At 31.6% G+C, this 62,328-nt stretch overlaps 3 protein-coding genes across 3 annotated transcripts; 1 reads left to right on the forward strand and 2 right to left on the reverse strand.

Moving 5' to 3' along the window:
- Nucleotides 1-15,827: 15,827 nt before the first annotated feature.
- Nucleotides 15,828-16,709, forward strand: LOC116936334. The gene is made up of 3 exons (XM_032943479.2): nucleotides 15,828-16,042; nucleotides 16,130-16,212; nucleotides 16,273-16,709. Exons 1-3 carry the CDS (start codon nucleotides 15,921-15,923, stop codon nucleotides 16,698-16,700), a joined length of 633 nt encoding a protein of 210 aa, XP_032799370.1. The 5' UTR covers nucleotides 15,828-15,920; the 3' UTR covers nucleotides 16,701-16,709.
- A 12,599-nt stretch (nucleotides 16,710-29,308) lies between these two features.
- Nucleotides 29,309-36,637, reverse strand: LOC123468413. Its single transcript, XM_045167875.1, has 5 exons — nucleotides 33,525-36,637; nucleotides 32,269-33,452; nucleotides 31,634-31,803; nucleotides 30,594-31,534; nucleotides 29,309-29,936 (listed from the first exon to the last, which is right to left on the reverse strand). The coding sequence occupies exons 1-5, from the start codon at nucleotides 36,419-36,421 to the stop codon at nucleotides 29,309-29,311; spliced, it is 5,820 nt and encodes a 1,939-aa protein (XP_045023810.1). The 5' UTR covers nucleotides 36,422-36,637.
- Nucleotides 36,638-55,171: 18,534 nt separating this feature from the next.
- On the reverse strand, nucleotides 55,172-56,287 carry LOC123468414 (zinc finger MYM-type protein 5-like). The gene is made up of 2 exons (XM_045167876.1): nucleotides 55,918-56,287; nucleotides 55,172-55,749 (listed from the first exon to the last, which is right to left on the reverse strand). Exons 1-2 carry the CDS (start codon nucleotides 56,045-56,047, stop codon nucleotides 55,172-55,174), a joined length of 708 nt encoding a protein of 235 aa, XP_045023811.1. The 5' UTR covers nucleotides 56,048-56,287.
- Nucleotides 56,288-62,328: the final 6,041 nt, after the last annotated feature.

Here is a 62,328-nt window from a genome sequence, read left to right on the forward strand (position 1 = left end):
ACTGATGGTGGATGTGCACGGGGGTAAGGTAACGTTGAAGCTCTGCTGCCACGACCTTAACCTGCTGAACATACCTAGTATGTGCCTCGTGCTGCCGATCGAATTCGTCTAGGCCAGCTTCTTCAAGCAGTCTGTTGTTGAGATCACTAGCGGTTCTCAACAATTCCTGCGCGTACTCTGCAAGGGCTTGAACACTGTCTCCTGGGTCACCTCTTCTAATGGCTGTGGTGATTTGGCTGCACGTGTTCGTAATCTGACGCCTTGTAGTAGTTCGCAGGCGTGTCCACTGCGCCATGGCTGCACTGGTGGAATCTATCGCGACTGCTTGGGCTGCTTCCTCTAACACTGGGGCTGCTACCGGGATAGAGGGACTTACTGATTGCGATCTCGCTGTCGCTGCTATTCTTGCTGCTGTGTTGTTGGTTAGATCATCCATGGCTGCTGCTGTGTAGACCTTGTAGAAAACGGAACGATGTACCTTGGTGTACTTGGTTCGGTAGACTGGGTCACGTGGCACGATGCTGATGATCCGGTGACTAGCCTTATGTTAGTCGAGAACTCTCGGGTCTTCTAAGTTTCCGATAGAGTTGCAGGTACACAAGAACTTACAGGTGCACCAAAACTTCTCTATGGCTTACTGACTTCGTTCCTAGCTTGAAGAACCAATGGATTGAAGACAGTCGGTTGAATAGCTCCGGTTCGAAGGACCAAAATGTTCGGGAGCTCAATTCAATAGAGGAAAACTTCGTAGACTCGAAGGGGGTATCCCTTAAGGGTGTATTAAACCGATCTCGGGGATACAGAGTAGGGTTGTAAGGCCTACTTGAGAATCACACCTTATGTGTGGGGAGTGTAGCTAAAGAGATCACACCTTATGTGTGGAGAGACGCCAACAAAATCAGAGACCCGCATGCAATGCAAGCGGGAATAAATAGGGACAAAACAAAGGCTTTTGGGTAAGGGTAAACGCGGGACAAACAAACAAATGAAGCGTACTACGCACAACCCAAAGTTGGCCTCTAGCGGCCATTATACAAAATAAAACAATTTAATTCTTCGCCGGAACACTTATATTCAATGTGAATACACTGTTATACCATGAGTTTTTACTTCTATATGTAAACTGCATCAAATATACTTGTATTCAATGTGAATACACTGTTATACCATGAGTTTTTACTTCTATATGTATACTGCATCAAATATACTTGTATTCAATGTGAATACGCTGTTATACCACGAGTTTTTACTTCTATATGTAAACAGCATCAAATATACTTGTATTCAATGTGAATACACTGTTATATCATGAGTTTTTATTTCTATATGTAAACTTCATCAAATACACTTGTATTCAATGTCAATACATTGTTATACCATGAGTTTTTACTTCTATATGTAAACTGCATGGAATATACTTGTATTCAATGTGAATACACTGTTATACCATGAGTTTTATCTTCTATATGTAAACTGCATAGAATATACTTGTATTCAATGTGAATACACTGTTATACCATGAGTTTTTACTTCTATATGTAAACTGCATCGAATATACTTGTATTCAATGTGAATACACTGTTATACCACGAGTTTTTACTTCTATATGTAAACTGCATCAAATATACTTGTATTCAATGTGAATACACTGTTATACCATGAGTTTCTACTTCTACATGTAAACTGCATGGAATATACTTGTATTCAATGTGAATACACGGTTATACCATGAGTTTTTACTTCTATATGTAAACAGCATCAAATATACTTGTATTCAATGTGAATACACTGTTATACCATGAGTTTTTTCTTCTATGTGTAAACAGCATCAAATATACTTGTATTCAAAGTGAATACACTGTTATACCATGAGTTTTTACTTCTATGTGTAAACAGCATCAAATATACTTGTATTCAAAGTGAATACACTGTTATACCATGAGTTTTTACTTCTATATGTAAACTGCATGGAATATACTTGTATTCAATGTGAATACACTGTAATTACATGACTTTTTACTTCTATAGGTAAACTGCATGGAATATACTTGTATTCAATGTGAATACACTGTTATACCATGAATTTTTACTTCTATATGTAAACAGCATCAAATATACTTGTATTCAATGTGAATACACTGTTATACCATGAGTTTTTACTTCTATATGTAAACAGCATTAAATATACTTGTATTCAATGTGAATACACTGTTATACTATGAGTTTTTACTTCTATATGTAAACTGCATGGAATATACTTGTATTCAATGTGAAAACACTGTTATACCATGAGTTTTTACTTCTATATGTAAAAAGCATCAAATATACTTGTATTCAATGTGAATACACTGTTATACCATGGAGTTTTTACTTCTATATGTAATACTGCATCAAATATACTTGTATTCAATGTGAATACACTGTTATACCATGAGTTTTTACTTCTATATGTAAACTGCATGGAATATACTTGTATTCAATGTGAATACCTGTTATCATTCTTCTATATGTAAACTGCATGGAATATACTTGTATTCAATGTGAATACACTGTTATACCATGAGTTTTTACTTCTATATGTAAAAACTGCATCAAATATACTTGTATTCAATGTGAATACACTGTTATACCATGAGTTTTTATTTATATGTAAACAGCTTCAAATATATTGTATTCAATGTGAATACGTTATTATGAGTTTTTATTCTATATGTTAACTGCATCAAATATACTTGTATTCAATGTGAATACACTGTTATACCATGAGTTTTACTTCTATATGAAACGCTGAATATACTTGTATTAATGTGATACCTGTTATACCTGAGTTTTTACTTTTATTTGTAAACAGCATCAAATATACTTGTATTCAATGTGAATACACTGTTATACCATGGTGTTTTTACTTTCTATATGTAAACAGCATCAAATATACTTGTATTCAATGTGAATACACTGTTATACCATGAGTTTTTACTTCTATATGTAAACTGCATCAAATATACTTGTATTCAATGTGAATACACTGTTATACCATGAGTTTTTACTTCTATATGTAAACTGCATCAAATATACTTGTATTCAATGTGAATACACTGTTATACCATGAGTTTTTACTTCTATATGTAAACTGCATCAAATATACTTGTATTCAATGTGAATACACTGTTATACCATGAGTTTTTACTTCTATATGTAAACTGCATCGAATATACTTGTATTCAATGTGAATACACTGTTATACCATGAGTTTTTACTTCTATATGTAAACTGCATGGAATATACTTGTATTCAATGTGAATACACTGTTATACCATGAGTTTTTACTTCTATATGTAAACTGCATCAAATATACTTGTATTCAATGTGAATACACTGTTATACCATGAGTTTTTACTTCTATATGTAAACAGCATCAAATATACTTTATTCAATGTGAATACACTGTTATACCATGAGTTTTTACTTCTATATGTAAACTGCATCAAATATACTTGTATTCAATGTGAATACACTGTTATACCATGAGTTTTTACTTCTATATGTAAACTGCATCAAATATACTTGTATTCAATGTAAATACACTGTTATACCATGAGTTTTTACTTCTATATGTAAACTGCATCAAATATACTTGTATTCAATGTGAATACACTGTTATACCATGAGTTTTTACTTCTATATGTACACAGCATCAAATATACTTGTATTCAATGTGAATACACTGTTGTACCATGAGTTTTTACTTCTATATGTAAACTTCATCAAATATACTTGTATTCAATGTCAATACATTGTTATACCATGAGTTTTTACTTCTATATGTAAACTGCATCAAATATACTTGTATTCAATGTGAATACACTGTTATACCATGAGTTTTTACTTCTATATGTAAACTGCATGGAATAAACTTGTATTCAATGTGAATACACGGTTATACCATGAGTTTTTACTTCTATATGTAAACAGCATCAAATATACTTGTATTCAATGTGAATACACTGTTATACCATGAGTTTTTACTTCTATGTGTAAACAGCATCAAATATACTTGTATTTAAAGTGAATACACTGTTATACCATGAGTTTTTACTTCTATGTGTAAACAGCATCAAATATACTTGTATTCAAAGTGAATACACTGTTATACCATGAGTTTTTACTTCTATATGTAAACTGCATTGAATATACTTGTATTCAATGTGAATACACTGTAATACCATGAGTTTTTACTTCTATAGGTAAACTGCATGGAATATACTTGTATTCAATGTGAATACACTGTTATACCATGAGTTTTTACTTCTATATGTAAACAGCATCAAATATACTTGTATTCAATGTGAATACACTGTTATACCATGAGTTTTTACTTCTATCTGTAAACAGCATTAAATATACTTGTATTCAATGTGAATACACTGTTATACTATGAGTTTTTACTTCTATATGTAAACTGCATGGAATATACTTGTATTCAATGTGAAAACACTGTTATACCATGAGTTTTTACTTCTATATGTAAACAGCATCAAATATACTTGTATTCAATGTGAATACACTGTTATACCATGAGTTTTTACTTCTATATGTATACTGCATCAAATATACTTGTATTCAATGTGAATACGCTGTTATACCACGAGTTTTTACTTCTATATTTAAACAGCATAGAATATACTTGTATTCAATGTGAATACACTGTTATACCATGAGTTTTTACTTCTAAATGTAAACTGAATGGAATATACTTGTATTCAATGTGAATACACTGTTATACCACGAGTTTTTACTTCTATATGTAAACTTCATGGAATATACTTGTATTCAATGTGAATACACTGTTATACCATGAGTTTTTACTTCTATATGTAAACAGCATCAAATATACTTGTATTCAATGTGAATACACTGTTATACCATGAGTTTTTACTTTTATATGTAAACAGCATCAAATATTATTGTATTCAATGTGAATACACTATTGTACCATGAGTTTTTACTTCTATATGTTTACTGCATCAAATATACTTGTATTCAATGTGAATACACTGTTATACCATGAGTTTTTACTTCTATATGTAAACTGCATCAAATATACTTTTATTCAATGTGAAAACACTGTTATACCATGAGTTTTTACTTCTATATGTATACTGCATCAGATATACTTGTATTCAATGTGAATACGCTGTTATACCACGAGTTTTTACTTCTATATATAAACAGCATCAAATATACTTGTATTCAATGTGAATACACTGTTATACCATGAGTTTTTACTTCTATATGTAAACTGCATGGAATATACTTGTATTCAATGTGAATACACTGTTATACCATAAGTTTTTACTTCTATATGTAAACAGCATCAAATATACTTTTATTCAATGTAAATACACTGTTATACCATGAGTTTTTACTACTATATGTGTACTGCATCAAATATACTTATATTCAATGTGAATACACTGTTATACCATGAGTTTTTACTTCTATATGTAAACTGCATCAAATATACTTGTATTCAATGTAAATACACTGTTATACCATGAGTTTTTACTTCTATATGTATACTGCATCAAATATACTTGTATTCAATGTGAATACGCTGTTATACCACGAGTTTTTACTTCTATATGTACACAGCATCAAATATACTTGTATTCAATGTGAATACACTGTTATATCATGAGTTTTTATTTCTATATGTAAACTTCATCAAATACACTTGTATTCAATGTCAATACATTGTTATACCATGAGTTTTTACTTCTATATGTAAACTGTATCAAATATACTTGTATTCAATGTGAATACACTGTTATACCATGAGTTTCTACTTCTACATGTAAACTGCATGGAATAAACTTGTATTCAATGTGAATACACGGTTATATCATGAGTTTTTACTTCTATATGTAAACAGCATCAAATATACTTGTATTCAATGTGAATACACTGTTATACCATGAGTTTTTACTTCTATGTGTAAACAGCATCAAATATACTTGTATTTAAAGTGAATACACTGTTATACCATGAGTTTTTACTTCTATATGTAAACAGCATCAAATATACTTGTATTCAAAGTGAATACACTGTTATACCATGAGTTTTTACTTCTATATGTAAACTGCATTGAATATACTTGTATTCAATGTGAATACACTGTAATACCATGAGTTTTTACTTCTATAGGTAAACTGCATGGAATATACTTGTATTCAATGTGAATACACTGTTATACCATGAGTTTTTACTTCTATATGTAAACAGCATCAAATATACTTGTATTCAATGTGAATACACTGTTATACCATGAGTTTTTACTTCTATATGTAAACAGCATTAAATATACTTGTATTCAATGTGAATACACTGTTATACTATGAGTTTTTACTTCTATATGTAAACTGCATGGAATATACTTGTATTCAATGTGAAAACACTGTTATACCATGAGTTTTTACTTCTATATGTAAACAGCATCAAATATACTTGTATTCAATGTGAATACACTGTTATACCATGAGTTTTTACTTCTATATGTATACTGCATCAAATATACTTGTATTCAATGTGAATACGCTGTTATACCACGAGTTTTTACTTCTATATTTAAACAGCATAGAATATACTTGTATTCAATGTGAATACACTGTTATACCATGAGTTTTTACTTCTAAATGTAAACTGAATGGAATATACTTGTATTCAATGTGAATACACTGTTATACCACGAGTTTTTACTTCTATATGTAAACTTCATGGAATATACTTGTATTCAATGTGAATACACTGTTATACCATGAGTTTTTACTTCTATATGTAAACTGCATGGAATATACTTGTATTCAATGTAAACACACTGTTATACCATGAGTTTTTACTTCTATGTGTAAACAGCATCAAATATACTTGTATTCAAAGTGAATACACTGTTATACCATGAGTTTTTACTTCTATATGTAAACTGCATGGAATATACTTGTATTCAATGTGAATACACTGTTATACCATGAGTTTCTACTTCTATATGTAAACTGCATCAAATATACTTGTATTCAATGTGAATACACTGTTATACCATAAGTTTTTACTTCTATATGTAAACAGCATCAAATATACTTGTATTTATACCATGAGTTTTAATTCTATATGTAAACTGCATGTAATATACTTGTATTCAATGTGAATACACTGTTATACCATGAGTTTTTACTTCTATATGTAAACTGCATGGAATATATTTGTATTCAATGTGAATACACTGTAATACCATGAGTTTTTACTTCTATAGGTAAACTGCATGGAATATACTTGTATTCAATGTGAATACACTGTTATACCATGAGTTTTTACTTCTATATGTAAACAGCATCAAAAATACTTGTATTCAATGTGAATACACTGTTATACCATGAGTTTTTACTTCTATATGTAAACAGCATTAAATATACTTGTATTCAATGTGAATACACTGTTATACTATGAGTTTTTACTTCTATATGTAAACTGCATGGAATATACTTGTATTCAATGTGAAAACACTGTTATACCATGAGTTTTTACTTCTATATGTAAACAGCATCAAATATACTTGTATTCAATGTGAATACACTGTTATACCATGAGTTTTTACTTCTATATGTATACTGCATCAAATATACTTGTATTCAATGTGAATACGCTGTTATACCACGAGTTTTTACTTCTATATTTAAACAGCATAGAATATACTTGTATTCAATGTGAATACACTGTTATACCATGAGTTTTTACTTCTAAATGTAAACTGAATGGAATATACTTGTATTCAATGTGAATACACTGTTATACCATGAGTTTTTACTTCTATATGTAAACTGCATGGAATATACTTGTATTCAATGTGAATACACTGTTATACCACGAGTTTTTACTTCTATATGTAAACTTCATGGAATATACTTGTATTCAATGTGAATACACTGTTATACCATGAGTTTTTACTTCTATATGTAAACTGCATGGAATATACTTGTATTCAATGTGAATACACTGTTATACCATGAGTTTTTACTTCTATATGTAAACTGCATGGAATATTCTTGTATTCAATGTGAATACACTGTTATTCCATGAGTTTTTACTTCTATATGTAAACTGCATGGAATATACTTGTATTCAATGTGAATACACTGTTATACCATGAGTTTTTACTTCTATATGTAAACTGCATTGAATATACTTGTATTCAATGTGAATACACTGTAATACCATGAGTTTTTACTTCTATAGGTAAACTGCATGGAATATACTTGTATTCAATGTGAATACACTGTTATACCATGAGTTTTTACTTCTATATGTAAACAGCATCAAATATACTTGTATTCAATGTGAATACACTGTTATACCATGAGTTTTTACTTCTATATGTAAACAGCATTAAATATACTTGTATTCAATGTGAATACACTGTTATACTATGAGTTTTTACTTCTATATGTAAACTGCATGGAATATACTTGTATTCAATGTGAAAACACTGTTATACCATGAGTTTTTACTTCTATATGTAAACAGCATCAAATATACTTGTATTCAATGTGAATACACTGTTATACCATGAGTTTTTACTTCTATATGTATACTGCATCAAATATACTTGTATTCAATGTGAATACACTGTTATACCATGAGTTTTTACTTCTGTATGTAAACTGCATGGAATATACTTGTATTCAATGTGAATACACTGTTATACCATGAGTTTTTACTTCTATATGTATACTGCATCAAATATACTTGTATTCAATGTGAATACACTGTTATACCATGAGTTTTTACTTCTATATGTAAACTGCATCAAATATACTTGTATTCAATGTGAATACACTGTTATACCATAAGTTTTTACTTCTATATGTAAACAGCATCAAATATACTTGTATTTATACCATGAGTTTTTACTTCTATATGTAAACTGCATGTAATATACTTGTATTCAATGTGAATACACTGTTATACCATGAGTTTTTACTTCTATATGTAAACTGCATGGAATATATTTGTATTCAATGTGAATACACTGTAATACAATGAGTTTTTACTTCTATAGGTAAACTGCATGGAATATACTTGTATTCAATGTGAATACACTGTTATACCATGAGTTTTTACTTCTATATGTAAAAAGCATCAAAAATACTTGTATTCAATGTGAATACACTGTTATACCATGAGTTTTTACTTCTATATGTAAACAGCATTAAATATACTTGTATTCAATGTGAATACACTGTTATACTATGAGTTTTTACTTCTATATGTAAACTGCATGGAATATACTTGTATTCAATGTGAAAACACTGTTATACCATGAGTTTTTACTTCTATATGTAAACAGCATCAAATATACTTGTATTCAATGTGAATACACTGTTATACCATGAGTTTTTACTTCTATATGTATACTGCATCAAATATACTTGTATTCAATGTGAATACGCTGTTATACCACGAGTTTTTACTTCTATATTTAAACAGCATAGAATATACTTGTATTCAATGTGAATACACTGTTATACCATGAGTTTTTACTTCTAAATGTAAACTGAATGGAATATACTTGTATTCAATGTGAATACACTGTTATACCATGAGTTTTTACTTCTATATGTAAACTGCATGGAATATACTTGTATTCAATGTGAATACACTGTTATACCACGAGTTTTTACTTCTATATGTAAACTTCATGGAATATACTTGTATTCAATGTGAATACACTGTTATACCATGAGTTTTTACTTCTATATGTAAACTGCATGGAATATACTTGTATTCAATGTGAATACACTGTTATACCATGAGTTTTTACTTCTATATGTAAACTGCATGGAATATTCTTGTATTCAATGTGAATACACTGTTATTCCATGAGTTTTTACTTCTATATGTAAACTGCATGGAATATACTTGTATTCAATGTGAATACACTGTTATACCATGAGTTTTTACTTCTATGTGTAAACAGCATCAAATATACTTGTATTCAAAGTGAATACACTGTTATACCATGAGTTTTTACTTCTATATGTAAACTGCATTGAATATACTTGTATTCAATGTGAATACACTGTAATACCATGAGTTTTTACTTCTATAGGTAAACTGCATGGAATATACTTGTATTCAATGTGAATACACTGTTATACCATGAGTTTTTACTTCTATATGTAAACAGCATCAAATATACTTGTATTCAATGTGAATACACTGTTATACCATGAGTTTTTACTTCTATATGTAAACAGCATTAAATATACTTGTATTCAATGTGAATACACTGTTATACTATGAGTTTTTACTTCTATATGTAAACTGCATGGAATATACTTGTATTCAATGTGAAAACACTGTTATACCATGAGTTTTTACTTCTATATGTAAACAGCATCAAATATACTTGTATTCAATGTGAATACACTGTTATACCATGAGTTTTTACTTCTATATGTATACTGCATCAAATATACTTGTATTCAATGTGAATACGCTGTTATACCACGAGTTTTTACTTCTATATTTAAACAGCATAGAATATACTTGTATTCAATGTTAATACACTGTTATACCATGAGTTTTTACTTCTAAATGTAAACTGAATGGAATATACTTGTATTCAATGTGAATACACTGTTATACCACGAGTTTTTACTTCTATATGTAAACTTCATGGAATATACTTGTATTCAATGTGAATACACTGTTATACCATGAGTTTTTACTTCTATATGTAAACTGCATGGAATATACTTGTATTCAATGTAAACACACTGTTATACCATGAGTTTTTACTTCTATGTGTAAACAGCATCAAATATACTTGTATTCAAAGTGAATACACTGTTATACCATGAGTTTTTACTTCTATATGTAAACTGCATGGAATATACTTGTATTCAATGTGAATACACTGTTATACCATGAGTTTTTACTTCTGTATGTAAACTGCATGGAATATACTTGTATTCAATGTGAATACACTGTTATACCATGAGTTTTTACTTCTATATGTATACTGCATCAAATATACTTGTATTCAATGTGAATACACTGTTATACCATGAGTTTTTACTTCTATATGTAAACTGCATCAAATATACTTGTATTCAATGTGAATACACTGTTATACCATAAGTTTTTACTTCTATATGTAAACAGCATCAAATATACTTGTATTTATACCATGAGTTTTTACTTCTATATGTAAACTGCATGTAATATACTTGTATTCAATGTGAATACACTGTTATACCATGAGTTTTTACTTCTATATGTAAACTGCATGGAATATATTTGTATTCAATGTGAATACACTGTAATACCATGAGTTTTTACTTCTATAGGTAAACTGCATGGAATATACTTGTATTCAATGTGAATACACTGTTATACCATGAGTTTTTACTTCTATATGTAAACAGCATTAAATATACTTGTATTCAATGTGAATACACTGTTATACTATGAGTTTTTACTTCTATATGTAAACTGCATGGAATATACTTGTATTCAATGTGAATACACTGTTATACCACGAGTTTTTACTTCTATATGTAAACTGCATGGAATATTCTTGTATTCAATGTGAATACACTGTTATTCCATGAGTTTTTACTTCTATATGTAAACTGCATGGAATATACTTGTATTCAATGTGAATACACTGTTATACCATGAGTTTTTACTTCTATGTGTAAACAGCATCAAATATACTTGTATTCAAAGTGAATACACTGTTATACCATGAGTTTTTACTTCTATATGTAAACTGCATGGAATATACTTGTATTCAATGTGAATACTCTGTTATACCATGAGTTTTTACTTCTGTATGTAAACTGCATGGAATATACTTGTATTCAATGTGAATACACTGTTATACCATGAGTTTTTACTTCTATATGTATACTGCATCAAATATACTTGTATTCAATGTGAATACACTGTTATACCATTAGTTTTTACTTCTAAATGTAAACTGAATGGAATATACTTGTATTCAATGTGAATACACTGTTATACCATGAGTTTTTACTTCTATATGTAAACTGCATTGAGTATACTTGTATTCAATGTGAATACACTGTTATACCATGAGTTTTTACTTCTATATGTATACTGCATCAAATATACTTGTATTCAATGTGAATACACTGTTATACCATGAGTTTTTACTTCTATATGTAAACTGCATCAAATATACTTGTATTCAATGTGAATACACTGTTATACCATAAGTTTTTACTTCTATATGTAAACAGCATCAAATATACTTGTATTTATACCATGAGTTTTTACTTCTATATGTAAACTGCATGTAATATACTTGTATTCAATGTGAATACATTGTTATACCATGAGTTTTTACTTCTATATGTAAACTGCATGGAATATACTTGTATTCAATGTGAATACACTGTTATACCCTAAGTTTTTACTTCTATATGTAAACAGCATCAAACATACTTGTATTCAATGTGAATACACTGTTATACCATGAGTTTTTACTTCTATGTGTAAACAGCATCAAATAAACTTGTATTCAAAGTGAATACACTGTTATACCATGAGTTTTTACTTCTATATGTAAACTGCATGGAATATACTTGTATTCAACGTGAATACACTGTTATACCATGAGTTTTTACTTCTGTATGTAAACTGCATGGAATATACTTGTATTCAATGTGAATACACTGTTATACCATGAGTTTTTACTTCTATATGTATACTGCATAAAATATACTTGTATTCAATGTGAATACACTGTTATACCATGAGTTTTTACTTCTATATGAAAACTGCATGGAGTATACTTGTATTCAATGTGAATACACTGTTATACCATGAGTTTTTACTTCTATATGTAAACTGCATGGAGTATACTTGTATTCAATGTGAATACACTGTTATACCATGAGTTTTTACTTCTATATGTAAACTGCATGGAATATACTTGTATTCAATGTGAATACACTGTTATACCATGAGTTTTTACTTCTATATGTAAACTGCATGGAATATACTTGTATTCAATGTGAATACACTGTTATACCATGAGTTTTTACTTCTATATTTAAACAGCATCAAATATACTTGTATTCAATGTGAATACACTGTTATACCATGAGTTTTTACTTCTATGTGTAAACAGCATCAAATATACTTGTATTCAAAGTGAATACACTGTTATACCATGAGTTTTTACTTCTATATGTAAACTGCATGGAATATACTTGTATTCAATGTGAATACACTGTTATACCATGAGTTTTTACTTCTATATGTAAGCTGCATGGAATATACTTGTATTCAATGTGAATACACTGTTATACCACGAGTTTTTACTTCTATATGTAAACAGCATCAAATATACTTGTATTCAATATGAATACACTGTTATACCATGAGTTTTTACTTCTATGTGTAAACAGTATCAAATATACTTGTATTCAATGTGAATACACTGTTATACTATGAGTTTTTACTTCTATATGTAAACTGCATGGAATATACTTGTATTCAATGTGAATACACTGTTATACCATGAGTTTTTACTTCTATATGTAAACTGCATGGAATATACTTGTATTCAATGTGAATACACTGTTATACCATGAGGTTTTACTTCTAAATGTAAACTGAATGGAATATACTTGGATTCAATGTGAATACACTGTTATACCATTAGTTTTTACTTCTAAATGTAAACTGAATTGAATATACTTGTATTCAATGTGAATACACTGTTATACCATGAGTTTTTACTTCTATATGTAAACTGCATGGAATATACTTGTATTCAATGTGAATACACTGTTATACCATGAGTATTTACTTCTATATGTATACTGCATGGAATATATTTGTATTCAATGTAAATACACTGTTATACCATGAGTTTTTACTTCTATATGTAAACTGCATGGAATATACTTGTATTCAATGTGAAAACACTATTATACCATGAGTTTTTACTTCTATATGTAAACTGCATGGAATATACTTGTATTCAATGTGAATACACTGTTATATTATGAGTTTTTACTTCTATGTGTAAACAGCATCAAATATACTTGTATTCAAAGTGAATACACTGTTATACCATGAGTTTTTACTTCTATATGTAAACTGCATGGAATATACTTGTATTCAATGTGAATACACTGTTATACCATGAGTTTTTTTTCTATATGTAAACAGCATCAAATATACTTGTATTCAATGTGAATACACTGTTATACCATGAGTTTTTACTTCAATATGTAAACAGCATAAAATATACTTGTATTCAAAGTGAATACACTTTTATACTATGAGTTTTTACTTCTATATGTAAACTGCATGGAATATACTTGTATTCAATGTGAATACACTGTTATATCATGAGTTTTTACTTCTTTATGTAAACTGCATCAAATATACTTGTATTCAATGTGAATACACTGTTCTACCATGAGTTTTTACATCTATATGTATACTGCATCAAATATACTTGTATTCAATATGAATACGCTGTTATACCACGAAAATTTACTTCTATATGTAAACAGCATCAAATATATTTGTATTCAATGTGAATACACGGTTATACCATGAGTTTTTACTTCTATATGTAAACAGCATCAAATATACTTGTATTCAATGTGAATACACTGTTATACTATGAGTTTTCACTTCTATATGTAAACTGCATGGAATATACTTGTATTCAATGTGAATACACTGTTATACCATGAGTTTTTACTTCTATATGTAAACAGCATCAAATAAACTTGTATTCAATGTGAATACACTGTTATACCATGAGTTTTTACTTCTATATGTAAACTGCATGGAATATACTTGTATTCAATGTGAATACACTGTTATACCATGAGTTTTTACTTCTATATGTAAACAGCATCAAATAAACTTGTATTCAATGTGAATACACTGTTATACCATGAGTTTTTACTTCTATATGTATACTACATCAAATATACTTGTATTCAATGTAAATACACTGTTATACCATGAGTTTTTACTTCTATATGTAAACTGCATCAAATATACTTGTATTCAATGTGAATACACTGTTATATCATAAGTTTTTACTTCTATATGTAAACTGCATGGAATATACTTGTATTCAATGTGAATACACTGTTATACCATGAGTTTTTACTTCTATATGTACACTACCCACACAAAATTTGGAAACACGACGAGTGTTTCCGCGCTTTTAACACGGCGGCTTACGGGCCGAAGTGTCTGTCTTTTTACGCGATAACTCACGTTTGAGTTATCGCAAAGCGAATCCAAAAAAATCCTCTTGTTGAGGAAAGAATTTCCTTTCACCATGATTTTTTTTTAATTTTTTTTGAATAGAAGTTTAGCCCCAAAGTCATAGGTATAAAGTTTGGAAACATCGGCGCGCTCGCCATATGTTTCTATGCTAAAGTGTATGTTACTGAAAAAATTATTAAAAATTCCAATATATGAATTTTTACTTGAAACTTTTACAAACGGTAGACGACATAGTCGTCTACATTTTGACAAAGTTTCAATTTTTTTTGATGAAAGGCTGATGTTTGCCGATTTTTTAAATAAACAATGCCGATTAATCTTTCGTGGCGAGGGGACGAAATCCTAGCCCGGGGGAAGAATGGAAGGGAAAAGCAAAAGGGGAAGAAAGGGGGAACAGAAGTTCCGACAACGGAAGCTAGTGGCGCTGGCGAGAAATATTTCCCGAACGTTATTGCAGACGATTCTCAAGCTTCATTCTCTAAATTTGATTCTTGCTTGTGACGATCTCTCTTCTTTTTTAAAAAATTCCTTTTCAAATTGAAAATCACTACTGATTGTAGAATCAAAGCCAAATGTTTCCTGTAGTTCTAAAATCGAGTGACAAAAGTGATCGCGTGCTCTTCGCCAAAGAAAACCTAAACGTTAGGAGCGAGGTTTGGCTCGAAGCCATTGCTTGTGACGAATTGAATTTATGGTATGTTATATCTTCTCTATGGTGTAATTTTTATTAGTTTCTTGGTTGAAACTCTAATTCACTCATTATTTGTTTCCTGATACACAGTTACAATGAAAATGGTACACCTAAGTGGAGTGTTCACTTTGGGGGACGGACACCAGTCAACTCAATTACTTTAAAGACATGGAGTAAATGTACTTTTTTAAATTATTAGAGAAATTTCATTAACCAAATTTTTATCGTTATAGGCTGCCTAAGCAAAAGTGGATGCATAATTGAAGAAATTAAAGAAAAATTTGACTCAGCAGCTTACGAGCAGTTACTTGACAAACATGTCAGTAAGATAGCTTGTGATATTCAGCCCCGATTTTTCCTGCAGGATAATTTTCCAGTTCATTTAGCTCCTCGTATAGATCATTGGTTTACAAATAACAAATCATTCATTCTTCTTCGCTTACCAAAGAATTCCCCTGATCTCATGCCACTTTGCCTGTTGCATGAAGTGTTAGTGTCTGAACTAAACAAGCAAGAAGTTGTCTTTTCAGTTAACTTTTCGATTGATTTGAACCGATGTTTACAATCAATATGTCAATCCCAAATTGAAAGTTTACTTCTTGAAATGCCAACCACCCTCAAGTATATTATTGAACACAATGGAGAGTTGAGAAAATTGTAAAGTTTTGAAATAAAAAGGCAACTTTAATTTCAGTGACACAATATTATTCCTGTTATTGATTGATTTGTTTAATTTACAATAACTTAAAAACGTGTGTGGCCGCCTTTAGCTGCGATAACGGCAAGGCATCGATCTCTCATAGAGAAAACATAATTTTTAATGGTTTTACGTGATATGCTATGCCAGCAATTTTGTAGTTGTTCAAAAAAGTTTTTTGAAGTTAGTCTACATATCCTTCGTACAGATGTGTCAAGATGATCCTAAAAATAGAACTGGGTAAATGAAATTGTCTTTCACTTTTGTTTCAATAGTATACCCAAATTTGCTCTATTGGGTTTAAATCGGGACTTTGTGGTGGCCAGATCATATTTTTAATGGTGCCTACGGGATACAGAGAACAGTAAACGATATTTAGTTATTAAAATACCACTAAAAATACAATAAAAAACTACCGTCGTTTTCTTTGTTGGTCAGATAACGCATGACTCTCTTTTCTTTATGTTTGGGATCGTTATCTTGTTGAAGAATGAAACCTTTTCCCAGCAAACGTACGCCATCCGGAAGAACATTGTATTGTAGAATGGTTTTATATGCTGATGAATCCATTTTCCCAACAATTAGCTTCAGTCGAGTCACCCCGCGTACGCAAATACCACCCCAAACCATCACACTACCACCACCGTGCTTCACGGTTGGTTTTAAACAGTAATTTTTGAAACGTTCATTTGCAAACCTCCGAACATAAATTCTTCTGTTATTCCCGAAGAATTCAAATTTACTTTCATCGGTAAATAGCACTCTACTCCATTGCTTTTCCGACCAATCGACGTGCGCTTTAGCGAAAGCCAATCTTTTTTTTATGTTCGCCGACCTTAGCAGAGGTTTTTTTGCAGCAACTCTCCCATTTAATGCATTTTTTGCAAGTGAATTGCGAAGTACAGTTTCGCAGACTTGTTCTTTTATTTTTCTGCCACAATTATACTCCTCGTGAAGAACAGGAAGTGTTTTAAAACGGTTTCGTTTCGCCATAAGCAACACGTATCGCTGGTCTTTTGCGGTCATTCCTCTAGGCCGGCCTGATCTTGGGCGATCTTCCAATGAACTGGTTTCACGATAGCGGTCTAAAGTCTTTTTTACGCAACTAACACTACAACCAACACTGTCACTTATTGCACGCATTGACATGGCCGTATTTGCTCTCAATACAATTATTTTAGTCCTATCTTCAATACTTAATTCTTTTCTGTTTCCCATTTATGAACTGGAAAAAAACGTTTGCTACCCAAATGCACAATTGAAAGATGTCTGAAGTCTCCGAGACTGAAAACTGAAGTGGCATTTCTCATAATAACTATTACAAAATAGATCTTAACAAATTTTCGAAATCAGTTTTGGGCTGAAAAATATTTAAATTTGATTTGGTCACCCTTCCCCCCAAAAAACAAAGCTACAGAAATGAATCGCCAGCGCCACTAGCTTCCGTCGTCGGAACTTCTGTTCCCCCTTTCTTCCCCTTTTGCTTTTCCCTTCCATTCTTCCCCCGGGCTAGGATTTCGTCCCCTCGCCACGAAAGATTTATCGGCATTGTTTATTTTAAAAATCGGCAAACATCAGCCTTTCATCAAAAAAAATTGAAACTTTGTCAAAATGTAGACGACTATGTCGTCTACCGTTTGTAAAAGTTTCAAGTAAAAATTCATATATTGGAATTTTTAATAATTTTTTCAGTAACATACACTTTAGCATGGAAACATATGGCGAGCGCGCCGATGTTTCCAAACTTTATACCTATGACTTTGGGGCTAAACTTCTATTCAAAAAAAATTAAAAAAAAATCATGGTGAAAGGAAATTCTTTCCTCAACAAGAGGATTTTTTTGGATTCGCTTTGCGATAACTCAAACGTGAGTTATCGCGTAAAAAGGCAGACACTTCGGCCCGTAAGCCGCCGTGTTAAAAGCGAGGAAACACTCGTCGTGTTTCCAAATTTTGTGTGGGTAGTGTATACTGCATCAAATATACTTGTATTCAATGTGAATACACTGTTATACCATGAGGTTTTACTTCTAAATGTAAACTGAATGGAATATACTTGGATTCAATGTGAATACACTGTTATACCATGAGTTTTTACTTCTATATGTAAACAGCAACAAATATACTTGTATTCAATGTGACTACACTGTTATACCATGAGTTTTTACTTGTATATGTAAACTGCATAGAATATACTTGTATTCAATGTGAATACACTGTTATACCATGAGTTTTTACTTATAAATGTAAACTGAATTGAATATACTTGTATTCAATGTGAATACACTGTTATACCATGAGTTTTTACTTCTATATGTAAACTGCATGGAATATACTTGTATTCAATGTGAATACACTGTTATACCATGAGTTTTTACTTCTATATGTATACTGCATGGAATATATTTGTATTCAATGTAAATACACTGTTATACCATGAGTTTTTACTTCTATATGTAAACTGCATGGAATATACTTGTATTCAATGTGAAAACACTATTATACCATGAGTTTTTACTTCTATATGTAAACTGCATGGAATATACTTGTATTCAATGTGAATACACTGTTATACCATGATTTTTTACTTCTATATGTAAACCGCATCAAATATACTTGTATTCAATGTGAATACACTGTTATATTATGAGTTTTTACTTCTATGTGTAAACAGCATCAAGTATACTTGTATTCAAAGTGAATACACTGTTATACCATGAGTTTTTACTTCTATATGTAAACTGCATGGAATATACTTGTATTCAATGTGAATACACTGTTATACCATGAGTTTTTACTTCTATATGTAAACTGCATGGAATATACTTGTATTCAATGTGAATACACTGTTATACCATGAGTTTTTACTTCTATATGTAAACAGCATCAAATATACTTGTATTCAATGTGAATACACTGTTATACCATGAGTTTTTACTTCTATATGTAAACTGCATGGAATATACTTGTATTCAATGTGAATACACTGTTATACCATGAGTTTTTACTTCTATATGTAAACAGCATCAAATAAACTTGTATTCAATGTGAATACACTGTTATACCATGAGTTTTTACTTCTATATGTATACTACATCAAAAATACTTGTATTCAATGTAAATACACTGTTATACCATGAGTTTTTACTTCTATTTGTAAACTGCATCAAATATACTTGTATTCAATGTGAATACACTGTTATATCATAAGTTTTTACTTCTATATGTAAACTGCATCAAATATACTTGTATTCAATGTGAATACACTGTTATACCATGAGTTTTTACTTCTATATGTATACTGCATCAAATATACTTGTATTCAATGTGAATACGCTGTTATACCACGAGGTTTTACTTCTATATGTAAACAGCATCAAATATACTTGTATTCAATGTGAATACACTGTTATACCATGAGTTTTTACTTCTATATGTAAATTGCATGGAATATACTTGTATTCAATGTGAATACACTGTTATACCATGAGTTTTTACTTCTATATGTAAACTGCATGGAATATACTTGTATTCGATGTGAATACATTGTTATACTATGAGTTTTTACTTCTATATGTATACTGCATTAAATATACTTGTATTCAATGTGAATACACTGTTCTACCATGAGTTTTTACTTCTATATGTAAACAGCATCAAATATACTTGTATTCAATGTGAATACACTGTTATACAATGAGTTTATACTTCTTTATGTAAACAGCATCAAATATACTTGTATTCAATGTGAATACACTGTTATACCATGAATTTTAACTTCTATATGTAAACAGCATCAAATACACTTGTATTCAATGAGAATACACTGTTATACCATGAGTTTTTACTTCTATATGTAAACTGCATGGAATATACTTGTATTCAATGTGAATACACTGTTACACCATGAGTTTTTACTTCTATATGTAAACTGCATGGAATATACTTGTATTAAATGTGAATACACTGTTATACCATGAGTTTTTACTTCTATATGTAAACTGCATGGAATATACTTGTATTCAATGTGATTACACTGTTATACCATGAGTTTTTACTTCTATATATATACTGCATTAAATATACTTGTATTCAATGTGAATACGCTGTTATACAACGAGTTTTTACTTCTATATGTAAACAGCATCAAATATACTTGTATTCAATGTGAATACACTGTTATACAATGAGTTTTTACTTCTATATGTAAACAGCATCAAATATGTTTGTATTCAATGTGAATACACTGTTATACCAGGAATTTTAACTTCTATATGTAAACAGCATCAAATATACTTGTATTCAATGTGAATACACTGTTATACCATGAGTTTTTACTTCTATATGTAAACTGCATGGAATATACTTGTATTCAATTTGAATACACTGTTATACCATGAGTTTTTACTTCTATATGTAAACTGCATGGAATATACTTGTATTCAATGTGAATACACTGTTATACCATGAGTTTTTACTTCTATATGTAAACAGAATCAAATATACTTGTATTCAATGTGAAAACACTGTTATACCATGAGTTTTTACTTCTATATGTAAACTGCATGGAATATACTTGTATTCAATGTGAATAGACTGTTATACCATGAGTTTTTACTTCTATATGTAAACTGCATCAAATATACTTGTATTCAATGTGAATACACTGTTATACCATAAGTTTTTACTTCGATATGTAAACAGCATCAAATATACTAGTATTCAATGTGAATACACTGTTATACCATGAAATTTTACTTCTATATGTAAATTGCATGGAATATACTTGTATTCAATGTGAATACACTGCTATACAATGAGTTTTCACTTCTATATGTAAACAGCATCAAATATATTTGTATTCAATGTGAATACACTGTTATACCATGAGTTTTTACTTCTATATGTAAACAGCATCAAATATACTTGTATTCAATGTGAATACACTGTTATACCACGAGTTTTTACTTCAATATGTAAACAGCATCAAATATACTTGGTTTCAATGTGAATACACTGTTATACCATGAGTTTTTACTTCTATATGTAAACTGCATAGAATATACTTGTATTCAATGTGAATACACTGTTATACCATGAGTTTTTACTTCTATATGTAAACTGCATAGAATATACTTGTATTCAATGTGAATACACTGTTATACCATGAGTTTCTACTTCTATATGTAAACAGCATCAAATATACTTGTATTCAATGTGAATACACTTTTATACCATGAGTTTTTACATCTATATGTAAACAGCATCAAATATACTTGTATTCAATCTGAATACACTGTTATACCATGAGTTTTTACTTCTATATGTAAACTGCATGGAATATACTTGTATTCAATGTGAATACACTGTTATACCATGAGTTTTTACTTCTATATGTAAACTGCATGGAATATACTTGTATTCAATGTGAATACACTGTTATACCACGAGTTTTTACTTCAATATGTAAACAGCATCAAATATACTTGGATGGACCATGAAATTTTACTTCTATATGTAAATTGCATGGAATATACTTGTATTCAATGTGAATACACTGCTATACAATGAGTTTTTACTTCTATATGTAAACAGCATCAAATATATTTGTATTCAATGTGAATACACTGTTATACCATGAATTTTAACTTCTATATGTAAACAGCATCAAATATACTTGTATTCAATGTGAATACACTGTTATACCATGAGTTTTTACTTCTATATGTAAACAGAATCAAATATACTTGTATTCAATGTGAAAACACTGTTATACCATGAGTTTTTACTTCTATATGTAAACTGCATGGAATATACTTGTATTCAATGTGAATACACTGTTATACCACGAGTTTTTACTTCAATATGTAAACAGCATCAAATATACTTGGATTCAATGTGAATACACTGTTATACCATGAGTTTTTACTTCTATATGTAAACTGCATAGAATATACTTGTATTCAATGTGAATACACTGTTATACCATGAGTTTTTACTTCTATATGTAAACTGCATGGAATATACTTGTATTCAATGTGAATACACTGTTATACCATGAGTTTTTACTTCTATATGTAAACTCCATGGAATATACTTGTATTCAATGTGAATACACTGTTCTACCATGAGTTTTTACTTCTATATGTAAACAGCATCAAATATACTTGTATTCAATGTGAATACACTGTTATACCATGAATTTTAACTTCTATATGTAAACAGCATCAAATATACTTGTATTCAATGTGAATACACTGTTATACCATGAGTTTTTACTTCTATATGTAAACAGAATCAAATATACTTGTATTCAATGTGAATACACTGTTATACCATGAGTTTTTACTTCTATATGTAAACTGCATGGAATATACTTGTATTCAATGTGAATACACTGTTACACCATAAGTTTTTACTTCTATATGTAAACTGCATGGAATATACTTGTATTCAATGTGAATACACTGTTACACCATGAGTTTTTACTTCTATATGTAAACTGCATGGAATATACTTGTATTCAATGTGAATACACTGTTATACCATGAGTTTTTACTTCTATATGTAAACTGCATGGAATATACTTGTATTCAATGTGATTACACTGTTATACCATGAGTTTTTACTTCTATATATATACTGCATTAAATATACTTGTATTCAATGTGAATACGCTGTTATACCACGAGTTTTTACTTCTATATGTAAACAGCATCAAATATACTTGTATTCAATGTGAATGCACTGTTATACAATGAGTTTTTACTTCTATATGTAAACAGCATCAAATATATTTGTATTCAATGTGAATACACTGTTATACCATGAATTTTAACTTCTATATGTAAACAGCATCAAATATACTTGTATTCAATGTGAATACACTGTTATACCACGAGTTTTTACTTCAATATGTAAACAGCATCAAATATACTTGGATTCAATGTGAATACACTGCTATACCATGAGTTTTTACTTCTATATGTAAACTGCATAGAATATACTTGTATTCAATGTGAATACACTGTTATACCATGAGTTTCTACTTCTATATGTAAACTGCATAGAATATACTTGTATTCAATGTGAATACACTGTTATACCATGAGTTTCTACTTCTATATGTAAACAGCATCAAATATACTTGTATTCAATGTGAATACACTTTTATACCATGAGTTTTTACATCTATATGTAAACAGCATCAAATATACTTGTATTCAATCTGAATACACTGTTATACCATGAGTTTTTACTTCTATATGTAAACTGCATGGAATATACTTGTATTCAATGTGAATACACTGTTATACCATGAGTTTCTACTTCTATATGTAAACAGCATCAAATATACTTGTATTCAATGTGAATACACTTTTATACCATGAGTTTTTACATCTATATGTAAACAGCATCAAATATACTTGTATTCAATGTGAAAACACTGTTATACCATGAGTTTTTACTTCTATATGTAAACTGCATGGAATATACTTGTATTCAATGTGAATACACTGTTATACCACGAGTTTTTACTTCAATATGTAAACAGCATCAAATATACTTGGATTCAATGTGAATACACTGTTATACCATGAGTTTTTACTTCTATATGTAAACTGCATAGAATATACTTGTATTCAATGTGAATACACTGTTATACCATGAGTTTTTACTTCTATATGTAAACTGCATGGAATATACTTGTATTCAATGTGAATACACTGTTATACCATGAGTTTTTACTTCTATATGTATACTGCATCAAATATACTTGTATTCAATGTGAATACGCTGTTATACCACGAGTTTTTACTTCTATATGTAAACAGCATCAAATATACTTGTATTCAATAAGAATACACTGTTATACCATGAGTTTTTACTTCTATATGTAAATTTCATCAAATATACTTGTATTCAATGTGAATACACTGTTATACCATGAGTTTTTACTTCTATATGTAAACAGCATCAAATATACTTGTATTCAATGTGAATACACTGTTATACCACGAGTTTTTACTTCAATATGTAAACAGCATCAAATATACTTGGATTCAATGTGAATACACTGTTATACCATGAGTTTTTACTTCTATATGTAAACTGCATAGAATATACTTGTATTCAATGTGAATACACTGTTATACCACGAGTTTTTACTTCTATATGTAAACTGCATGGAATACACTTGTATTCAATGTGAATACACTGTTATACCATGAGTTTTTACTTCTATATGTAAACTGCATGGAATATACTTGTATTCAATGTGAATACACTGTTATACCATGAGTTTTTACTTCTATATGTAAACAGCATCAAATATACTTGTATTCAATGTGAATACACTGTTATACCATGAGTTTTTACTTCTATATGTGTACTGCATCAAATATACTTGTATTCAATGTAAATACACTGTTATACCATGAGTTTTTACTTCTATATGTAAACTGCATCAAATATACTTGTATTCAATGTGAATACACTGTTATACCATGAGTTTCTACTTCTATATGTAAACAGCATCAAATATACTTGTATTCAATGTGAATACACTGTTTTACCATGAGTTTTTACTTCTATATGTAAACTGCATGGAATATACTTGTATTCAATGTGAATACACTGTTATACCATGAGTTTTTACTTCTATATGTAAACTGCATGGAATATACTTGTATTCAATGTGAATACACTGTTATACCATCAGGGCCTCCCCGACCCCATGAAATGACTTACAGCATCTGGCAAACGATGAAACTTTAGTGGGGCCCAATGGAACAAAAACGCGTGCTGACGCATTTGCACTAGCAACAAACATCGTCAAATTCAACTTTATCTGCTCTCTTGTTCTGTGGCATGATGTTCTTTTTGAAATTAATGTTACTAGTAAAATTCTTCAACGAGTGGAAACAGATTTGTCGCAAGCCACAAAACATCTGGATCGAACAAAACAGTTTCTCGTCAATCTAAGATCCGACGAGGGCTTCGCTGGAGTTATCGCTACTGGTAAAGAACTTGCAGAAGAAATAGAAGTTGAGCCAAATTTTCCATCTGAACCAACAGTCCGAGTTCGTCGAACTCGTCGTCAATTCAATTATGAATAAAGAGATGAACCGATTTTGGATCCAATGGCTAAGTTTCGGACGGAAATATTTTTTTACGTGATTGACACTGCCATTAATTCAGTCGTTGAAAGGTTTGATTTGTTAAATGAACACAATTCTCTTTTCCGTTTTCTATACGATATTCCAACTATTCAGAAACTTGACGATTACCAATTGAAAACATGTTGTATTGCCTTAAATAACGCATTGTCCGTCGGAGAAAAATGCGACATTTCTCCAGATGATCTTTTTATCGAATTGCGATCTCTCTCCCATCGATTTCCTTTACCAAGCGAAGACGGAAAAATAATTGATTCTAGTCCTCTTGCTGCCTTGACCTTTATCGTTCAAAATGGATTGTCGTCAGTTTATCCTAATACTGTGATTGCATTACGAATTTTGCTGACCCTTCCAGTTTCTGTTGCGCAAGGAGAAAGAAGTTTTTCCAAATTGAAACTAATAAAAACATATCTTCGCTCATTAATGGGACAAGAAAAACTAGATGGGTTATCAATGATTTCAATCGAAAGAGAAATTGTCGAAAATATTTATTTCAATGAAGCGATTGAGGAATTTGCCCAAAAAAAATCGCGTAAAGTCCCGATCTAAGTCTCACTATTCGATTTGCAATTCAATTTGCAAGATATTCTCGTGTCTCGTCATTTATCAGCAATCTTGTATCGTGTATGATTTTAAGTGATACTTTTATTTATCCAGAAATATAACTAATCCAGATGTTAGCTAAAGCTTATGTTAAAATCAACTATATGTTTTCGTATATAAATTTTTTAAGGGGCGGCAAAGCCGGGAAAAAAAATTTGCACTCCTGTCATTTTAGGGTCGGGGAGGCCCTGATGGTATAACAGTGTATTCACATTGAATACAAGTATATTCCATGCAGTTTACATATAGAAGTAAAAACTCATGGTATAACAGTGTATTCACATTGAATACAAGTATATTCCATGCAGTTTACATATAGAAGTAAAAACTCATGGTATAACAGTGTATTCAGATTGAATACAAGTATATTTGATGCTGTTTACATATCGATGTAAAAACTCATGGTATAAAAGTGTATTCACATTGAATACAAGTATATTTGATGCTGTTTACATATAGAAGTAAAAACTCATGGTATAAAAGTGTATTCACATTGAATACAAGTATATTTGATGCAGTACACATATAGAAGTAAAAACTCATGGTATAACAGTGTATTCACATTGAATACAAGTATATTTGATGCTGTTTACATATAGAAGTAAAAACTCATGGTATAACAGTGTATTCACATTGAATACAAGTATATTCCATGCAGTTTACATATAGAAGTAAAAACTCATGGTATAACAGTGTATTCACATTGAATACAAGTATATTCCATGCAGTTTACATATAGAAGTTAAAACTCATGGTATAACAGTGTATTCACATTGAATACAAGTATATTCTATGCAGTTTACATATAGAAGTAAAAACTCATGGTATAACAGTGTATTCACATTGAATCCAAGTATATTTGATGCTGTTTACATATTGAAGTAAAAACTCGTGGTATAACAGTGTATTCACATTGAATACAAGTGTATTCCATGCAGTTTACATATAGAAGTAAAAACTCATGGTATAACAGTGTATTCACATTGAATACAAGTATATTTGATGCTGTTTACATATAGAAGTAAAACTCATGGTATAACAGTGTATTCACATTGAATACAAGTATATTTGATGCTTTTTACATATAGAAGCAAAAACTCATGGTAGTACAGTGTATTCACATTGATTACAAGTATATTTGATGCAGTTTACATATAGAAGTTAAAACTCATGGTATAACAGTGTATTCACATTGAATACAAGTATATTCCATGCAGTTTACATTTAGAAGTAAAAACTCATGGTATAACAGTGTATTCACATTGAATACAAGTATATTTGATGCTGTTTACATATAGAAGTAAAAACTCATGGTATAACAGTGTATTCACATTGAATACAAGTATATTTGATGCTGTTTACATATAGAAGTAAAAACTCATGGTATAACAGTGTATTCACATTGAATACAAGTATATTCCATGCAGTTTACATATAGAAGAAAAAACTCATGGTATAACAGTGTATTCACATTGAATACAAGTATATTTGATGCTGTTTACATGTAGAAGTAAAAACTCATGGTATAACAGTGTATTCACATTGAATACAAGTATATTCCATGCAGTTTACATATAGAAGTAAAAATTCATGGTATAACAGTGTATTCACATTGAATAGAAGTATATTCTATGCAGTTTACATATAGAAGTAAAAACTCATGGTATAACAGTGTATTCACATTGAATACAAGTATATTTGATGCTGTTTACATATAGAAGTAAAAACTCGTGATATAACAGTGTATTCACATTGAATACAAGTATATTTGATGCTGTTTACATATAGAAGTAAAAACTCATGGTATAACAGTGTATTCACATTGAATACAAGTATATTTGATGCTGTTTACATATAGAAGTAAAAACTCATGGTATAACAGTGTATTCACATTGAATACAAGTATATTCGATGCTGTTTACCTATAGAAGTAAAAACTCATGGTATAACAGTGTATTCACATTGAATACAAGTATATTCGATGCAGTTTACATATAGAAGTAAAAACTCATGGTATTACAGTGTATTCATATTGAATACAAGTATATTTGATGCTGTTTACATATAGAAGTAAAAACTCATGGTATAACAGTGTATTCACATTGAATAAGAGTATTGTTACACTTGGGGGTGATGTGTAACACGAGTGTATTAGGACGTCCACACGGTAAGACGTCAAGTAAGAACATTGCATTCAAGAGACACTACACCGCCTATTTATGGTAGGTGAACAGCAAGGTTGAATCATCGAGTGCTTTCGCCCTTGCTGTCTCTACGAACAATCGAAATAACCCGTATGACTTATTACTGAGCAAGGTCGGTTGTACGAGTACATCCGCCCTTGCTTGTTTCTACAAAAGAAGAAGATACCCTTAACCATTTACTACAAAGCAAGGCCGAACGTTCGAGTGCATTCGCCCTTGCTTGTTTCCCCGAAGCGTTAGAGAAGGTGCAAGCGTCCTGTGACGCTACCGCAACATTCAGACAAAACAAGGTCGAATGCACTCGTACATTCGCCCTTGCTTGTTTCCAAGAAGGAGGTGAGTGTGGGGTGTGTCTCACGCGTATGTCACGTGATCTCCACGTGACAGATCCCCCTCGTGAAGGCGGTCGCCCCCGACTGCTTGATAAAAATAAAACCCCCAGAACGGTAACCCCCAAAAAGTATTAAAACCCTAAATCAGAAAACCCAACACACCAAAATAAAGAACAAACAAAAAATCCCGAAAACAAAAAATTCCAAACGAACACCCCAAAAGAAGCATTTAAAAAAAACAAAGGAAATGTCGTGTCAAACCTCCGCCACCTGTTCGAGGTGCGGTAGGAAGTGATCGTCTTGAACATCTAATTGTTCGTGGGCCCTCATACGGCCTCTCAGCCAAACAGTTTGGTAACTGAGATAAGTTGTTGCCACCACTAGTAATAGTAACATGATCAGAAGTTCAAACGGATATCTTGGCTCCGACAGCTGAAATTCTTCGGTCGTCTTCTTCATTAACTCTTGAATCTGGAATCCTGTCATTTCAGACGACGCACGAGCGCCGTCGTTTCGGCGCAGTAGGTCGCTGATGAAATTAATTGATGTGGCATTCGCCTTCGGGAGCTCAATGATGGCGACCGATTTGAACGTTGTTACATTAAACCCCACTGCGGCCAGCGTGGGTGCCACCAGAGGATCTAACGAGGCCTCCAATCGTCCGTCTAAACTGGCGGGGAAGACCCAGTCTTCCGTTCGAGCCGTACATCCAGGAGGGACATCAAAAATCCCAAACGGAGGCAGCAACAGTGATTGCGGGGGCCCTTGGCTGCTACCGATCGGACATGAGAACACCACCTCATGAGCTGTAACGGCTGAGAACACCCAGCGATTCTCTCCAAGATAAGCTACTTCGGATCCTTTCCATTCTTTAAATTGTTGTCTGCATTGCGTTAGCTTACGGTTGGCGTCATTGGTGAATAACGAAATCGCACAGGATTTCCGTGCTCCCCGTTTTCCTAAACCTGTATGAAAATTACAAATTAATCGTTCCAATTGTTTGCAACCCCGAACGTCGGCAGTCGAAAGTTCAATAAAGGTCTCCAAATCTGTGGAAACAGCCAGAAAATTCGGTAGGTCCCCGATCGCCACTCCATGGGTGCCATTGTCTGTTGCTCGTGGTAAACTGAAAATTTCAAACAGGGTATACTGCTGTGCGTGATCGTAGATCGGAATTTTGATAAAGAGACGAAAACGTCCCTCCACCGCTGCCACCGTCACCATAGCTTCACGATAGGTCACCCATAATTCTTCACTCGATACTGCCCAACCCAAGGGTAGTTGTCGATTAACTGCTTTCAACACCGAAGCCATTTGAGCAGGTGGAAATATCTGAGGCGCTAATCGGCCGTTTGCCAAGAGGGCCAACCCTTCGTCAAGAGCGTCTGCCAAGTCTCGAAGCCACTGCAGGCTCGCTTCCATCGACTCGAATGCTGTGTCTAGATTGATGAAAAAATCGAAATACTCGATCATGTAAGCTTGACGCTCTGCCATTCGTCCAAGCAAATTTTTGTAATTCTTTGTTAGTTCCGCCGTTTGCCCTTCCAACTCCTGGATCAGCTTGGTATTTGTCCGGATCTCCCAAAGTGATTCGTTCACTACAGTTGCCTGCTGGTCCATCAAATGGACTATTTCCTTTTCCCGGTGTGTAAGGCCGGTGATCTTCTTATTCAATCCAGCGAGATCAGCCTGGGTGGCTACTCCGAACAGCCACTTTAACGCTGATCCGCCGCCATCGATCACCGCTCGACGTTGTTTGGAAGGAGAACCAATGGCGTCCCGAAAAGTTGCTAGTCGATGTTCGGATTGATTTAATTCACGTTCAAACCAATGACACTTGACATCAAGTTTTTTGGCCGCCGATGCACCTTGTTGATTTCCTGTTTGACGGCACTTAACGGCCATGTCCGCGTACTCCTTCAGCCTCACTTTCAATGTCTGAACCACTGCCTCTGCCGGTCGTATATCGAGGTCTGTTATGACTGTCCAGAATGATTCTCCGAACGCGACACCCGGTTTTTCATTGAAAATCACGGTGTCTCGGACAAGCAACGCATCTACATTGACTGACCCGAGAAAGGTCAATACACAAATTGTGTAAGGCAGCAACAAAGCGAGGTAACGATTCGGTCGACCAGCTCGACGAGCCGGCTGTATCCTTGTGGGGAGGCGGGCCGGCCTGCTTGCTGTCTCTGGCTGACGAACTCCCCCAGATGACGGTACTGGATGGACGCTGTTGTCGGATAAAACTGCAGCCCTCTCACCGTGGTTTCCATTATCCGTACCCGTCTCCCGATGAATCCTCACAGGTGGTTGAGGGGCGTTTGGTAGAGGTGTCTCACGTGTCGCCTCTGTGGATTCCGTATTCAAATTTGGACCTCGTTCGACCAAGTCGTGAAAAAGTTTCATTTTTACGACGTGCACAATCTCCGATTTTCTTGATCCGGAACTTAACTTTACTTCGTAGTTCACGGGAGTTGTCTGTCGGATCACTTTGAACGGTCCTTGCCAGCGATGAAGCAATTTTTCTGCTCGTTTTACTTTTCGAAAGGGTTTGTACACCAGGACTTGATCTCCTACTTGAAATTGAAGCTCTCTGTGGCGACTGTCATACTCTCGTCGCTGGTTGTCCTGGGCGACTCCCAATCGCGTGTGCACCAATGCTCGAGCCTTCGCCAATTCGGTCACAACCTGGGTTGCATAATCCGGAGCCGTTCCCGACGTAACCAGCCGAGGGTTGGCATCCGCACCTAATTCCAAATCAATAGGTAACATTGGTTCACGCCCGTAAAGCAAAAAAAATGGTGAATATCCCGTAGATTCCTGCCGCGCCGTGTTGTAAGCAAAACACACGTAAGGTAATGCCTCGTCCCAGTCTCTATGGTCCGCGCTGACATACATTGAGAGCATAGCCGCCAAGGTGTGATTCATTCGCTCAACCAATCCGTTTGCCTGTGGATGGTAACTTGACGTTGTCTTGTGGTTGGTTCCAAGATTCTTCATGACTTCTTGGGTAAGCTCCGCTATAAAACATTTCCCTTGATCCGAAATGATGGATTCCGGTGCTCCATGACGCAGCACAATTTGTTCAACGAAAAATGTTGCCACCATATCCGCCTTTCCGTTGGGCATGGCCCGTAGTTCCACCCACTTCGTTAAGTAGTCAACAGCAACGATGATCATCTTATTTCCGGTGTTGGACATAGGAAACGGACCTAAGAGGTCGATTCCCACCTTTTGAAATGGACGTGCCACCTGAATACACTGCAGGAAACCGGCTGGCCGTTTGTTCACTCCTTTTCGACCCTGGCAATTAGGACATGATTGCACATAATTCGTAACATCAATCGCCAAACGCTCCCAAAAGAATCGATTAGCAATTTTCGTTAGGGTGCGTCGAACTCCCATATGCCCTGATATCAAGTCGTCATGGTATGCCTTTACGACCCGTTCCCGAAAGGAACGTGGGACGCACAGGCGACGATACTGTTTACCGTTTTTAATGGTCTGTAAGCATAGTCGCCCATTGAATAGACAGAAGTTTTTTAACGTTGCACGACCTGCTTCCAACTGGTCCATCAGACGACGCCACCGCGGGACCCGACGCTGCTCCGCAACGAATTCTTCCTCCGGTCCAAAATCGACCGATCTGCCACTCCCCACAAGTCCTATGGCCACACAGCGATCTTCTTCTTGGTCTTCGGTCACGGGTAAAGGGCATCGCGAGAGGCAATCTGCGTTGTCATGGAGTTTTCCGCTTCTATACCGGATTTCGATGTCATACTCCTGTATCGACAAGCTCCAACGGGCTAGCCGTCCAGCGAGATCTCGTTTGGTTAACAACCAACACAGCGCCTGGTGGTCTGTAACTACCACGATCTTGCATCCCCATACATAACCTTTAAATTTTTTTAAGGCCCAAACCAAGGCCAGGCATTCTTTCTCGGTGATGCTGTAGTTTATTTCGGAGCTGCTTAACAGGCGACTGGCATAGGCCAACGGATGTTCTTGCCCTTCCACTCGTTGTGCCAATACCGCACCAATGCCGTAGCCACAGGCATCGGGAATGATTTCCATTGGTAGGTCATAATTCGGATGAGCCAGGACTGGGGCTGCAAGCAGCGCTTGCTTCAGTGTGTTGAAGCTGGACTCCTGGTCAGGACCCCAATCAAACACTGCATCCTTTTTGGTTAACAAAATTAACGGGCGTGCAATTATAGAAAAATCTTTGATGTGTGGACGATAATAAGAGCACAGGCCAAGATAGCTCTGTACTTTCTTCACTTTAAGAGCCACCGTCTTTCCTTCGTTGCACGGTGGGAACTCCTTTACCGCTGCTAATTTGTCCGGGTCTGGACGAATACCATCCGCATCCACTACATGACCTAATACTTTCAAACTGGTTTCCGCAAAATGACATTTGGACACCTTCAACTTAAGGCCCGCTTTCTTTAAACTCTCCAATACCAACCTTAGTCGTTCGACATGGAGGTCGATTGTTGACGAGTACACTATAACATCATCCAAGTAGACGAGGCACGCTGTCCATCGAAGTCCGGCCAGTATAATATCCATGGACCGCTGGAATGAACTGGGACCGTTCGATAGGCCAAATGGGAGTACCTTGAACTGGTACAACCCATCAGCCGTAATAAAGGCAGTCTTGTGACGGTCCTCGTCTCTCACCGGAATCTGATGATATCCGGCTTGTAAGTCGAGGATGGAAAAAAATTCTGCTCCTTCCAATCGGCTCAGCACATCCGCAATTCTTGGTAGAGGATAAACATCCCGTACCGTGACTGAATTCAGCTTTCTGTAATCGACACAGAATCTCCATGTTCCATCCTTCTTTCTGATTAGCACCACCGGTGCGGACCACGAGCTGTCCGAAATTTCGATAATTCCCGCCTCTTCCAAACTTTTTACTTGTTCGTTCACGATGGTTCTAGCCTTCCACGCGCTGGCATACGGGGCCTGATGGATTGGCGGGGAATCTCCCGTTTCAATGTTATGTTCGGATATGTTGCAGCGGCCTACTTCCGAAGCGTTTGCCGCAAAACATTCCAAATTTTCTTCTAGCAATTGGAACATTTTTTCACGTTTGTCTTTCGGAATGCCATGATTTACTTGTTTTTTGAGGTCGTCTATGAGTCTCCTCCGCTGATTCACTTCTTCCTTTGTTGGTGGTCTGGTCATTGGGGAGTTCTCTTCTTTTGTCGTTAGGCCACAGCTCAGCACTTCTCCGTCGTAGCCACTGATGACTCCCAATGTCGTCCCTTTTGGAATCCACACGCTAGTCGACGTTAAATTGGCCAACGGGGTGAAATCCACTTTGGCTGCCAGTAACGCGTGTCCCACCGACACTCCCTTGGTTTGTAGAAGTTTTCCTGATGGTTCGAAACAAAAGTTCTCCGCCTGTAAAGCTGGCGCTACTGTCATCACATTGGCCACTGAGAAAGAAGGGATTGTTACATCAGCGTTGGTAATCAATTTAACCGACCGTGTTTGGTGATCTGTCCGCTGCGATGTAATGGCTGCAAGAGGCTGATCTCCAAAAGTAATTGAGGCCTTCGGCTCTCGATAATCGATTTGTACTTTGCCATACTGTTTCAGGAAATCATTGCCCAAAATCAAATCAATTCCGTCCATCCCAAATACCACCGCTTCGCCAGTTGCTGTTCCCATTTTGTGGTTGACCGAAATGGTGGCTGCTCCCATCAACGTTGCTTGTTCTCCATTAGCCATCACCACCCGCGGTCCGTCCCATGGACGCAGCACGAACTGGGATGCACGTAGCAGCTCCGGTGATATAACTGTCAGTGCTGCCCCTGTGTCGACGACTGCCATTACTTGCCGTGTTCCACAAGTGACTTCTTCTCTGATCAGCTTGCTGAAATCTAGTCTAAGGATAGGTTGCTCCTTTATCTCTTCCTGTGTTGATGAATCTGCAGTCGTCTCGGCTAGCTGGGACACGATGTTGATTGGCGCGGGAGGACCCAACGGCCCTCTCTGTGGGCCAGGAGGACCTGAGTAGGATCGTTGTCGGAAACGAGCAGATTGCGGATTTTCCCAACAATTCCGGGCCATGTGCCCCGTTCCGTTACAACAGTAACATTTGAGTACTCCGTTATTGTTTCTGTAGATTCTCTCCGACTCTCCCCACGTAACTGTCTTCTCGTTTCCTGGTCTCTTCGGAGGTGGAGTTGCTTGAATCTTCAAACTTTCTACCGCACCTTGCAGTTCTTTAATTACTTTCCATAATTCCGTATCAGCCACAGTTGGAGCTGGTTTTGGAAGGGTCCGAATGAAATCAATTGGAACATCCGCCACTCTGGTTGCTGCCACCCCGAGCACCGCGTCCGGCCAGTTTCGTCTATTGGCCAAGAGCTTGGCATCAGTAAACCGTTTCGCCGCCTCTAAAAATTCTTCGCCTGTTTTGGGTTGTAACGGGTACAATTTTTCGACCAACGAGGGCCGTAATCCCCCAAAAAGATAGTCGACTTTGGTGGCTTCCGCCATTGTTGGATCCACCACCCTACAAAGATCAATAACATCGTAATAGTAGTTAGTTGTCGCTTCTTCGATACCTTGAACCCGGTTCCGCAAGCGTGTTTCCTGGAACAGCTTGTAGTTTTGTTGCTGAAATTCTTTCAAAAACAGTGTTCTGACTCCAGTTACTGCCGGAAGATCAGCTGCGTTGAGGCCAACCCCCGGTCGTATGGGTAAATCACGCCACTCCGTCGGAAGTGTGGAGCACAGGTACCATTTTCTTGCCGCTCCATCCAGATACATGCTGAAATTCGCCCTTAGCTCCGTATCGCCCCATTGATTGTACGCTCCCGTTGACTCGTAACGCTCAAGCCAGTCGAAGGCGTCATCTTCCGGCGTTGCCTTAAAGACCTTGGGACTCAAAAACTTTATCTGAGGAGGCATAATGCCAGTACCTGAATCACTATCGGTATCTGCAAATAACTGCTCCTCGTCAGTGCTGTCCCCGTTTTCCTCTTCTTCGCTTTCTTCGCTACTTTCGTGTGCGTCGTCAATACTCTTGTCTACGTTAGATTCTTCAAGATCTTTCGCAGTACTCTCCAACTCGTCGTCTTCACTTTTTTCGCTACCTTCTTTAACTGCCTCAATACTCTTGTCTACGTAAGATTCTTCAAGATCTTTCGCAGTACTCTCCAACCTTTTTTCCGCCTGGATTATCCGCTGCCCACTTCCCACTACGTCCTCTGTGCTGTCCGGCTCAACAGTTTTTTCTTCCAGATGCTGTTCCGGTACCGGGCGCGTAGATGGAGGCAAAGGGTGTAAACGTCTGCTCGGATCCCTTGGACAACTAGGCCAACGTCGATTCGATGACTTTCTCATTTACCTCCGGCAAAAAAAATGATTAATGTCTTTCTGCATTACAATACCTCAAAATCTTGTCACAGCAATAAACGATTTCCTTGAGAGAAAGCTAATAGAAACCAAATAGTCTTCCCCACTGTCAGCCGAAAACGTGGCTCCGTATCCAACAATTTAAGATTTGGCACAACCCGTTGGTTAAACCGCTTGTGGTAGAGCCCCTAAACGATTTTCGCCTCTGACAATGAATAATACTATAAGATAAACTTCCTTGCCTTGTCTCCTTAGTAATGCTGCATCTCCACCATTTGTTACACTTGGGGGTGATGTGTAACACGAGTGTATTAGGACGTCCACACGGTAAGACGTCAAGTAAGAACATTGCATTCAAGAGACACTACACCGCCTATTTATGGTAGGTGAACAGCAAGGTTGAATCATCGAGTGCTTTCGCCCTTGCTGTCTCTACGAACAATCGAAATAACCCGTATGACTTATTACTGAGCAAGGTCGGTTGTACGAGTACATCCGCCCTTGCTTGTTTCTACAAAAGAAGAAGATACCCTTAACCATTTACTACAAAGCAAGGCCGAACGTTCGAGTGCATTCGCCCTTGCTTGTTTCCCCGAAGCGTTAGAGAAGGTGCAAGCGTCCTGTGACGCTACCGCAACATTCAGACAAAACAAGGTCGAATGCACTCGTACATTCGCCCTTGCTTGTTTCCAAGAAGGAGGTGAGTGTGGGGTGTGTCTCACGCATATGTCACGTGATCTCCACGTGACAGTATATTTGATGCTGTTTACATATAGAAGTAAAAACTCATGGTATAACAGTGTATTCACATTGAATACAAGTATATTTGATGCTGTTTACATATAGAAGTAAAAACTCATGGTATAACAGTGTATTCACATTGAATACAAGTATATTCCATGCAGTTTACATATAGAAGTAAAAATTCATGGTATAACAGTGTATTCACATTGAATACAAGTATATTCCATGCAGTTTACATATAGAAGTAAAAATTCATGGTATAACAGTGTATTCACATTGAATACTAGTATATTCTATGCAGTTTACATATAGAAGTAAAAACTCATGGTATAACAGTGTATTTACATTGAATACAAGTATATTTGATGCTGTTTACATATAGAAGTAAAAACTCGTGATATAACAGTGTATTCACATTGAATACAAGTATATTTGATGCTGTTTACATATAGAAGTAAAAACTCATGGTATAACAGTGTATTCACATTGAATACAAGTATATTTGATGCAGTTTACATATAGAAGTAAAAACTCATGGTATAACAGTGTATTCACATTGAATACAAGTATATTCTATGCAGTTTACATATAGAAGTAAAAATTCATGGTATAACAGTGTATTCACATTGAATACAAGTATATTTGATGCTGTTTACATATAGAAGTAGAAACTCATGGTATAACAGTGTATTCACATTGAATACAAGTATATTTGATGCTGTTTACATATAGAAGTAAAAACTCATGGTATAACAGTGTATTCACATTGAATACAAGTATATTTGATGCAGTTTACATATAGAAGTAAAAACTCATGGTATAACAGTGTATTCACATTGAATACAAGTATATTCCATGGAGTTTACATATAGAAGTAAAAATTCATGGTATAACAGTGTATTCACATTGAATACAAGTATATTCTATGCAGTTTACATATAGAAGTAAAAACTCATGGTATAACAGTGTATTCACATTGAATACAAGTATATTTGATGCTGTTTACATATAGAAGTAAAAACTCATGGTATAACAGTGTATTCACATTGAATACAAGTATATTTGATGCTGTTTACATATAGAAGTAAAAACTCATGGTATAACAGTGTATTCACATTGAATACAAGTATATTTGATGCTGTTTACATGTAGAAGTAAAAACTCATGGTATAACAGTGTATTCACATTGAATACAAGTATATTCCATGCAGTTTACATATAGAAGTAAAAATTCATGGTATAACAGTGTATTCACATTGAATACAAGTATATTCTATGCAGTTTACATATAGAAGTAAAAACTCATGGTATAACAGTGTATTCACATTGAATACAAGTATATTTGATGCTGTTTACATATAGAAGTAAAACTCATGGTATAACAGTGTATTCACATTGAATACAAGTATATTTGATGCTTTTTACATATAGAAGCAAAAACTCATGGTAGTACAGTGTATTCACATTGATTACAAGTATATTTGATGCAGTTTACATATAGAAGTTAAAACTCATGGTATAACAGTGTATTCACATTGAATACAAGTATATTCCATGCAGTTTACATTTAGAAGTAAAAACTCATGGTATAACAGTGTATTCACATTGAATACAAGTATATTTGATGCTGTTTACATATAGCAGTAAAAACTCATGGTATAACAGTGTATTCACATTGAATACAAGTATATTTGATGCTGTTTACATATAGAAGTAAAAACTCATGGTATAACATTGTATTCACATTGAATACAAGTATATTCCATGCAGTTTACATATAGAAGTAAAAACTCATGGTATAACAGTGTATTCACATTGAATACAAGTATATTCGATGCAGTTTACATATAGAAGTAAAAACTCATGGTATTACAGTGTATTCACATTGAATACAAGAATATTTGATGCTGTTTACATATAGAAGTAAAAACTCATGGTATAACAGTGTATTCACATTGAATACAAGTATATTTAATGCTGTTTACATATAGAAGTAAAAACTCATGGTATAACAGTGTATTCACATTGAATACAAGTATATTTGATGCTGTTTACATATAGAAGTAAAAACTCATGGTATAACAGTGTATTCACATTGAATACAAGTATATTCGATGTAGTTTACATATAGAAGTAAAAACTCATGGTATTACCGTGTATTCATATTGAATACAAGTATATTTGATGCTGTTTACATATAGAAGTAAAAACTCATGGTATAACAGTGTATTCACATTGAATACAAGTATATTTGATGCTGTTTACCTATAGAAGTAAAAACTCATGGTATAACAGTGTATTCACATTGAATACAAGTATATTCGATGCAGTTTACATATAGAAGTAAAAACTCATGGTATTACAGTGTATTCATATTGAATACAAGTATATTTGATGCTGTTTACATATAGAAGTAAAAACTCATGGTATAACAGTGTATTCACATTGAATACAAGTATATTTGATGCTGTTTACATATTGAAGTAAAAACTCATGGTATAACAGTGTATTCACATTGAATACAAGTATATTTGATGCTGTTTACATATAGAAGTAAAAACTCATGGTATAACAGTGTATTCACATTGAATACAAGTATATTCCATGCAGTTTACATATAGAAGTAAAAATTCATGGTATAACAGTGTATTCACATTGAATACAAGTATATTCTATGCAGTTTACATATAGAAGTAAAAATTCATGGTATAACAGTGTATTCACATTGAATACAAGTATATTTGATGCTGTTTACATATAGAAGTAGAAACTCATGGTATAACAGTGTATTCACATTGAATACAAGTATATTTGATGCTGTTTACATATAGAAGTAAAAACTCATGGTATAACAGTGTATTCACATTGAATACAAGTATATTTGATGCAGTTTACATATAGAAGTAAAAACTCATGGTATAACAGTGTATTCACATTGAATACAAGTATATTCCATGCAGTTTACATATAGAAGTAAAAATTCATGGTATAACAGTGTATTCACATTGAATACAAGTATATTCTATTCAGTTTACATATAGAAGTAAAAACTCATGGTATAACAGTGTATTCACATTGAATACAAGTATATTTGATGCTGTTTACATATAGAAGTAAAAACTCATGGTATAACAGTGTATTCACATTGAATACAAGTATATTTGATGCTGTTTACATGTAGAAGTAAAAACTCATGGTATAACAGTGTTTTCACATTGAATACAAGTATATTCGATGCAGTTTACATATAGAAGTAAAAACTCATGGTATTACAGTGTATTCACATTGAATACAAGAATATTTGATGCTGTTTACATATAGAAGTAAAAACTCATGGTATAACAGTGTATTCACATTGAATACAAGTATATTTGATGCTGTTTACATATAGAAGTAAAAACTCATGGTATAACAGTGTATTCACATTGAATACAAGTATATTTGATGCTGTTTACATATAGAAGTAAAAACTCATGGTATAACAGTGTATTCACATTGAATACAAGTATATTTGATGCTGTTTACATATAGAAGTAAAAACTCATGGTATAACAGTGTGTTCACACTGAATACAAGTATATTCCATGCAGTTTACATATAGAAGTAAAAACTCATGGTATAACAGTGTATTCACATTGAATACAAGTATATTTGATGCTGTTTACATATAGAAGTAAAAACTCATGGTATAACAGTGTATTCACATTGAATACAAGTATATTTGATGCTGTTTACATATAGAAGTAAAAACTCATGGTATAACAGTGTATTCACATTGAATACAAGTATATTCCATGCAGTTTACATATAGAAGTGAAAACTCATGGTATAACAGTGTATTCACATTGAATACAAGTATATTCCATGCAGTTTACATATAGAAGTAAAAACTCATGGTATAACATTGTATTCACATTGAATACAAGTATATTTGATGCTGTTTACATATAGAAGTAAAAACTCATGGTATAACAGTGTATTCACATTGAATACAAGTATATTTGATGCTGTTTACATATAGAAGTAAAAACTCATGGTATAACAGTTTATTCACATTGAATACAAGTATATTCCATGCAGTTTACATATAGAAGTAAAAACTCATGGTATAACAGTGTATTAACATTGAATACAAGTATATTTGATGCTGTTTACATATAGAAGTAAAAACTCATGGTATAACAGTGTATCCACATTGAATACAAGTATATTCCATGCAGTTTACATATAGAAGTAAAAACTCATGCTATAACAGTGTATTCACATTGAATACAAGTATATTTGATGCTGTTTACATATAGAAATAAAAACTCATGGTATAACAGTGTATTCACATTGAATACAAGTATATTCCATGCAGTTTACATATAGAAATAAAAACTCATGGTATAACAGTGTATTCATATTGAATACAAGTATATTCTATGCAGTTTACATATAGAAGTAAAAACTCATGGTATAACAGGGTATTTAAATTGAATACAAGTATATTCGATGCAGTTTACATATAGAAGTAAAAACTCATAGTATTACATTGTATTCACATTGAATACAAGAATATTTGATGCTGTTTACATATAGAAGTAAAAAGTCATGGTATAACAGTGTATTCACATTGAATACAAGTATATTTGATGCTGTTTACATATAGAAGTAAAAACTCATGGTATAACAGTGTATTCACATTGAATAAAAGTATATTTTATGCTGTTTACATATAGAAGTAAAAAATCATGGCATAACAGTGTATTCACATTAAATACAAGTATATTTGATGCTGTTTACATATAGAAGTAAAAATTCATGGTATAACAGTGTATTCACACTGCATACAAGTATATTCCATGCAGTTTACATATTGAAGTAAAAACTCATGGTATAACAGTGTATTCACATTGAATACAAGTATATTTGACGCTGTTTACATATAGAAGTAAAAACTCATGGTATAACAGTGTATTCACATTGAATACAAGTATATTTGATGCTGTTTACATATAGAAGTAAAAACTCATGGTATAACAGTGTATTCACATTGAATACAAGTATATTCCATGCAGTTTACATATAGAAGTAAAAACTCATGGTATAACAGTGTATTCACATTGAATACAAGTATATTTGATGCTGTTTACATATAGAAGTAAAAACTCGTGGTATAACAGTGTATTCACATTGAATACAAGTATATTTGATGCTGTTTACATATAGAAGTAAAAACTCATGGTATTACAGTGTATTCATATTGAATACAAGTATATTTGATGCTGTTTACATATAGAAGTAAAAACTCATGGTATAACAGTGTATTCACATTGAATACAAGTATATTTGATGCTGTTTACATATTGAAGTAAAAACTCATGGTATAACAGTGTATTCACATTGAATACAAGTATATTCCATGCAGTTTACATATAGAAGTAAAAACTCATGTTATAACAGTCTATTCACATTGAATACAAGTATATTTGATGCCGTTTACATATGGAAGTAAAAACTCATGGTATAACAATGTATTCACATTGAATACAAGTATATTTGATGCTGTTTACATATAGAAGTAAAAACTCGTGGTATAACAGTGTATTCACATTGAATACAAGTATATTTGATGCTGTTTACATATAGAAGTAAAAATGTATTCACATTGAATCCAAGTATATTTGATGCTGTTTACATATAGAAGTAAAAACTCGTAGTATAACAGTGTATTCACATTGAATACAAGTATATTTGATGCTGTTTACATATAGAAGTAAAAACTCATGGTATAACAGTGTATTCACATTGAATACAAGTATATTCCATGCAGTTTACATATAGGAGTAAAAACTCATGATATAACAGTGTATTCACTTTGAATACAAGTATATTCGATGCAGTTTACATATAGAAGTAAAAACTCATGGTATTACAGTGTATTCACATTGAATAAAAGAATATTTGATGCTGTTTACATATAGAAGTAAAAACTCATGGTATAACAGTGTATTCACGTTGAATACAAGTGTATTTGATGCTGTTTACATATAGAAGTAAAAACTCGTGGTATAACAGCGTATTCACATTGAATACAAGTATATTTGATGCAGTATACATATAGAATTAAAAACTCATGGTATAACAGTGTATTCACATTGAATACAAGTATATTTGATGCAGTTTACATATAGAAGTAAAAACTCATGGTATAACAGTGTATTCACATTGAATATAAGTAAATTTGATGCAGTACCCATATAGAAGTAAAAACTCATGGTATAACAGTGTATTCTTATTGAATACAAGTATATTTGATGCTGTTTACATATAGAAGTAAAAACTTATGGTATAAAAGTGTATTCACATTGAATACAAGTATATTCCATGCAGTTTCCATATAGATTAAAAACTCATGGTATAACAGTGTATTCACATTGAATACAAGTATATTCCATGCAGTTTACATATATAAGTAAAAACTCATGTTATAACAGTCTATTCACATTGAATACAAGTATATTTGATGCCGTTTACATATGGAAGTAAAAACTCATGGTATAACAATGTATTCACATTGAATACAAGTATATTTGATGCTGTTTACATATAGAAGTAAAAACTCATGGTATAACAGTGTATTCACATTGAATACAAGTATATTTGATGCTGTTTACATATAGAAGTAAAAATGTATTCACATTGAATCCAAGTATATTTGATGCTGTTTACATATAGAAGTAAAAACTCGTAGTATAACAGTGTATTCACATTGAATACAAGTATATTTGATGCTGTTTACATATAGAAGTAAAAACTCATGGTATAACAGTGTTTTTTTCTCATGGTATAACAGTGTATTCACATTGAATACAAGTATATTCCATGCAGTTTACATATAGGAGTAAAAACTCATGATATAACAGTGTATTCACATTGAATACAAGTATATTCGATGCAGTTTACATATAGAAGTAAAAACTCATGGTATTACAGTGTATTCACATTGAATAAAAGAATATTTGATGCTGTTTACATATAGAAGTAAAAACTCATGGTATAACAGTGTATTCACATTGAATACAAGTGTATTTGATGCTGTTTACATATAGAAGTAAAAACTCGTGGTATAACAGCGTATTCACATTGAATACAAGTATATTTGATGCAGTATACATATAGAATTAAAAACAAGTGGTATAACAGTGTATTCACATTGAATACAAGTATATTTGATGCAGTTTACATATAGAAGTAAAAACTCATGGTATAACAGTGTATTCACATTGAATATAAGTAAATTTGATGCAGTACCCATATAGAAGTAAAAACTCATGGTATAACAGTGTATTCTTATTGAATACAAGTATATTTGATGCTGTTTACATATAGAAGTAAAAACTTATGGTGTAAAAGTGTATTCACATTGAATACAAGTATATTCCATGCAGTTTACATATAGAAGTAAAAACTCATGGTATAACAGTGTATTCACATTGAATACAAGTATATTCCATGCAGTTTCCATATAGATTAAAAACTCATGGTATAACAGTGTATTCACATTGAATACAAGTATATTCCATGCAGTTTACATATAGAAGTAAAAACTCATGTTATAACAGTCTATTCACATTGAATACAAGTATATTTGATGCCGTTTACTTATGGAAGTAAAAACTCATGGTATAACAATGTATTCACATTGAATACAAGTATATTTGATGCTGTTTACATATAGAAGTAAAAACTCATGGTATAACAGTGTATTCACATTGAATACAAGTATATTTGATGCTGTTTACATATAGAAGTAAAAATGTATTCACATTGAATCCAAGTATATTTGATGCTGTTTACATATAGAAGTAAAAACTCGTAGTATAACAGTGTATTCACATTGAATACAAGTATATTTGATGCTGTTTACATATAGAAGTAAAAACTCATGGTATAACAGTGTATTCACATTGAATACAAGTATATTCCATGCAGTTTACATATAGGAGTAAAAACTCATGATATAACAGTGTATTCACATTGAATACAAGTATATTCGATGCAGTTTACATATAGAAGTAAAAACTCATGGTATTACAGTGTATTCACATTGAATAAAAGAATATTTGATGCTGTTTACATATAGAAGTAAAAACTCATGGTATAACAGTGTATTCACGTTGAATACAAGTGTATTTGATGCTGTTTACATATAGAAGTAAAAACTCGTGGTATAACAGCGTATTCACATTGAATACAAGTATATTTGATGCAGTATACATATAGAATTAAAAACTCATGGTATAACAGTGTATTCACATTGAATACAAGTATATTTGATGCAGTTTACATATAGAAGTAAAAACTCATGGTATAACAGTGTATTCACATTGAATATAAGTAAATTTGATGCTGTACCCATATAGAAGTAAAAACTCATGGTATAACAGTGTATTCTTATTGAATACAAGTATATTTGATGCTGTTTACATATAGAAGTAAAAACTTATGGTATAAAAGTGTATTCACATTGAATACACGTATATTCCATGCAGTTTACATATAGAAGTAAAAACTCATGGTATAACAGTGTATTCACATTGAATACAAGTATATTTGATGCTGTTTACATATAGAAGTAAAAATTCATGGTATAACAGTGTATTCACATTGAATACAAGTATATTCCATGCAGTTTACATATAGAAGTAAAAACTCATGGTATAACAGTGTATTCACATTGAATACAAGTATATTCCATGCAGTTTCCATATAGAAGTAAAAACTCATGGTTTAACAGTGTATTCACATTGAATACAAGTATATTCCATGCAGTTTACATATAGAAGTGAAAACTCATGTTATAACAGTCTATTCACATTGAATACAAGTATATTTGATGCCGTTTACATATGGAAGTAAAAACTCATGGTATAACAATGTATTCACATTGAATACAAGTATATTTGATGCTGTTTACATATAGAAGTAAAAACTCATGGTATAACAGTGTATTCACATTGAATACAAGTATATTTGATGCAGTTTACATATAGAAGTAAAAACTCATGGTATAACAGTGTATTCACATTCAATACAAGTATATTCCATGCAGTTTACATATAGAAGTAAAAACTCATGTTATAACAGTGTATTCACATTGAATACAAGTATATTCCATGCAGTTTACATATAGAAGTAAAAACTCATGGTATAACAGTGTATTGACATTGAATACAAGTATATTTGATGAAGTTTACATATAGAAGTAAAAACTCATGGTATAACAGTGTATTCACATTGAATACAAGTATATTTGATGCTGTTTCCATATAGAAGTAAAAACTCATGGTATAACAGTGTATTCACATTGAATACAAGTATATTCCATGCAGTTTACATATAGAAGTAAAAACTCATGTTATAACAGTCTGTTCACATTGAATACAAGTATATTTGATGCCGTTTACATATGGAAGTAAAAACTCATGTTATAACAGTGTATTCACATTGAATACAAGTATATTCCATGCAGTTTACATATAGAAGTAAAAACTCATGGTATAACAGCGTATTCACATTGAATACAAGTATATTTGATGCAGTATACATATAGAATTAAAAACTCATGGTATAACAGTGTATTAACATTGAATACAAGTATATTTGATGCAGTTTACATATAGAAGTAAAAACTCATGGTATAACAGTGTATTCACATTGAATATAAGTAAATTTGATGCAGTACCCATATAGAAGTAAAAACTCATGGTATAACACTGTATTTACATTGAATACAAGTATATTTGATGCTGTTTACATATAGAAGTAAAAACTTATGTTATAACAGTGTGTTCACATTGAATACAAGTATATTCCATGCAGTTTACATATAGAAGTAAAAACTCATGGTATAACAGTGTATTCACATTGAATACAAGTATATTCCATGCAGTTTACATATAGAAGTAAAAACTCATGGTATAAACAGTGTATTCAGATTGAATACAAGTATATTTGATGCTGTTTACATATAGATGTAAAAACTCATGGTATAAAAGTGTATTCACATTGAATACAAGTATATTTGATGCTGTTTACATATAGAAGTAGAAACTCATGGTATAACAGTGTATTCACATTGAATACAAGTATATTTGATGCAGTTTACATATAGAAGTAAAAACTCATGGTATAACAGTGTATTCACATTGAATACAAGTATATTTGATGCAGTACACATATAGAAGTAAAAACTCATGGTATAACAGTGTATTCACATTGAATACAAGTATATTTGATGCTGTTTACATATAGAAGTAAAAACTCATGGTATAACAGTGTATTCACATTGAATACAAGTATATTTGATGCAGTTTACATATAGAAGTAAAAACTCATGGTATAACAGTGTATTCACATTGAATACAAGTATATTCCATGCAGTTTACATATAGAAGTAAAAACTCATGGTATAACAGTGTATTCAGATTGAATACAAGTATATTTGATGCTGTTTACATATAGATGTAAAAACTCATGGTATAAAAGTGTATTCACATTGAATACAAGTATATTTGATGCTGTTTATATATAGAAGTAGAAACTCATGGTATAACAGTGTATTCACATTGAATACAAGTATATTTGATGCAGTTTACATATAGAAGTTAAAACTCATGGTATAACAGTGTATTCACATTGAATACAAGTATATTTGATGCAGTACACATATAGAAGTAAAAACTCATGGTATAACAGTGTATTCACATTGAATACAAGTGTATTTGATGCTGTTTACATATCGAAGTAAAAACACATGGTATAACAGTGTATTCACATTGAATACAAGTATATTCCATGCAGTTTACATATAGAAGTGAAAACTCATGATATAACAGTGTATTCACATTGAATACAAGTATATTCCATGCAGTTTACATATAGAAGTAAAAACTCATGGTATAACAGTGTATTCACATTGAATACAAGCATATTTGATGAAGTTTACATATAGAAGTAAAAACTCATGGTATAACAGTGTATTCACATTGAATACAAGTATATTTGATGCTGTTTACATATAGAAGTAAAAACTCGTGGTATAACAGCGTATTCACATTGAATACAAGTATATTTGATGCAGTATACATATAGAATTAAAAACTCATGGTATAACAGTGTATTCACATTGAATACAAGTATATTTGATGCAGTTTACATATAGAAGTAAAAACTCATGGTATAACAGTGTATTCACATTGAATATAAGTAAATTTGATGCAGTACCCATATAGAAGTGAAAACTCATGGTATAACAGTGTATTTACAGTGAATACAAGTATATTTGATGCTGTTTACATATAGATGTAAAAACTTATGGTATAAAAGTGTATTCACATTGAATACAAGTATATTTGATGCTGTTTACATATAGAAGTAAAAACTCATGGTATAACAGTGTATTCACATTGAATACAAGTATATTTGATGCTGTTTACATATAGAAGTAAAAACTCGTGGTATAACAGCGTATTCACATTGAATACAAGTATATTTGATGCAGTATACATATAGAATTAAAAACTCATGGTATAACAGTGTATTCACATTGAATACAAGTATATTTGATGCAGTTTACATATAGAAGTAGAAACTCATGGTATAACAGTGTATTCACATTGAATATAAGTAAATTTGATGCAGTACCCATATAGAAGTAAAAACTCATGGTATAACAGTGTATTCTTATTGAATACAAGTATATTTGATGCTGTTTACATATAGAAGTAAAAACTTATGGTATAAAAGTGTATTCACATTGAATACAAGTATATTCCATGCAGTTTACATATAGAAGTAAAAACTCATGGTATAACAGTGTATTCACATTGAATACAAGTATATTCCATGCAGTTTACATATAGAAGTAAAACTCATGGTATAACAGTGTATTCACATTGAATACAAGTATATTTGATGCTGTTTACATATAGAAGTAAAAATTCATGGTATAACAGTGTATTCACATTGAATACAAGTATATTTGATGCTGTTTACATATAGAAGTAAAAACTCATGGTATAACAGTGTATTCACATTCAATACAAGTATATTCCATGCAGTTTACATATAGAAGTAAAAACTCATGGTATAACAGTGTATTCACATTGAATACAAGTATATTTGATCCTGTTTACATATAGAAGTAAAAACTCGTGGTATAACAGCGTATTCACATTGAATACAAGTATATTTGATGCAGTATACATATAGAATTAAAAACTCATGGTATAACAGTGTATTCACATTGAATACAAGTATATTTGATGCAGTATACATATAGAAGTAAAAACTCATGGTATAACAGTGTATTCACATTGAATATAAGTAAATTTGATGCAGTACCCATATAGAAGTGAAAACTCATGGTATAACAGTGTATTTACAGTGAATACAAGTATATTTGATGCTGTTTACATATAGATGTAAAAACTTATGGTATAAAAGTGTATTCACATTGAATACAAGTATATTTGATGCTGTTTACATATAGAAGTAAAAACTCATGGTATAACAGTGTATTCACATTGAATACAAGTATATTTGATGCTGTTTACATATAGAAGTAAAAACTCGTGGTATAACAGCGTATTCACATTGAATACAAGTATATTTGATGCAGTATACATATAGAATTAAAAACTCATGGTATAACAGTTTATTCACATTGAATACAAGTATATTTGATGCAGTTTACATATAGAAGTAGAAACTCATGGTATAACAGTGTATTCACATTGAATATAAGTAAATTTGATGCAGTACCTATATAGAAGTAAAAACTCATGGTATAACAGTGTATTCTTATTGAATACAAGTATATTTGATGCTGTTTACATATAGAAGTAAAAACTTATGGTATAAAAGTGTATTCACATTGAATACAAGTATATTCCATGCAGTTTACATATAGAAGTAAAAACTCATGGTATAACAGTGTATTCACATTGAATACAAGTATATTCCATGCAGTTTACATATAGAAGTAAAAACTCATGGTATAACAGTGTATTCACATTGAATACAAGTATATTCCATGCAGTTTACATATAGAAGTAAAAACTCATGGTATAACAGTGTATTCAGATTGAATACAAGTATATTTGATGCTGTTTACATATAGATGTAAAAACTCATGGTATAAAAGTGTATTCACATTGAATACAAGTATATTTGATGCTGTTTACATATAGAAGTAGAAACTCATGGTATAACAGTGTATTCACATTGAATACAAGTATATTTGATGCAGTTTACATATAGAAGTTAAAACTCATGGTATAACAGTGTATTCACATTGAATACAAGTATATTTGATGCAGTACACATATAGAAGTAAAAACTCATGGTATAACAGTGTATTCACATTGAATACAAGTGTATTTGATGCTGTTTACATATCGAAGTAAAAACACATGGTATAACAGTGTATTCACATTGAATACCAGTATATTCCATGCAGTTTACATATAGAAGTGAAAACTCATGATATAACAATGTATTCACATTGAATACAAGTATATTCCATGCAGTTTACATATAGAAGTAAAAACTCATGGTATAACAGTGTATTCACATTGAATACAAGTATATTTGATGAAATTTACATATAGAAGTAAAAACTCATGGTATAACAGTGTATTCACATTGAATACAAGTATATTTGATGCTGTTTACATATAGAAGTAAAAACTCGTGGTATAACAGCGTATTCACATTGAATACAAGTATATTTGATGCAGTATACATATAGAATTAAAAACTTATGGTATAACAGTGTATTCACATTGGATACCAGTATATTCTATGCAGTTTACATATAGAAGTAAAAACTCATGGTATAACAGTGTATTCACATTGAATATAAGTAAATTTGATGCAGTACCCATATAGAAGTGAAAACTCATGGTATAACAGTGTATTTACAGTGAATACAAGTATATTTGATGCTGTTTACATATAGATGTAAAAACTTATGGTATAAAAGTGTATTCACATTGAATACAAGTATATTTGATGCTGTTTACATATAGAAGTAAAAACTCATGGTATAACAGTGTATTCACATTGAATACAAGTATATTTGATGCTGTTTACATATAGAAGTAAAAACTCGTGGTATAACAGCGTATTCACATTGAATACAAGTATATTTGATGCAGTATACATATAGAATTAAAAACTCATGGTATAACAGTGTATTCACATTGAATACAAGTATATTTGATGCAGTTTACATATAGAAGTAGAAACTCATGGTATAACAGTGTATTCACATTGAATATAAGTAAATTTGATGCAGTACCCATATAGAAGTAAAAACTCATGGTATAACAGTGTATTCTTATTGAATACAAGTATATTTGATGCTGTTTACATATAGAAGTAAAAACTTATGGTATAAAAGTGTATTCACATTGAATACAAGTATATTTGATGCTGTTTACATATAGAAGTAAAAACTTATGGTATAACTGTGTATTCACATTGAATACAAGTATATTCCATGCAGTTTACATATAGAAGTAAAAACTCATGGTATAACAGTGGATTCACATTGAATACAAGTATATTCCATGCAGTTTACATATAGAAGTAAAAATTCATGGTATAACAGTGTATTCACATTGAATACAAGTATATTCCATGCAGTTTACATATAGAAGTAAAAACTCATGGTATAACAGTGTATTCACATTGAATACAAGTATATTTGATGCAGTTTACATATAGAAGTAAAAACTCATGGTATAACAGTGTATTCACATTGAATATAAGTAAATTTGATGCAGTACCCATATAGAAGTAAAAACTCATGGTTTAACAGTGTATTTACATTGAATACAAGTATATTTGATGCTGTTTACATATAGAAGTAAAAACTTATGTTGTAACAGTGTATTCACATTGAATACAAGTATATTCCATGCAGTTTACATATAGAAGTAAAAACTCATGGTATAACAGTGTATTCAGGTTGAATACAAGTATATTTGATGCTGTTTACATATAGATGTAAAAAACCATGGTATAAAAGTGTATTCACATTGAATACAAGTATATTTGATGCTGTTTACATATAGAAGTAGAAACTCATGGTATAACAGTGTATTCACATTGAATACAAGTATATTCCATGCAGTTTACATATTGAAGTAAAAACTCATGTTATGACAGTGTATTCACATTGAATACAAGTATATTTGATGCAGTTTACATATAGAAGATAAATTCATGGTATAACAGTGTATTAACATTGAATACAAGTATATTTGATGCAGTTTACATATAGAAGTAAAAACTCATGGTATAACAGTGTATTCACATTGAATACAAGTATATTTGATGCCGTTTACATATAGAAGTAAAAACTCATGGTATAACAGTGTATTCACATTGAATACAAGTATATTCCATGCAGTTTACATATAGAAGTAAAAACTCATGGTATAACAGTGTATTCACATTGAATACAAGTATATTCCATGCAGTTTACATATAGAAGTAAAAACTCATGGTATGACAGTGTATTCACATTGAATACAAGTATATTCCATGCAGTTTACATATAGAAGTGAAAACTCATGGTATAACAGTGTATTCACATTGAATACAAGTATATTCCATGCAGTTTACATATAGAAGTAAAAATTCATGGTATAACAGTGTATTCACATTGAATACAAGTATATTCCATGCAGTTTACATATAGAAGTAAAAACTTATGTTATAACAGTGTATTCACATTGAATACAAGTATATTTGATGCAGTTTACATATAGAAGATAAATTCATGGTATATCAGTGTATTCACATTGAATACAAGTATATTTGATGCCGTTTACATATGGAAGTAAAAACTCATGGTATAACAGTGTATTCACATTGAATTCAAGTATATTTGATGCTGTTTACATATAGAAGTACAAACTCATGGTATAACAGTGTATTCACATTGAATACAAGTATATTTGATGCTGTTTACATATAGAAGTAAAAACACATGGTATAACAGTGTATTCACATTGAATACAAGTATATTCCATGCAGTTTACATATAGAAGTGAAAACTCATGGTATAACAGTGTATTCACATTGAATACAAGTATATTCCATGCAGTTTACATATAGAAGTAAAAACTCATGGTATGACAGTGTATTCACATTGAATACAAGTATATTTGATGCTGTTTACATATAGAAGTAAAAACTCATGGTATAACAGTGTATTCACATTGAATACAAGTATATTTGATGCTGTTTACATATAGAAGTAAAAACTCATGGTATAACAGTTTATTCACATTGAATACAAGTATATTTGATGCTGTTTACATATAGAAGTAAAAACTCATGGTATAACAGTGTATTCACATTGAATACAAGTATATTCCATGCAGTTTCCATATAGAAGTAAAAACTCATGGTATAACAGTGTATTCACATTGAATACAAGTATATTCCATGCAGTTTACATATAGAAGTAAAAACTCATGGTATAACAGTGTATTCACATTGAATACAAGTATATTTGATGAAGTTTACATATAGAAGTAAAAACTCATGGTATAACAGTGTATTCTTATTGAATACAAGTATATTTGATGCTGTTTACATATAGAAGTAAAAACTCGTGGTATAACAGCGTATTCACATTGAATACAAGTATATTTGATGCAGTATACATATAGAAGTAAAAACTCATGGTATAACAGTGTATTCACATTGAATACAAGTATATTTGAGGCTGTTTACATATAGAAGTAAAAACTCATGGTATAACAGTGTATTCACATTGAATATAAGTATATTTGATGCAGTACACATATAGAAGTAAAAACTCATGGTATAACAGTGTATTTACATTGAATACAAGTATATTTGATGCTGTTTACATATAGAAGTAAAAACTTATGGTATAACAGTGTATTCACATTGAATACAAGTATATTCCATGCAGTTTACATATAGAAGTAAAAACTCATGGTATAACAGTGTAATAACATTGAATTCAAGTATATTCCATGCAGTTTACATATAGAAGTAAAAACTAATGGTATAACAGTGTATTCACATTGAATACAAGTATATTTGATGCTGTTTACATATAGAAGTTGAAACTCATGGTATAACAGTGTATTCACATTGAATACAAGTATATTTGACGCAGTTTACATATAGAAGTAAAAACTCATGGTATAACAGTGTATTCACATTGAATACAAGTATATTTGATGCAGTTTACATATAGAAGTAAAAACTCATGGTATAACAGTGTATTCACATTGAATACAAGTATATTTGATGCTGTTTACATATAGAAGTAAAAACTTATGGTATAACAGTGTATTCACATTGAATACAAGTATATTTGATGCAGTTTACATATAGAAGTAAAAACTCATGGTATAATAGTGTATTCACATTGAATTCAATTATATTTGATGCTGTTTACATTTAGAAGTAAAAACTTATAGTATAACAGTGTATTCACATTGAATACAAGTATATTTGATGCTGTTTACATATAGAAGTAAAAAGTCATGGTATAACAGTGTATTCACATTGAATACAAGTATATTCCATGCAGTTTACATATAGAAGCAAAAACTCATGGTATAACAATGTATTCACATTGAATACAAGTATATTCCATGCAGTTTACATATAGAAGTAAAAACTCATGGTATAACAGTGTATTCACATTGAATACAAGTATATTTGATGCTGTTTACATATAGAAGTAAAAACTCATGGTATATGATGTTTTTCAAAATAAGCTCTTTGAGAACAGAAATGATTTCGTTCTGGATTGTCGGACCAAGATAGTGAACACTGGTTTCCTTTGAAGCGGACCGTCGAAGGTGTTCTTTAGTAATGTCGTCAAATTGCCCCAGAAGTTCAATGGCTTTCAAAAAATTCCCATTTGATCTAAAGTAGAGTTAGTTTTTAGTCGAAGTTCAAGATCCAATCACTAAATGCTTTCAAATGCTTTTGGTTTTTCTCGTGTTTTTCCAATGCAGTTGAAGTATGGGTCCAGTCATCGAAACCTCTCTTAGTCCATGAAGTACTTTCGTTGGAAAAAAGTTTGCAGCAAAAGCAAAATAAAGAGTCTGCTGACACAGAATACATAAGCCATTTTCTTGGAACCATTTCTCCATTTGGCATACGACGAATAAAAAATCTTTCATTGAATCTTCTCTTCTTTTCATTGCTAGGATATTCAAAATTTTTGATTTGACGAAAGCCTTTTTTCACTAAAGTTTGGCGTAAATCTTCATTTATAATCGTTGGCCACGTAGCAGGATCTTTAGCGTCAAATGAACCTTCAGTGCTGACTTTCTCTACAAAGACAGTGATATCTAAATTTGAGATTTTCAGAATATCTGGATTATTTTCTGTGTCGGGGTCAGGGCCTGCCGTCTCAGCCTGAAGTAATTCTAGATCTAGGTCTTGGTTTTCTAACTCTTCAGTCTCTTCTTCTCGCTGGCTATGCTCTTTTGGCTGTTGTTGATCCTTATTATTACCTATATTTAGATATTAAAAAATACACATGAGTAAAGAAGGATATAAAATGAAATACTATATTTAAAGAATATGATGAGAAATGATACCAATGACTGACAGTATTTCTTTTTATTAACTTCTCAACGAATAAAAAAAAATATGAAAAAAGTTTAAAAGTAGTAACTCACTGTTTGCCGGTTTTAAAAACTGTAAAAGAGCTGACCCTTGCTTAGAATTTTCTTCACTTCGTCTTTGCTTCTGCAATCGATATTGCGAACCTGATTGCCGAAGTCTCTTTTTCACTTGCTGATCACTCATAGGTCATAGCAATTCTTAAAGCTAAAGGTTTAGAGTAAAATATTCTTGTACAAACAACTAAAATTCAGAATTATACATGTTAAATCTAAGTAAAATATAAATACGTACCTGAGTCGTGACTTAACCAATTCAAACTCAAACTTGGACTTTTAAGATAGTCTGCTTGAACTACAAAACATATTATCCATCTAGTGAGTTACATTGACACTATAAGAATTCGTCAAAAAATCAAAATACCTAACCCGAAAACTATTCAAACTTTCATTTAATAAAAAAAAAGTTGAAAAATCTAAAAAAAAGAATTTTTTTTTCTTAATTTTTTCCTCAAGTGCCGCCCCTCAGAAAAAGTCAAGGGTGCAGCCGCACACCTTTCACACCCTTAAGGGAGGCCCTGATGTAAACTGCATCAAATATACTTGTATTCAATGTGAATACACTGTTATACCATGAGTTTTTACTTCTATATGTATACTACATCAAATATACTTGTATTCAATGTGAATACGCTGTTAAACCACGAGTTTTTAATTCTATATGTAAACAGCATCAAATATACTTGTATTCAATGTGAATACACTGTTATACCATGAGTTTTTACTTCTATATGTAAACTGCATGGAATATACTTGTATTCAATGTGAATACACTGTTATACCATGAGTTTTACTTCTATATGTAAACTGCATGGAATATACTTGTATTCAATGTGAATACACTGTTATACCATGAGTTTTTACTTCTATATGTAAACAGCATCAAATATACTTGTATTCAATGTGAATACACTGTTATACCATAAGTTTTGACTTCTATATGTAAACAGCATCAAATATACTTGTATTCAATGTGAATACACTGTTATACCATAAGTTTTTACTTCTATATGTAAACTGCATCGAATATACTTGTATTCAATGTGAATACACTGTTATACCATGAGTGTTTACTTCTATATGTAAACTGCATCAAATATACTTGTATTCAATGTGAATACACTGTTATACCATGAGTTTCTACTTCTATATGTAAACAGCATCAAATATACTTGTATTTAATGTGAATACACTGTTATACCATGAGTTTTTACTTCTATATGTAAACAGCATCAAATATACTTGTATTCAATGTGAATACACTGTTATACCATGAGTTTTTACTTCTATATGTAAACAGCATCAAATATACTTGTATTCAATGTGAATACACTGTTATACCATAAGTTTTGACTTCTATATGTAAACAGCATCAAATATACTTGTATTCAATGTGAATACACTGTTATACCATGAGTTTTTACTTCTATATGTAAACTGCATCGAATATACTTGTATTCAATGTGAATACACTGTTATACCATGAGTTTTTACTTCTATTTGTAAACTGCATCAAATATACTTGTATTCAATGTGAATACACTGTTATACCATGAGTGTTTACTTCTATATGTAAACTGCATCAAATATACTTGTATTCAATGTGAATACACTGTTATACCATGAGTTTCTACTTCTATATGTAAACAGCATCAAATATACTTGTATTTAATGTGAATACACTGTTATACCATGAGTTTTTACTTCTATATGTAAACAGCATCAAATATACTTGTATTCAATGTGAATACACTGTTATACCATGAGTTTTTACTTCCATATGTAAACTGCATGGAATATACTTGTATTCAATGGGAATACACTGTTATACCATTAGTTTTTACTTCTATATGTAAACAGCATAAAATATACTTGTATTCAATGTGAATACACTGTTATAACATGAGTTTTTACTTCTATATGTAAACTGCATGGAATATACTTGTATTCAATGTGAATACACTGTTATACCATGAGTTTTTACTTCTATATGGAAACTGCATGGAATATACTTGTATTCAATGTGAATACACTGTTATACCATGAGTTTTTACTTCTATATGTAAACTGCATGGAATATACTTGTATTCAATGTGAATACACTGTTATACCATGAATTTTTACTTCTATATGTAAACAGCATCAAATATACTTGTATTCAATGTGAATACACTGTTATACCATGAGTTTTTACTTCTATATGTAAACTGCATAGAATATACTTGTATTCAATGTGAATACACTGTTATACCATAAGTTTTTACTTCTATATGTAAACAGCATCAAATATACTTGTATTCAATGTGAATACACTGTTATACCATGAGTTTTTACTTCTATATGTAAACAGCATCAAATATACTTGTATTCAATGTGAATACATTGTTATACCATGAGTTTTTTCTTCCATATGTAAACGGCATCAAATATACTTGTATTCAATGTGAATACACTGTTATACCATGAATTTATCTTCTATATTTAAACTGCATCAAATATACTTGTATTCAATGTGAATACACTGTCATAACATGAGTTTTTACTTCTATATGTAAACTGCATTGAATATACTTGTATTCAATGTGAATACAATGTTATACCATAAGTTTTTACTTCTATATGTAAACAGCATCATATATACTTGTATTCACTGTAAATACACTGTTATACCATGAGTTTTTACTTCTATATGGGTACTGCATCAAATTTACTTATATTCAATGTGAATACACTGTTATACCATGAGTTTTTACTTCTATATGTAAACTGCATCAAATATACTTGTAGTCAATGTGAATACACTGTTATACCATGAGTTTTTAATTCTATATGTATACTGCATCAAATATACTTGTATTCAATGTGAATACGCTGTTATACCACGAGTTTTTTTTTCTACTTCTATATGCTAAACAGCATCAAATATACTTGTATTCAATGTGAATACACTGTTATACCATGAGTTTTTACTTCTATATGTAAACTTCATCAAATATACTTGTATTCAATGTGAATACACTGTTATACCATAAGTTTTTAGTTCTATGTGTAAACAGCATCAAATATACTTGTATTCAATGTGAATACACTGTTTTACCATGAGTTTTTACTTCTATATGTAAACAGCATCAAATATACTTGTATTCAATGTGAATACACTGTTATACCATGAGTTTTTACTTATATGTAAACTGCATGGAATATACTTGTATTCAATGTGAATACACTGTTATACCATGAGTTTTTACTTCTATATGTAAACAGCATCAAATATACTTGTATTCAATGTGAATACACTGTTTTACCATGAGTTTTTACTTCTATATGTAAACTGCATTGAATATACTTGTATTCAACGTGAATACACTGTTATACCATGAGTTTTTAATTCTATATGTAAACAGCATCAAATATACTTGTATTCAATGTGAATACACTGTTATACCATGAGTTTTTACTTCTATATGTAAACAGCATAGAATATACTTGTATTCAATGTGAATACACTGTTATACCATGAGTTTTTACTTCTATATGTAAACTGCATGGAATATACTTGTATTTAATGTGAATAAACTGTTATACCATGAGTTTTTACTTCTATATGTAAACAGCATCAAATATACTTGTATTCAATAAGAATACACTGTTATACCATGAGTTTTTACTTCTATATGGGTACTGCATCAAATTTACTTATATTCAATGTGAATACATTGTTATACCATGAGTTTTTACTTCTATATGTAAACTGCATCAAATATACTTGTATTCAATGTGAATACACTGTTATACCATGAGTTTTTAATTCTATATGTATACTGCATCAAATATACTTGTATTCAATTTAAATACCCTGTTATACCATGAGCTTTTACTTCTATATGTAAACTGCATAGAATATACTTGTATTCAATGTGAATACACTGTTATACCATGAGTTTTTATTTCTATATGTAAACTGCATGGAATATACTTGTATTCAATGTGAATACACTGTTATACCATGAGTTTTTACTTCTATATGTAAACAGCATCAAATATACTTGTATTCAATGTGAATACACTGTTATACCATGAGTTTTTACTTCTATATGTAAAGAGCATAGAATATACTTGTATTCAATGTGAATACACTGTTATACCATGAGTTTTTTACTTTATATGTAAATGCTTGCATGGAATATACTTGTATTCAATGTGAATAAACTGTTATACCATGAGTTTTTACTTCTATATGTAAACAGCATCAAATATACTTGTATTCAATGTGAATACACTGTTATACCATGAGTTTTTACTTCTATATAGAAACAGCATCAAATATACTTGTATTCAATGTGAATACACTGTTATACCATGAGTTTTTACTTCTATATGTAAACTGCATGGAATATACTTGTATTCAGTGTGAACACACTGGTATACCATGAGTTTTTACTTCTATATGTAAACAGCATCAAATATACTTGTATTCAATGTGAATACACTGTTATACCATGAGTTTTTACTTCTATATGTAAACAGCATCAAATATAGTTGTATTCAATGTGAATACACTGTTATACCATGAGTTTATACTTCTATATGTAAACTGCATAGAATATACTTGTATTCAATGTGAATACACTGTTATACCATGAATTTTTACTTCTATATGTAAACTGCATGGAATATACTTGTATTCAATGTGAATACACTGTTATACAATGAGTTTTTACTTCTATATGTAAACTGCATGGAATATACTTGTATTCAATGTGAATACACTGTTCACCATGAGTTTTCTACTTCTATATGTAAACAGCATCAAATATACTTGTATTCAATGTGAATATACTGTTATACCATGAGTTTTTACTTCTATATGTAAACAGCATAGAATATACTTGTATTCAATGTGAATACACTGTTATACCATGAGTTTTTACTTCTATATGTAAACTGCATGGAATTCACTTGTATTCAATGTGAATACACTGTTATACCATGAGTTTTTACTTCTATATGTAAACAGCATCAAATATACTTGTATTCAATGTGAATACACTATTATACCATGAGTTTTTACTTCTATATGTAAACTGCATAGAATATATTTGTATTCAGTGTGAACACACTGTTATACCATGAGTTTTTACTTCTATATGTAAACAGCATCAAATATACTTGTATTCAATGTGAATACACTGTTATACCATGAGTTTTTACTTCTGTATGTAAACAGCATCAAATATAGTTGTATTCAATGTGAATACACTGTTATACCATGAGTTTTTACTTCTATATGTAAACAGCATCAAATATACTTGTATTCAATGTAAATACCCTGTTATACCATGAGTTTTTACTTCTATATGTAAACTGCATGGAATATACTTGTATTCAATGTCAATAAACTGTTATACCATGAGTTTTTACTTCTATATGTAAACAGCATCAAATATACTTGTATTCAATGTGAATACACTGTTATACCATGAGTTTTTACTTCTATATGTAAACAGCATCAAATATACTTCTATTCAATGTAAATACCCTGTTATACCATGTTTTTTTTACTTCTATGTAAACTAAACTGCATAGAATATACTTGTATTCAATGTGAATACACTGTTATACCATGAGTTTCTACTTTATATATGTAAACTGCATGGAATAATACTTGTATTCAATGTGAATACACTGTTATACCATGAGTTTTAACTTCTATGGTAAACTGCATGGAATATACTTGTATTCAATGATTGAATACACTGTTATACCATGAGTTTTTACTTCTATATGTAAACAGCATCAAATATACTTGTATTCAATGTGAATACACTGTTATACCATGAGTTTTTACTTCTATATGTAAACAGCGTCAAATATACTTGTATTCAATGTGAATACACTGTTATATCACGAGATTTTACTTCTATATGTAAACAGCATCAAATATACTTGTATTCAATGTAAATACACTGTTATACCATGAGTTTTTACTTCTATATGTAAACTGCATAGAATATACTAGTATTCAATGTGAATACACTGTTATACCATGAATTTTTACTTCTATATGTAAACTACATGGAATATACTTGTATTCAATGTGAATACACTGTTATACCATGAATTTTTACTTCTATATGTAAACTGCATGGAATATACTTGTATTCAATGTGAATACACTGTTATACCATGAGTTTTTACTTCTATATGTAAACAGCATCAAATATACTTGTATCCAATGTGAATACACTGTTATACCATGAGTTTTTACTTCTATATGTAAACAGCATCAAATATAATTGTATTCAATGTGAATACACTGTTATACCATAAGTTTTTACTTCTATATGTAAACAGCATCAAATATACTTGTATTCAATATGAATACACGGCACCGAGCGCACGTTATCG

This window comes from Daphnia magna, unplaced genomic scaffold (genome assembly GCF_020631705.1).
Source record: "Daphnia magna isolate NIES unplaced genomic scaffold, ASM2063170v1.1 Dm_contigs353, whole genome shotgun sequence".
In the NCBI taxonomy this organism is placed as follows: Eukaryota; Metazoa; Arthropoda; class Branchiopoda; order Diplostraca; family Daphniidae; genus Daphnia; species Daphnia magna.

What these genes read in the sequence shown, in the direction of transcription:
- LOC116936334 (XM_032943479.2), top strand. Translation starts at nt 15,921, where the DNA reads ATGTTTCCTGTAGTTCTAAAATCGAGTGACAAAAGTGATCGCGTGCTC. An exon ending in TGTGACGAATTGAATTTATG is followed by an intron (nt 16,043 to 16,129) that starts GTATGTTATATC and finishes CCTGATACACAG; the next exon opens with TTACAATGAAAATGGTACAC. An exon ending in AATTACTTTAAAGACATGGA is followed by an intron (nt 16,213 to 16,272) that starts GTAAATGTACTT and finishes TTATCGTTATAG; the next exon opens with GCTGCCTAAGCAAAAGTGGA.
- LOC123468413 (XM_045167875.1), bottom strand. Translation starts at nt 36,421, where the DNA reads ATGAGAAAGTCATCGAATCGACGTTGGCCTAGTTGTCCAAGGGATCCG. An exon ending in CTCCATGTCGAACGACTAAG is followed by an intron (nt 33,453 to 33,524) that starts GTTGGTATTGGA and finishes TGCGGAAACCAG; the next exon opens with TTTGAAAGTATTAGGTCATG. An exon ending in GGTGGGAATCGACCTCTTAG is followed by an intron (nt 31,804 to 32,268) that starts GTCCGTTTCCTA and finishes ATTTGGAATTAG; the next exon opens with GTGCGGATGCCAACCCTCGG.
- LOC123468414 (XM_045167876.1), bottom strand. Translation starts at nt 56,047, where the DNA reads ATGAGTGATCAGCAAGTGAAAAAGAGACTTCGGCAATCAGGTTCGCAA. An exon ending in GTTTTTAAAACCGGCAAACA is followed by an intron (nt 55,750 to 55,917) that starts GTGAGTTACTAC and finishes ATCTAAATATAG; the next exon opens with GTAATAATAAGGATCAACAA.